A 72,089-nucleotide genomic window follows, 5' to 3' on the forward strand; every position below is an offset into this window, starting at 1 on the left:
GTATTTCGCTTCTAAGTCAGTGGGTTTCAAACCACGGCACAATCGAAGGAGAACAGGTATTTGATTCGAATATGGCGATCGAACAGGTATTATTCATGGAATCAATAGGTATTTTTCCAACAAAAATCAACAAGGAGCTCTTGTCATTCTCATCTGTTATTGATTCAGAGTTAAAAACTGTTACTGGCTTACTGCTATAGTAGTAGCATCGGTAGGCATTTAAAATTTTAAGCAAAGTAAGCAAAGTAGTCCCACATTGAACAAAAATGAAAAGGTTAAGCTAAAACTTTAATATAAAAAAGCGCACCTCTAGGAGTTAAATTTCACGTAGCCACGCAATGTGCACAGAGGGAACTATTCTTTCGCCTTTTACTAAAGAATACCATGTGCTTGCTGCATTCAGTGGCATGCGTTTATTTTTGGAGGGAGTTCCTCGAAAGAACTTCCAGAAAATGGCAGTCACAAATTTTGTAAGTGTGAGTTTTATAGGGTTGGGCCGTAGAATTATAATGTAATTTGATTAAGAAATTAGAGATTTGAGGTAGAAGATGTATTAATAAAGCAAATTGATTGGAAATTTTACAAGAATTGGAAGATTTTGTTAGCACTGTTCTATATTAAGATATACTCTATGTAAACGAAATAGACCAACAGGTAGTGTAAATTGGGCCTCTCACAAGCTTGAAAGTGACCAACCAGCTGGCCTTTACTGGCAGTCTGGTAAGAGGGATAAGGGGTGTTAGTAATAACCATCCCTTATCCCAAGTTTTGTTTTAAAAGAATAACAAAAATAATTTAAGGGATAAAAGTGATAAAAAAAAATTTTAATCCCTCCAATTCTAGCTAAATTTTAAAAAATAAAAATAAAACAAAAAATAAAAAAATAAATAAAAAAGAGATTTGGGCGAATTGCGAATTTGTTCGATTGAACCAAGCAAATTCAATTTCACCCATTCTTCAAAAAAAAATAATAATAATAATAATTCACCCAAAGAACACGTCTCAAACATCGGCCGAACATGCCCATGGTTCAAGCGAGCGGTGGTGATTTGACGATGTCGATTTTCGATGATGATGAACAATTGTGATACAATTATGAGGATTGATGATGGTGTTTGATGCAGCCAAGCAGAGGGTCAAAGCCCAAGTTGGAGCAGCCAGCCAGCCAATTCGAATTGAAGAAGGAAAAGGGGCGGGTTTAAGGGGCAAGTTTCGGGGTTGACAAATTAATAGAGACGAGTGAATAGAATGGCTTTTGTATTGCTTGTTTATTATTCATCAATAGGTTGAGTATTTATACAAAACCTAAGAACATAAGATAGGAAACAATTTTCCTAAAAGATATACTTAAATAATATCTTAACATATAATAAACCTAAATATATTATTCTCCTAATAAGATTCATATGGAAAATATATCACACATATTTTCCGATATTATCTCTAACACCCTCCCGCAATCGTAATGGCAGTAAAACGAACGTTGCGATTGGAAATTCTTCAAGTTGTTGAAGCCGAGATGCACACTCTTGTGATGTTGCCTTCATTTTTTTTTCAATGATGAGAACGTTCATCTTTTCGAACTCATCTGTCATCAATCAAACAGGAACGTCGTTCTTTTCGAACCTGTAAATATAACAATTTTTTGTTTTTCCAGAGCAAAATCGAGCTCCAATCAAATATTGATTTTTCAGAGTAAACCACACTCAAATTTCTTTTTGGTCTTTCAGAGTAAACCACACTCAAATTTCTTATTGGTTTTTCAGAGTAAACCACACTCAAATCTCTTATTGGTCTTTCAGAGTAAACCACACTCAAATCTCTTATTGGTTTTTCTAAGTAAAACCAAACTCATATCCAAAGAAGCAAAATCATCCAAAGGAGCAAAATCATGCTCGAATAAACTAACTAAAAAGAAAAAAATTGCACAGCGGAATTTTTGGGTAAAATTTATGAATCCCGCCGGTGAGTTTAATTTTCTAACCCACCGGCAGGGGGAATTTTTGTGAAGTATCCCAAGATCTAACCTGCTCTTGATACCATGATAAATTAGAGAGAAGAGATAATAGAATGGTTTTTGTATTGCTTGCTTGTTTATTATTCATCAATAGGTTGAGTATTTATACAAAACCTAAGAACATAAGATATGAAACAATTTTCCTAAAAGATATACTTAAATAATATCTTAACATATAATAAACCTAAATATATTATTCTCCTAATAAGATTCATATGGAAAATATATCACACATATTTTCCGATATTATCTCTAACAGGGGTGCTCGGGTTTTAGGTTGGCTAGGGTGGTCGGGGTTTCAGGGTGGTTGGTGTTAGGGCCGGGGGTTTTGTGGGGGGATGCGGGTGGTCTGGTTTCAGGGTTGATGAGGTTGTAGTTACTTGTGGTGGGTGGTCAAGGTTAGGAGAGAGAATGAAGGTGATGAGTAGAGTTAAGGTGGTGTTGTGGTGGTACTTAATACTTTTGGAAGGGTGGTGGTGATTATGGTGGTGTGCTAAGGTGGAGATGAAAGATTGAAAAAAATAAATAAATAAAATAAAAATGAAAATGTAGAAAATAAAAATAAAAATACAAAAATTTAACCTGTTAAACAGGTCGTAGGTTAAAAGGCTCATTTTGAGCAGATGGAGATCAAAGGTGGGATTGTTTTGAGCAGAAAATCCAAAGGTGAGATTATTAGTTTCTATTTTTTCAATCTTTAAATAGTCTTGTCACATTAATATTTATGGACCATAAATATTAAGGTCACTATGTTTAAATGTTGCTATTTTAAAATAAAAGTTGTTATATAAATACCATGATCACCACTGTGCTAAAATGAAGGTTATCATGTTAAAATAAAATTGTCATTGTATTGTAAAAAAGGTCATAAATCTGATTGCCTTCACCTTGTGAAGCTGCTTCAGGGAAGCATAAAGGAGAAGTCAGTAGCTCAACTCATTGTTTGTGATATTATTAAGTTAACTAGCATTTTTTTATTACTGTAGTTTTGATTTCTGTCCTAGAAATTGCAACAAAGCAGCTCACCTTATTGCTAAATCCTCTTTGGATCACAATGAGCTTCGTGTGTTTGATGGAGGATTGTACTCCAGATGTATGGCCTACTGTCCTTTTTGACAAGGAACTTATTTAATAAAAGTCCTCGTTTGCTGATTGTCAAAAAAAAAAAAAAAAAAAAAAGTCATAAATGAGAGTTCAGTATAATACAAGGACCTCACTTTTTTATTTTTTCACCTTTAAGTACCTTTCACTTTTTTTTTTCACCTAGGATCTCAAATAACTTTTCCGATCAAAATTAATCAGCTTAAACCCAAGTATAGTTAAATGTGGGTCGTGGTACCTGGTTTGCATAAATTATGATGACGTGTACAATATTTTTTTGGGAAACCAGTAAACTTAATTACTTTTCTCTCCTCTCTCCTCTCTCCTCTCTCCTCTGCACCTTTCCCTTTCTCCTTTAACAACTCTTTTTCTGATCCACCATTCTCAATTTATCATGCTACATACTTTGTATTATTAGCCATAATCTGAGAAATCAAAAGAGAAAATAAGGTAGGAAATTCCGGTACTTCGTTTTATTTGCTGCGACTTTCAATTCTGACAGAAACAAAAGGAGTTAGTTGTGGCTGAAGCAGGAGTAGTGGTATATAGATATTTCAATTGATATAATTTAAAAAAAAAAAAATACAATTATTCCAATTATTTGTGCTTGTTTTGGAATTTATACCAAAAAAAAAAAAAACCCAATTATTTCATTTATGGAAGAGAATATCAAGGTGGTGTTGGGAGTTTGGGACTGTTGGCTCCATCAGCTCATGAAGGAAATAGAAGATGGTGGAGTGGGGATATTAGAGGAGAGAGAATTAGGGAATGTTTACCGTTTTTGTTGATATTTTCATTTGCATGTTTATTGGTGGGAGTTGGGGCCTTGGGGGTGATGTTTTGGGTGGAAGACTGGCAGTGGGTGTTTTTCGGCTAAAAATATACGAAATACTTGTAAGTTGTAAACTTGTAATAGACAAGAGGATGGTGAATATTAGGCCAAAACAAATTAGAGTTCGTGGGTTTCTTTCATGGATGAAGTCAAGTGGAGTTGAAAAGGTGTTTTACTTGGTGGATAAGGGCAGCGACAAGGTCCACCGGCAACAGACGAGGGGTTAGGGAAGAAACATGGTACAGACTACGGAGTAGTAGTTATCCCCTTTCTACAACTCTAACAAGGGACTGTTTTTTTTTTTTAATGAATGGTAAAAGGACCTGACATTTGTTGATTGAAAGACTTAAGTTTTTGGCCAGATCTTGGATGAGTTAGGTTTTTGGCCAAATCTTGATTGAAAGACTTAAGTTTTTGGCCAGATCTTGGATGAGTTAAGTGGCCTGAAAATTAACCAAAGGTCCTTAAAGGTGAAAAAAAAAAAAAGTGAGAGGTTCTTAAAGGTGAAAAAATAAAAAAAGTGAGGTCTTTGTATTATATTTAACTCTCATAAATGATTAATATATTTTGTAATGAGAGTTTTAATAATATACTAGTTAGGCCCCGTTCACTTCACCTTATTTTTACTGAACTGAAATTATTTTTACTAAAACAAAATTATATTTGCTGAAGTTAAATTATTTTTACTGAACTTAAATTAATTTTACTGAACTGAAATTATTTTTGTTGAACTGAAATTATTTTTACTGATTTTCTATTATAATTCTTCTTTAAGAAAACTGAATTGAACTTATTTTTACTGAATTGAAATTATTTTTACTAAACTGAAATTAATTTTACTAAACTAAACTTATTTTTACTGAACTGAAATTATTTTTACTTAATATTATTTTTTTAAGGTGAAGAGAACAGGGCCTTAGTATGAATAATAATTACTTAAAATTTCATGATAAAATTAGGGTCACTATATTCAATATAACTAGAAGTGTCAAAAGCACACCCGACCCGACCCGCCCGATTCGAAACTGATCTGAAAAATATCCGATTCAGATTTAGACTCGCGTGAACGTAACAATTTAGTATGACTTAACTTTAAAAATTGACCTAACCGACCCGACCATATCAGACCTGATCCGATCATTCGAATTGACACCCCTAAATATAATGTCATTTGGTACGTGTGGATCTTGGTCTAAAATAATGTCATCATGAACTAATTCCGCACAAAATTTAATAAAGGCTACTATATTAAAATCATAGAGTGACTATATTCGACATAACATTGACTAGCACATGTGGACCATATGTCCACAATAAATATAACTCCCTCCGTTCCCTAATTCAAAGTCTTTTTTGGTTTTTGTGCGGGATTTATAAAAGTTGTAAATTCTTTAAAACAAATAATTAAAAGTACATATGTGCATGTGGGGTTAGGGAGAGACAGAGAGAAAAAAAAAAGTAGTTTGGGAATAATTGAAAAGATAGAGAGAGAAAGTGTTGGAAATTGAAGTTAAAAGTACAAAAAAGTTAAAAAAAAAAATGACAACTCATCAAAAAGAGGGTAATAATGTCAAAAAAATAAAATAAAATAAAATACAACTTTTAAATAGAAAGAGACATTGTATTTTAGTTTACCAAAAAAAAAATAAGGCTTTGAATTAGAGCACGGAGGGAGTATTATGAATCAAGTACACAAGTGTTTTAGTATTATTATTTTTTTCTTATACAAAAGGAGGTAATAAAAGAGGGATAAAAAACGAAGAGGAAAAGAAAATATTGTAATCCCTCCATTTTTATTTTCAAATGCATCACTTGCATTTACATGGAATTTCAAGAGAGTTATTTGCTCTAAAATTAATTGTGTAAATGATGCAAATGGATGATTAATTTATTTTGATAAAAATACAATGTAAACACATGATATAGATAAAATATAAGTGAAAGTAGTTTCTAAAGGAAATCATGAAAGAGAAAGACGTGATAAAATAATCTGGGTAGAGATTTAGGAAAAGAGAAAGATTAAAATATGGTAGTATAAAATCACCAAACATTAAATTGAAACATTTTTTTAAAAAGCACCTAAATAAGCCAAACGATTTATTCAAAACAAAAATACCCTTGATCAATGGTAATGGGCTTGAATCTTTCAAGGAGTGATTGTTACAGTCTATAGTGCTAGCCCAATATAGGGGATACTATTTGGGCCTGAATATTTTACCCTCAAAAGGTTGGCAATACTTTACCCAGCCCCAAAAGGTTGGTGATTATCCCCAGCATTTTTTCAATTCATATAAACTCTTAAATGAACTTGATTTATATTAATTGATTGTAGACCACTAGCATTAGAGACCGCATGATTGTTTTATTGATAAAAAAAAAAGTCATTATATTAAGAGAAAGGTTATTATGTTGAAATAAAAGTCATTTTGGTATTATAAAGGCTATAAGAGGTTATGTTTAAAAAAAAAAAAATTAAATTCTTCCTATACTGATCAATATAAATAATAAAAGTCACTTTATTAAAATTAAGGTCAATATGTGGAACATAACGTTGTACTTTAGGATCACAATAATATTAAAGGTCACACAAGTTTTAATAAAGGTTACTATGTTCAGTGGTGTATCCAGGAATTCAAATGTGTGTTTGGAATCGTTACAAAATAAGATATAGCCCTCCCGGTCTTTTTTAGTTGCAACGTTGGGCATTTTACACTTGTCAATGCAAATTCTATAACTTCAATATCTTAGATTACATTTTTGTAAAAACTAAAGAAAGTTGATATCATTAAAGCACTTTTTTAGACGAATTGAATCTAACAAGATACCATTTAACTGTACTTATTTTTTCCCAACATGAGAATCACAAATTAAAAAAACAATAAAAGAAGTATGTGTAAATATTGTAAAATTACAAATGTTGCAATATTAAAAATGAACGTAGGTTTACATGGGAATCGAACCTTTGTCCTTGAAGCAAAAGGGAATTTTTTTTTAAAAGGCTAAGAAAAGAGAAGCAAAGGGGGAAAAAAGGCTAAAAAAACAAAGCAGAAGAATTTTTTTTTTTTTTTTTTTTCAGAAAGCCATAAGAGTGGGGGTGAGAATCGATACCAGGATTTCCTGGAATCGAAAGCAAAATAAATTAATGAATCCCCCATAATATTGGGTAGTGTCTTAGAAATCAATCGTTTAACAATAGTTTTCATCAATAATCCATGAATTTTATAATAAGAATAATAATTACTTATTCACTTATTGTACAAACTTAAGGCGATGTGAAATTATAAATGAAGCTAGCTAGAGGGGGTAACGATGAAACAGCATGCATTATTGCATTGACTAAATAATTAAAAACATATCAATAAAAGAATAATAATAATATGCACAACAAATTGTTTTTTTTTTTTATCATTGTTTTAATAATTTTCAAAAGGTTGAAAGTCAACTAACATTCTGGATTAATCTTGCATAATTTATGTTCAAGTTTACAAGTTGTAAAGGATGAAGTTTGTGGTGGATGCGTGCATCAAGACATAATTAATTTTGATAATGATGAAATACAATTTTTTAATGCAAATTTTTTATTGAGAAAAATGTCATCTAATTGTTATATAAGGCAAAACACAAGAACCAACTTTGTCATCCGAGGTTATTAACAAACCTTAATAATATAAGTAATTACGATTAATAAACTAATAATTAAGCAAAAGTGTGTTATCGAAAAAAATGGCTAGTAAGGTTTTGTTTATATTACTAATCATAGCAATTTGTAGCACTTTTGTGATTTGTAATGCAGGTGGTTCGAAGAAGAAGTTTCATAACAAACATAAAGAAGGTTGGAAAAATGGTCATGGTTCTGATTCTTATGAGCCAAAATATGATAATGGTGGCCTTAAGGATGATTTTTACCATAAGAGCTGCCCTCGAGCCGAAGAGATTGTGCAAAGTGTTACAGAAAGACATGTCTCTAGTAACCCAAATTTGCCTGCAAAGCTCATAAGGGTGCTTTTCCATGACTGTTTCGTTCGGGTATGTATTTGAATTTTTATGTACCTATTCTGTTCTTTTGTAGCTGTAACATTTGATATTTTTCGCTTGTCAATGTATTTTATAACATTAATTTATTTTTTATTGTTTTTTTTTAGTAAAACTATACCAAAATATCTTTGATTATCTCAAGTAAACTTTTACCATAATCAATTATCTTAAGTAAAATATACCAAAATTTCTTTATTTGCAAATAATAACTTAGAAAACACACACTCTCCAAAAAGGCAAATCTAATATATATATATATATATATATATATATATATATATATATATATATATATATATATATATATATATATATATATATAAAGGGGAGTTTTTCTTTGAGTTTTTAGAAAGCCATGTAGGATTTAAATTTCTTAGCGCGCCATGTAGGATTATAAATTTAAGTTGTAGCCAATTAAATAAGAGATTATTAATTTCTTTTACAATTAAATAATTCAAATGCCACGTAAGCAAAATTGACGAATGAGATTTTAAAGTTTAATTAATTAAATACAAAATATTATCTTTTGAGATTAGGAATTTAATCTAATATTTTAAAACTAATATAATAACAATTTTAATCACGTAAATATGAAAAATATTTTTTTTGAAAAAATACTAACAAATCGTGCATCGCACGGGCTTAATTCATATTACCCATTATTGTAACATAATGTCTGTTATAATTATTCCTAATAAAAGATCCAATAATGTTACAATCAACGACTCATTAGAGAAGTTGCAATATTGTAGCAAATAGACTACATACTAAAATCATCCATTGATCCATCATGTTCTGCAAGGGTAGTTACCGGGTTGCCTCCAATATCCTCATCCCCTTCAACTTCAGGTATATAATAAGGATCTGCATCACATTTATCAAATTCCAAATCTTCAAGCGCGTGTCTTCTTATATAGTTATGCATAGCCATAGTAGCTGCAATAAGTTTCTTTTGAGTTTATTTAAGTTGTAGCCAATTAAATAAGAGATTATTAATTTCTTTTACAATTAAATAATTCAAATGCCACGTAAGCAAAATTGGTAAATGAGATTTTTTAGTTTAAACTGATTAATATAATATATTATCTTTGATATTAGGAATTTTATTTAGATATGTAACAAATTTTAGCACATAAATAAAAAAAAAATGTTTTAAAAAATTCAAACAAACCGTGCATTGCACGGGCTTCATTTAGTGTAATAGTAAGACGGGATAAAATTATCTTCAAAGTATCTAAAGTTATCCTTTATACTATAAAAAGTTAATATTTTTCTAATAATAAATTTTATTAAAAAAAAACTTATATTGTACTAGATTAATCATATTAGCCTTTATAGTATGTAATTATAAACCTATAAGAAATTACACATTAAAATAAAATTCAAACCAACGACAAATTAAAAGTAGTTACTCTTTAAAGGGTTACAATTACTATAAAAGTAGATAAAGTTATCCTTAAACTGACCGTTTTACAATAAAATTAATATACACCGATCCGCCAAACACAAGACTTATTGCTTAAAAAAAATGCTCGGGGATTATCTAAGTTTCTAAATAAAAGACTTACTGAGTATATTATAAATTTTATGCACATATAAACTGAGTACATAAAAGTTGGATTACAATTTTGGATTATTTTTTCTCCTTGTGGCTAAATAGGCTACCTTTTGTGGTAAAAAAAAAAAAAAAAAAAAAAATCATATGTTGTATGTAGGGGTGTGATGCTTCAGTGTTATTAAACTCGACGGGTAATACCCAAGCGGAAAAAGATGCAAACGCCAATCGAAACTTAGCAGGGTTTGATGTTATTGACAATATTAAAGCAGAAGTCGAGAAAGAGTGCCAAGGAACTGTGTCTTGTGCTGATATTTTGGCTCTAGCCACTCGGGACGCTGTTTCTCTCCAAGTAAGTTACTTCCAATTTATTAGTAGTTACGAATTGAAAATACCATCCCATACTTGATATTAGATCGCTATGCATGCTTAAAACTTAAATTGTACACCCTCCATTTCTAAATAATTGACACATTTGACTTTTTCACTATTCATTAACTAGCTTTGACTATTTTATCATGAAATATATTGTTAAACATACATTAATATAAAGTTTCATAATATATCAACTTTATACACGAAGTGTTTTTTTCTTTTACTATTAATATAATCATATATATCTAAGGTCAAACTAGTACATTGACATGTATGCCAAGTTTGGCTGTGTCAATTATTTAGAAACGAAGAGAGTAATACGACTACTCATAAAAATAGAATGGATGTAATAGTTGATTGGTCGATCTAAACATAATTATACTAATTTTTGCTATTAGTATGGGAGGCCATTATGGAAGGTGCCAACCGGAAGAAGGGATGGAACAATATCATTGGCTTTAGAGACTACAACTAATATACCTTCTGGTGCCTCTAACTTCACTGTCCTATCAAACATCTTTGCCAATAAAAGTCTCTCGGTTCATGATCTCGTCGCTTTATCAGGTATTCATGGATATTCAAAGCGATTGTTGTTGCATTATTAAGTGCTCATGAACACTCGATCATAAAAATTTATTACTCTTTGTGCGTAAGTGTTTGCCCCATACCTCAATTCTCATTTCAGACTTGTCAATACGTAATTTTAATAATTATAATATCAGTCGAGACAAATTATGAAATGTTCCACTTTTCTTTTATTATCGGAATTATCCAACAAAAAAATCAACAATAGTAAAAATATTATGGGACGTTTGATAAAATTGAATTTAATTTTGTTGTGCCTAAAGTTTATTAACTTCTAATCTCCAAAAAAAAAAAAGTTTATTTACTTTATTTCTAGGAAAATTTGTTGAAAACCATCTTATAAAAATCAAATTTTGTTGAAAATCATCTTACAATTTTTTTATTTTAATTTATTTTTTATTTTATTTTTTTATTTATTTTTTTTTGTCAAAGCACACATGTTTTAAATTTTTTTTTTTATTTAATCCCAACACTTTTCGGATTTCGATATCAATTGACATTTTCGGCGTTTATTAGCATGTGCACCTCACGTGACCTACCTAACCCCACTTTTCTATTATTTTTGCCCCCTTTTCCCTTCATTCATTCCCCCTTCGTCACTTACATTTCCGTGCAATTATATAAAAGGATATAAAAACCAAAGTATGATGAAGAGGATTAACGAAGAGGGGAATGAATGGAAGGAAAAGGGGGGGGGGGAAATAAAAGAAAAGTAGAGTTAAGTGGGCCACGTGAGGTGCACATGTTAGTTAACGCCGAAAATGTAAGTAATTAGTCGGAACCTGAAGAAATGGTGGGACTTAACAAAAAAAAAAAATTAAAACAGGTTGCCTTGACAAAATTTTTTTTAAAACAGGTGTGTTTTGACAAAAAACAAAAAAAAATTATAAGATGGTTTTTAACAAATTTTCCTTATTTCTATCAAGTACATTATTTTCTTATTTCCTTAGATTTTATACGTTACTTATTAATGAAGGTGCACATACAATCGGAGTTGGTCATTGCAACTTTTTTAGCAGAAGAGTATTCAACTTCACTGGAAAAGGAGATCAAGACCCATCATTAGACCCAAATTATGCAGATTTCTTAAGGACTCAATGTAAAAACTCAACTGATCGCATAACCACTGTTGAGATGGATCCCGGAAGCTCGCTCTCATTCGACAACCATTACTTTAAGATCTTAAAGGATCGTAAGGGTCTTTTTGTATCCGATGCTGCTCTCCTCACCGATGATGATGCTCGAAGATTTGCCTTAAAACTTCTTAACCCAAAAAAATTCTTTGACGAGTTTGCCAAGTCTATGGAGAAAATGGGAGCTATTGGTGTGCTTACTGGAAGTCAAGGCCAAATTAGGAAGAACTGTAGTTTGGTTAACTAATTTAAAGTACATTTTTAATTAACATCATAGTCATAATGATATAACTGATGTTTCCATAATTTTATTACTTGTTTTTTTTTTTTTTTTTTTGAAACCTTATTACTTGTTTATTTCAATGACAATAAGGGTTCATGATCATATATAATTCATGTGTAAAATTGCATATTTTTATTTATCTTTCCCAACCTCATCAATAAATTGATGTCAACATGATTCCATCCAACGTATACACTAAGGAAAAGTCAATGTATAACATAAATAACATGATGTTAAGTTGTTAACATCCAATCTGATATCTAATCTAGTCTATCTTGATAGATTTGGCGATGTTCTCGTGACATTTTTTCTTTCACTAGTTCAGAATTTGAAACTTGAATTTTAAGATTGTTATGCCATATCTAGTCTGCACTGCCGGAGCCAGCAGGGGACAGCTATCACCCCACCTAAAAAAAAACGCTTAAAACTATGATTGTGTGCATTATTACATCTTATCAAATGAGATAGATGAGGGGAACAGAATCAAACCAATTTTTTTTAAAAGCGTTACAAAGGCAGTTAAAGTAGATTTAGGTCTTGTTTGGGAGTTAGCTGTTAATTGTTAGAGATTAGCTGATTGAGTTAGCTAATTTGACTAACTGATTATATTAGTTGTTTGTGTAAAAGTGTTTGGTAAGTAGCGGTTAGCTGTTAGCTATTTCAGAGATAAAATAACCAAAAAGCTATAAGCTTTTCCAAAAAGCTCCTAATATGAGCTTTTTGAAAAAGAGCTTTTTTATCACAAAACTCTCTTCCAAACCTCTAACTACCAAACACCCCAAATAGCTTTTTGAGTTGGTCAAACCTCTCTTTCCTCTCAAACCTCTTTTTTTCCCTCAAACCTCTAACTCCCAAACACCCCCTTAGTCCCCCCCCCCCCATCCCCTCTCTTCCACTTGATGAAAAACAATGGAAAAATTGACGACGTAAGTGATCCTAAAAGGTCAATCATTTTTAAAAGGTCTCAATTGTCGATTAACTCATAACGGTCCTAATTATTTATAGGAGGATCCTTCTAAAAAAGATCCAAAACACGGTTTGACCGGTTAATAAAGTCAAGTGTCTGGTTTCCGTTAGGCGTAGTTACAAAAAAGTAATCCTCCACCACAATACCCGGCCACTCCTTCTGTTTATTAGGTCTTGTTGTTTTCACCTTGAAATAATAATATTTAATAAAACGGATGACTAAACATTCAACACGTGTCAATTTTTAACTTGTTTACCCGGTCATAATAAGGTAAGAGCTGTTTTAAGAAGGACCCCTTTAAAATTTGGGACCGCCATGAGTTAATCAATAGTTTTAACCTTTTAAAGAAGAATGTCTATAATTGGGACTTGGGACCAGTAGCATCAATTTTTAAAAAAGATATTACTCAAATCCGGTAATGAATTCTAATTCAATCACATGAGTGTATTAGACATTTATTTATCTTCTTTGTCAAGTTGTCAGCATTGTTCATTAAAAACTACCCCTAAGCTAGGTAGTGGTGCATGGGAGGAGGGAGAGTTAACACATGAGGCAAACATACATAAACATATATGGCTAATTACCTCTTATGCAATTTACATTAAGGCAAACCTAATCACAATTCTCAAGTCTAAAACATGCTTCATACATACATGAAAATCATAACTTGAAATCATCTTACATGTTGTGCATACACCCTTACAAATAATATTGTGCAAAACAAATTTTTACAATCCAGTTAGTAATCTAAAATTAGTAAACTTGATCTGATTCCGAGTTTTGAATACTCTCTGAAACTGTCTCATAAAATATCCATTTACAAAGATTGTTCCATAACTTATTACGGTAAAAAGTAAAAGCTGTGCCAATAGGTCCTATATAACTGACAATAACATACTTGTGCATGAGTAGCATTAGCAAAGAGCATATTATCAAAGTGTAGACAGCGATCCACGGTTGAACATAGATTGTTGTAGCATACACCGCAGTCATGAAAGTCAAAAGAGTTGTGTAGAATGATATTAAGAGCAAAAAAATACTAAAATCCATTAAGATCACCGAATTGCCCTTATTGCCAGCAGCTAGGATCCAAAGAAGGCAAAATAGTACCATTGTTGATAAGCACATTGCCGATATGTCAAAGAACATAAAAGCCTGAAATGCCATCCTCTGTACAAGAATTGGAGTCCCTTTAGTTTCTTTATCACTAGTTTCTTGGACTTGTCCACCAGGAACAGTAAATGCTGCTGTGAACGTTACTGTCATCAAAAGTGCTGCTATTACACCAATTGTGTCCACATATTTATCCATATCAGCAGTAGAAATACCATACACACTTCGATAACCTATAAATTCAAGACCTTCATTCAAAATTGCATCCAACTGCATGCACCAAAAGGAATGGAACCAGGTTATTTGTTAGGATGAAGTAAATTTAAAAAAAAGTTTTATATTATATTACAAATAATGTACTCCATACTACATACTCCCTCAATTGCTAATTGAATGCATCAATTCAAATAGCACCCTTACTAATGCATGAAGCAGACTGCCAAAATCTATCTATTATCAGACCATCTCCATTGGTGAGACTCAACTTTGAGCATTGAAATACAAAATGAGTTGTTTTTTTTTTTACCTCCAATGGTGATACCCAACTCACTTCTCAATTTAGCAACTCATGTGAATTCTAATTTCCAATTGTGAGACTTTCTAAAGTACACTAACGTCACTTTCAATGTATGCCCCCACCAAATCCATATTGTAAGTTTTTCAAAAAAAAAAAAATTTTAACTTAATAAATTACAAAATATATTATAATATTGATAAATGGTCCACACTTTTTGTCAAATGAGACTCAAAATTGAGTATCTAAACTTATTAGATACCGACTTATTGGTATCCATTGCAAAAAATATTCTCTCTCTCCTAAAAAAACTCCCTCAAGTCTCACAATTGGAGAAGGTCTTATATATTACCTTTGCATTACTCGCAACAAAGAGATATTTTTTGTGAGACATAAAATATTCCTTTGTTACAAGTAATGCAAATCGAAAGTAGTATTAGTAAAAGAATATTGAAAACTTGATTGTTACAAAAATATACTTTCTTACATGTTGATTTTATGAATCTCAGTTAAAACTCTTAAATGAAAAAAGTCAAGGTTATTCTCATAATAATATACAGTAATAAGTAGCAAAAAAAGTTAAAGTGATCATGCATTTTCACAGCTTTTACCAGTGCAAAATCTTATTGCAAATGTAAATGGTGTAATTAGAAATTCTATTGATAGTCATTCTCAAAAAGACTACTATTATACTTATTTTTCATTCGTTGATTTTTTTTATTTGTTTTTGACGTCAAAATTAATTATAAGTGTCCTTTCTTATGTTAAATTTTTATTTTTTTATGTTTTTTATATTTTCATAATTAATTTATGAACTATTTTTTAATTTCAATAATAATAATAAATTAATATTGTAAATTAATTAGGAAAATTATTTCAAAATTAATAAATAAATTTTAAAAATTAGTTGAATGATTTATGATTAATTTTGACATTAAAATATAAACTAAAACCAGCCAATACAAAATTAATATAATAATAGTCATTTTAAGGATAACTACGGAATCATCCTAAACAAATAGAAAATGCAATAATAAGAACTTACTTTCTTAGGAATCTCTGTTGCGGATCTTATAAAATCACTAGAAGTTATACCAGCATCATTCTTCTGTTCTAGAAGATTCTTCATTTCTTCACTTTTCATACCTTGAAAAAAATTAATTGCATGGTCAATGCGTCCAGTTTGAATTGCCAAATGCAATGGTGTATTTCCTTCAAAATCTTTCAACTTTAGAAACTCTCTTAATTCAGGATGTGATTTAATAAGATACCAAGAACAGTAATTAGGGTGTTTTACTATTAGATGCCAAAAAGTTTTTCCATTTTTTTCGTCCGGCATTTGTGTTGCTTCACTAGAATGGTTGTGCAATGCCGAAATTACTTTCACATTGCCATTTTGAGCCGCCCTTAAAAGAGGTGTTAGACCATCTTTGTCATGTGTATGGGTCGCTTCCTCATTTGCTTCCACCCAATTTTTTATGGACACGTTGTCCCATAAAAATTCATACGTATCTGACTAGACAAGATAATTATTATAAGGTAAGACATGTTGCTCAACTACTATAGAAAAACAAAATAGTGTATTATTATTTCAATTTTAAAAACTACGGAGTAATTTCTTTTTTGATGGGAAAAACTAATTTCTTAAATCTTTGTAATTTGAATAAATAAATTAATACAAAGTAATTTCATATATATTGAATATTTTTAAAGTACATAGCGTTAAAAAAATTGTACTTTTTGTAAAAAACCCACCTTATATACATCAAATTTTGTGAAAAAACTACCTTATAAAAACTAAATGTTGTAAGTTGCATGCTACCATATGCTTGATTTAACAATGATAGAGAAGGGGAATTAGGGGTTATAAGGGAGCTATGGAGAAATTGGGTGGGAAAAGGAGAAAAAATGATTGAAAATGGGTCATTAAACGTCCCTTGTTCAATGCAATAATCTGGCAAAAGGTAACTTCTTACCACATTAAATGTTTTATAAGGTAGTTTTTTTTTTTTACAACATTTAGTGTTTATAAGGTACTTTCTTTTTACAACATTAGTATTTAAAATGTTGTTTCTTACAATATTTATTTAATAAGGTAGTTTTTTTACAAAAATTGAAATGTATAAGGTAATTCTTCACAAAAAGTTGTACATAATTTCATTGAACATGCGAGTTATATTTTAATTTCAACTCAATACGCAAATTATATATAGGCACGGCCGTATCTGGGGCAGGGCAACTGGGGCGGTCGCCCAGGGCCCCAAATCAAAAGCCCATTTTTCCGTTAACCTGTTAAAAGCCTAGGTATAAAAATTAATTCCAACATGTAATGATCAAATGGACAAAGTGGCTCATTGGTAAGATTTGTTTTGTACTTCCTCACATTGTCTCAGTTTCGAAACCCATTAGCTATTAATTTTCTTTCATTTTTTTCTCCTTAATTACTACTCCAAAGAACAATTTGTTACACTTATTTTACCCGTTTTTTAAGTACTATATTTTTCTCTTACTCTTTTTTTTCTTTCCTAATTCATAATTTTTTATATTGCATCTAATTTTCTTATTATTCAATATGATAACATGTAATTATTCTTATACAAAATTTCTTACACTATTTTTTTTTTTTTTTTTGAGCATTTATATGAGATACTTTTGTACCTTCATATGACTTTATTTTTGTAATAAAGTTATGATTTATACTTTGTTCTTTTTTAATCACACATGTTACGTTGGAGGTTTCACCTTTGCTAATGCTAATGCACATTTTATAACTTAAACATCTTAAGTTGTACATCGTATATACTTAATGAAAGTATATTTCAAGGAAAATCTATATAAATCACAAGAAATGATCAAAGGAGTGTATATATATGGGATTTTTTCAACATGTAATTCGAAACGTTAGAATTAAAATAAAGAAGGAAATATAAGATAAATAGCCTCATAAAAAGTACTTTCACTTTCAATAAATGTTTAGTGTATATCGCAGGTATGATTAAATTTATAGGGCCCCTAATTGGTAGTTTGCCCATAGGCCTGACAAAAGTCAGAAACGGCCCTGTATATAGGCTAGGGTTGATATTCAATGAGAAAATTCTAGAAAGAAGAAGAATCAGAAATATAATTGTGCAAATATTTTGAACTAAATGTATTTATAATTTTTCAACTAATTGTGCAAATTTGATTATTATCCTCCTTATAAAAACAAATTAAAAATCTAATTTGCACATTTAGTAAAAAATATATACGAATTCAGTTCAAAATACTTGCATACTTATCATTAAATTCCAAACCTATTTGGTTTCAAAAAAAAAAAAAAAAAAATCCAAACCTATTTATATTATGTGTTGGTACAAGCTAATTTAAGTCATTCATTTACAAAGAAAGAATTTTTAAAAATCACTTGTTGAAAGATTTATATGGTCAAAATCTTTTTATTAGGTTAAAAACTTGTAGAAACTATAAAATGGGTTTAGACTTTAGACACTAGAAACTTCATGTAACATGCAGTAAGTTTATAACTTTAAAATTTTGTTTTTTTTTACCTGTTAAAAAAAAAAATTAAAAAATTAATTTTTTTTTTTTTTTTTTTTTTTTTTTTTTTTTTTTTTTTAAGTGAACACAACAAAGCTTTACTGACTTACGCAAGGGGCATCCAGCAATGAGATGCAGAGGTGTTTGATTGCGCTTGTTCATCAATTTAGCAGTATCTTTGATATCCAACTCTATCAATCTTAACACCACCGTTTCACTTTGATTTATTATCAGTGCTTCATGCAGTGGTGTATTTCCTACCATGTTTTGCACCAACCACGGCGGGTCATAACGAGCTCCTTTCACACTAGCCTCTTCTTGAGCTTTAGTAAAATACCTACAAGATAGCTCTAGTAACTTGACTACTAGGTCTATGTTTTCTGACAATGGTGATAGTTTATATTTGCCAGTATTGGAATCATCAAGACGAATAAGGGTGTCTGGAGGATTTCGCACAAGGATATGAACTGGAGTGTCCCCATTACGGTCTGTTTGGCAAATAAACTCAGGAATGCTTTCAAGAACTTGTTGGATAAATTCAATATAATCAGCTTGTATTATAGTGGTTCCATTGTTTATCTGCATTAATTTATGAACAACATTCCTTCTCTCGGAATCCCGTGAGAAGAGAAAATTGCTTCGAAGTTATGAAGTCTTCCCTTTAAAAATGTTATATTTGCCCTGTCTGTCGCTTCACATACATCTGTTGTCATTTGATTTTTCTCCACATTCATCTGCATGCAAGAATTATAGACATTATAATAGAATATAAAACATATTCTTGGGCCTCCACCATTAGCTTAGTCTTTTGGTTGAGTTGGTCCTTTAACAGGTAGTAATTAAGATATATTTTCCCATTCAATGCTTGTTGGCTTTATTTTTCATGGGCTCCGATGTATTGGTACGTAATTATATATAACAAAATAATATACATGACATTTATTGTACGATATTTTGTCAGAAACTATCAATAAAAAATAAGATATTGTGAGAAACAACCTAATCAAAAAATATTGTAAGATATTTTCTAATAAGAAGTTAAATATTGTCAAATATTACCTCTGAGCGGATTTCCATCATTGACCCGGCTGGATTTCCACCATTGACTTAATTTCCTGGCGTTGAACCAACCTCAAAACATTGCAAGGGTTGGTTTTAAAGGTGGTTTGGGGATATTCCTAGTTGGTGGAAGTATTTTTGGGCTACAACCTACAGGATGGTGATTTTGGGGTAAGAGGTGGTGGTTGTGGGGTTGGAGGGTGGTTTCGAGTTGTGTTGGTTGCATGGGTGATATGAGGTGCGTGAATGCCAAAAAAATTATGTCAACAGTGAAAATCGTGGAAATCCGACCAGAGATAGTATTTTACAACATTTTACCTACCTTTTATTAAGTAGTTTCTTACAACTTATTTTTTATTAGGTTGTCGTACAAAATCTAAGTTTTATTAGGTAATTTTCGACAAAAAAACTCCTTTATTTTATATTCACGTATTAGCTAATAATCCTTTACATGACATGTTTATATACGCAAATTATCTAATACGACAAATAATTATATATATGCCCAACCACTAGCAATGCTCATCACATGAACATGGGCAAAGCCAAGAAGTGGCATAATGAGGGTATAAACACACCATATCTTATTTAGTTAGTTATTAGTGTTATAAGGGGAAAAAATACCAATAAAAATATAATGAATAAATAGTACGGATTACTAAAAAAAAGTACAATCATTCAATATCTAATTAATAATGCAAAAAATGAAATAAAAAGTTGTAACAAAAATTCCAACTTTGCTCCCACTAGGTTAATTAGTACCAACTCAATTTGAATGACCAGAAATTAAAGTTGACATAAAATCATACTTTAACCAAAAAATAAATAAATAAGGAAGGAATCAACATTTGGTAATATATTTTTGAATTAAAAAAAAAAAAAAAAAAATCAACATTTGGTAATATAATAAATTTCACACATATTTGAGAATGGTATAGAAAGACTAATTTTTTTTTAAGTGCATGCAAGGCTAGGTCAAGTTTTCCTATTATATAGCTAAGGTTGTTAAAGTAGCCATGCACAAGAATTATTTTAGGCAACGTAGATGGTTCCTACCTCCAATTTTTCGTGAATCAAAGACGCAGCAGATATTCCATCTTTGTTTCTAATGCTTTGCCTAGCCGAGGAATCCACTAGAACTCGCACCAAGTTAAGGTTCATATTTATAGCAGCCGTATGTAATGGTGTGTTTCCTTGTTGGTCCTGATGATTCCTGAGGTCAAATACTTCTGTAATCCCCATCAAGTCTTTTCCTTCTTTGTAGTTTGGTATCGTTTTCAAAAGGTGCAAGATGGTCTTTCTTGAACCATCGCGCAACTCTGCAGATTGCGGGCAATGATAGAGTATGAGCTTAATGATCTGTATGTTGTAGGCTGAGGTGATTGATGCTGCCCTATGAAGAGGAGTTGATTCTGTTGTATCGCCCATGCATGCGATACTACTATCTTTCTCTAGCAAAACTTTTATCATGTCAAGATATGCTAAACTTGCAGCTTTTCTGTCCTTCATGGGTACATCTGTGGATTAGTTATAAAGCATGCAGATGTCAACAAATTATACAAATCAAAGGCTAAAATGATTGACTCATCATTTATGGAAATATTGATAATAATTTTTATGAAATGATTGAAATAGGCCTAGTATAAATATTAGGAAAATTTGTTTGGAAGGAACATATATGTTCACTATTTTCTCTTGAAGGACCTTATATGTTTAAAGCGGTTTAAAAGGACCAAATTTATTTTGTTGTTTAGGGGACCTTGAGGTCGGAATCCAGCAATAAATGACTTTTTTCTCCGACGTTGACCTCTCACATGACCTTAAAAAATGACCTCCTTTTCTTTTTTTTTTCCACGATTTCCCTCCAATTCCTCCTTTTCTCTCTTCTAATCCCCAAATGGCACAAATCAAAATAAGGAAATTTGAGGGAAATCATGGAAACTAAGAAAAGAGGGTCATTTTTTAAGGTCACATAAGGGTCAACATAAGAGAAAAAAGTCAATTATTGCTGGATCAAAATCAACTTATAAGGTCCTTTTAGACCACTTTAAACATATAAGGTATTTCCAGACAAAATAGTGAACATATGTCCCTTCTAGACAAATTTTCCTAAATATTAACTAGCTTATCTTTTATGCATGCGATGCGTGCGTGATTTTTAAAATATATACAATTAATAAATTAATATTTAATATGATGCGTCACCCCTCTTCCGAAAAGCCCTCCCCTCCCCCCGAAAACCTTCTCCTATCCCCCGTAAAATCCTAGAAACCCCTCCCCTAGCCTCCCCATAAAACCACTAGCAGCCCCTTCCCCCACCTTCAAAACCCTCGAGGGTGGGGGCAAGGGTGACCAAAAGTTTTATTCAAGGAGAAGTTTCTAGGGTTTTGCGGGGGTGGGGGAAGCTTGTTTGGGGGCCGCGAGGGGCGGGGGAGGGGTGATGAGGCGGCTAGCTTAGGTGGTGGGGGTAGGGCATAGGAGGGTGGTGGTTGATGTAGTGTGGGTATGGTGTAGTGGTGGCTAAGGAAATGGAATGGAAAACCTTAGGGGTGGAGAATCAATTTGGAGTACTTTAATTTGGGGGAATGGGGAGGGTAAAAGGGAATGGAAAAAAAAAAAGCCTAACAAACAACATCAAAGCAAGGGAATAGGGACAGTTAATTTTCTTTCCCATAAAATGAATACCTCAACCAAACGAGCCAGACCCAGTTAACAACCGATATCAACAAAAATATGTTAATATCACCAATTTTTCTCTCTCCTCCCCTCACATGAGCAATTTTTCTTTCACTCTCCTCCATTCCCATGGCCACTACTTCCTTCTCTCTCCTCCATTCCCATGCCCAAGGTCGACGACATTTGCGAATTTAAAGCGGTCGATCGGCCAAAAAAATGACACCCTAGTAGCAATTTATGAAATTTGGGGCCATACAAACCCTTTAGGGAAAGGGATTTGCTCGTACTAGTGGTGTTGCGGCGGTCGAATGTTGGTGCTCGGTCGACTGGTGGTGCTGGAGAGTGTGCGGTGGTCGACTGGTGAAGCCGTACGATGGTCGGCTGGGGTCGATTGGTGAACGAAAAGGCCGTGTGGTCGGCTGGGGTCGATTGGTGAAGGTAAAGGTGGTGAGGTGGTCGGCTAGTGAAGCTAAAGGTGGTGCTGTAGGTGGTAGTAGATGTTGCACGGTGGTGATTGAGGGGAGAGAAAGGGGGTGTGGTTGCTAAAATTACAAAATTACCCTTGGTGTGGTAGCTAAATTTACAAAAATAGCCTTGATATTAACAAGTTTTGTTGATATCTGATATCAACTTGTATTTTCTCCAACCAAACGGCCCTCAAAATAAAATACAGTGGAAGTTCATACTTACCAATAGGTTGGTGCATAGTTGCAAGGTGAAGGGGCGTCTCTTTAGACGTGTTGGTAACATAGACTAAGTCAGGATGCGTCTCTACTAACAACAATCTCAACATTGGCATGAATAAGTGCAACATGTAATGGTGTGTTGCCCTCTACATTCTGCATCATGAACACCGGCTTTCCTTCCTTTTGGACAGTCTTCCCACATTCATAATCATGAAGTAGCTTAAACATGTCCATGTTGCCGACCTAGTCGGCAACATGGACAGGGGTGTTTCCGTCTTTGTTCGCTTGCTTGATCAACTCATCAATGGCTTGTTTAGATATTAAGCCATTTAAAATCACTTCTTCTACAAACTTGAAATGCTCTCGTGGAATTGCTAAGTGAAGGATGTTATTTTTGTGCTTGGTTTGCTTTAGAAAATACTCATCAGTACCACTCTCTAGTTCGTTGTTTCGTGCATCATTTAGGAAGCTTACATTACCTAATGTTGCGGCATTGTAAAGCACACTATCCATTAGTAATAACACTAATAATTTAACTTATTACTTTTGCCTCTCTTTTTATTGTTTTTTTGAGTGTTTTAGCTATTTTCAAAATATGGTTTCACGTCCACGTACATTTTATAATAAGTAATTCCTTAACTATTACTACTTGCATTGTTATGTAGCTTTGTTCATCACCTTTAATTCTTTTTTAACAAACAAGCTAGCTTCTGGTTTTTTAGTTACATATTTGAGTAGTTGATAAGCTTTACCTTCTTTAAACTAAAGAGACTTTGATTTCCTCTTAATTTTAAAGAGGTGGAAATAATATTTTTCATCTTTACAGTACAATACATTAGATACTTCTTTCATTTTTATAATCGCAATATTTGGAATTTTACATTATTCATACACACTCCTTTAGTTAATTGTCTTTTGTGATTTATATGTTATAAAAACTATAGTCATGTAGTTACAATACACTTTCACAATATCAACATTTTATAATTTTTACAACAATATATATAACTTATGATATTCAAGTCAAGTTATAAAATATGCATTAACAAGCGTGATGAAATTCCTAACGTTGCGATTATAAAAAGAGAAGGAAGTATAATATATTGAATCCAATTTATAGATATTGTGTTTAATTTACACTTCCTCTCATGATAGATATTGTGTTTAATTTACACTTCCTCTCATGGTACACGATTTGTAATAAGTAGTAATTATAATATTTATAAAGCTAACATCAAAAGATCAATCTAATCTAATCTAAAAAAACATGACATGGAACTAAAAGCAAAATGATGATGCACAACACTATAGTTCTCTATAGCATACTGCAAATAGATAATTAGTGCATTATCACGACGATTAGACGATATTGTACTTTTCTATGAATTCAGCAAAGGAGAGAAAAATATGTCCGTATTAAGCATAGCAATTAAATAGAAATCTTTTTTGAACTAGTAATAAGTGTTTTAAACTCTAGTCCTTGTTAGAATGTCAAGTCCACTTCAATTTCCCTAAAAAATTTGTCCTTATTAATAATAAGATACCAATCTAACAATGCGAAAATTCTTTTTTGAATGTCCTTTTGTACTTTTAACTTTTGAATATGTCCTACTTACATCCTTCTAACAACAAAAAGAGGCTTTGTCTCAACTTTAATAATGTAAATGAAATCTAATATAATTATATAATATACAATATGGCCATGTGAGAGTGTGAGCTAGATCTAATTAAATTCTTCTAAAGTTTTAATTTTCAAATACGACAGAGCAGAGTATAGTAGATTTTAGCAGAACAGAGTAGATTTCAATAGAGTAAACTAAGGCTTCCAACACACTACAGAGCAATACAGAGCATATTTCAACAGAGTAAAGCAGAACGAGGCAGAGCAAAGAAGATTTCAGAAGAGCAGAGCAGAGCACAACAGCTCAAAAGAACGGGGCCTTATTTTTAAAAGAAAATTACAATGAGTGGCTAGTGATATTTTTGTTACAAAATTGTACTAAAATTATAGAGGACAACCTCTTGGAAACTTATAATATTTCCACTGTTTCATGATAATTAACACGGTTAAAATTAATACACGTGAGTATGACCATCTATATATACAATTGAACATTATTAACATCACATTAATATCTATTTAAAAATATTTTACACGATACTAATTGCTTTTCATACATTAATAATAATTTTACCAAAAAAAAAAAAAAAAAAAAAAAAAGAAGTCAAAGTTAGTATATGAATAATGATAAAACTCAAAGTGTGTCCATTATTAAAAAACGGAGGTAGGAAATATGTTTTAATGATAATTGAAATAAATCAATAATATAAAAAAAAAAAAACAAAAACACAATCTTTACCCCTCTAACTAATTTGACTATACCATACCTTTTTATGGTTTTAAATCTTATTTGTTCATTGTTTTTTATTTGAAATCCTTATTTGTTCACTTTTGAGTCATTATTGAAATATTACCAAACTTGCACATCTTCTAAAAAATTGACTGGAATTATATCTTCTACTAATTCAATTAATGTAAAACTTGATTATTTGTGTTAAAAACTAATCCGAACCAATTTAAAAATAACCCGTTCAACTTTTGACTGATACAAACATAATAATTTAGCATAACTCAAACTTAAACTAAACTTGACTTGATTGAATTCAATTTATTCCGAACCACACACCCCAATTTGACACCTTTATTCCTGATCATGCAATTAGATAGAATCCTACTTATTTAACACTTTAGATAGAATCCTTCAGTGCAGCACCTATTTTTAATCCTAGGAGGCAAGAAGGGATTGCAGGGTCTTCCTCTACCTGTAACAAGCAACAACAGTCATCTTCTCCCAAAGAAATAGGGGAGCTCTGGCCGCATAAAAGAAGTAGACATGGCCCTTTTCATCGATGTCGTTCTTATGAGCAATTACCTTACTTTGGTTATCATGGCTCCACTTGGTCTCAAAAAAGAAGAAAGATTAAAAATCTGGACCTGCATAGCAAAGGTGGTTACTCCTTCACGGATTCTCAACGAACAACAACTCCACAACCTAAGTGTTATTCGGATGTTGCTACTGCTATGGACCTGGATTTCTTAGGGTCTTCTTCCAATGGGTTTGTTGATGCAAACTTTAACAAAGCGCCTCTCTTTTCAAGTACTAAACGCAAGGCTACTACATCACTCACTTCCTCTATGAAATTTCGAAGGGCAGATGATGCTTCTCGTATTTGCTCTTTGCATTCTGCTACCTTTGCTCTTGGTTCCCAAGGCTCTACCTCTTACTTGGCGGGTGATACTTCTTCCACTTCTAGTTTAGCGGTTGTCCTCTCACAGTCCCCAAAGTGTTTATGAAGATCACATCTTGGAATTGTCGCGGACTCAATGACACCTCTACTCCTAAACTACCTTATGTTTTTTGGTTGCTAAATAAATATGCTCCTAACTTTTTGTTTCTTACTGAAACTAAAGTTTCTGTTTCGGTTGTTTCTAGTCTACTAGGTTATTCTAATCCTACTTTTGTTAAGGCACTAGTAGAAAAAGGCTTATTTGCGTCGCTCATTTATAGTGTATTTGCGTCGCTTCTATGAGCGACGCAACTGCTCGCGACGCAAATGACTTTTAAGTCATTTGCGTCGCTCCTAGGGGCGACGCAAATAAGAGTCATTTGCGTCGCTCCTTTATAAACAAGCGACGCAAATGACTTTTTTTATAAACTTATTTTTTGTCATTTGCGTCGCTCCTTAATAAACAAGCGACGCAAATGACTTTTTTTAAAAACTTATTTTTTGACATTTGCGTCACTCCTTTATAAAAGAGCGACGCAAATAACTTTTCTGATAAACTTATTTTAAGTTATTTGCGTCGCTCCTTTATAAACAAGCGACGCAAATGACTTTTTTTAAAAACTTATTTTTTGACATTTGCGTCACTCCTTTATAAAAGAGCGACGCAAATGACTTTTCTGATAAACTTATTTTCAGTCATTTGCGTCGCCCCTTTATAAACAAGCGACGCAAATGACTGAGTAAACAATACAATTGCTGTATTTGCGTCACTTGTTTGTTTAATGAGTGACGCAGATGATGTAAATTTTTTTTTTTTTTAATTATAATAATTGCTTGTATATGTTTGTAGTACCTGTTTTTCTTGCTAGTGGTATAAAGTAATATGCTAACGCTAATATAATTGAAATTAAAATGCAATATTATTGAATAATGCAAATGTAAATTTCGGCAGAGTATCCTTTGTAATTTGGCCTACCCATAAAATTGGGAATGACGGCATTATATTAACAAACTTTCCAATAATTTACATCTTTAGTAATCTCCAATAATGAGTGTGAAGAGCAATGGGGATTCCACCAATGAGGAGAACAAGCAGATTGTCAATTCCGCGCCAAAATGCTATGTGCTGGAAAAGGTACATGAAAACAATCTCCACCAACACCCCAACAGCAACCAAGCACAAGCATACATTCCTAATGCCAACCAAAACCTAAAAAGGAAAGAAAAAAAGCAAAATAAAGGGTTAAGAAGATAGAACAAGTAGCTATATATTTTTAGTGTTGAAATCCACTAGAACTTTTTACCTTATCCCAACATTTGACTTCATTGATGCTAAAATCCAGGCAAACATTTTTCCTAAAGAAGATTCGAGCACCTGTGGCAATGATCACAGCTTCACATGCTCCTTGTTCACAAATACAGCCAGAGTATACTGCATCCCCTGCTTTCTTAGTTACTGGAGACAAAACTCCTGTTAAAACATACTGCAAAGCACAAGAAATCATATATTCAGCAACAATAGATGCATGAAGTAAATATATTAGTCACAAACATTACAACTGACCTCATCAATTATTACAGCATCGTCTCCTTCCAGTAGACGCGCATCAGCTAGAATGATGTCTCCAGCATTAATACTAATTACATCCCCAGGGACCAACTGTGAACTATACTCCTCACTCCACCAACCATCTCGCGGAACCTGATGAAATAGCCATAAATTTAGAAACAGCCTCACAAATACACGTGTATAGTCGCAACTCTCAAGTGATACTATGATACAGATAGACCAATGCAAGCATTGAAAGCATGCATACCTTTACTTTCCTAGCTAAGGGTGCCATGACGGAGGTTTGGTGATTATAGATATCTTTTTCTGTAATATGACTCATAATTGGAGCAATTAAAAGCACAAGAAAGACCGAAACAAAAAAAAAATTAGAGGAATTGGGTTTTAAAGGTTGAAGGTTGAACATTCAACTCGATTTCTGGGCGAAACTCAGGTCGGAAGGTCCAACTGAATTTCTCAAGGTAAAAACATGCAACTCGAGCCTTCAACTACTTATGTCAAATACTTTAAATCAAGATGAGTAAGGCCACTTGGATTTACATACACTTCAATAGTCCATGTTATCTTTTTATCTACAAAGCTAAACAAATCCTTCGATCATCAAACAATCAATCAATCAAACCCTAAATCTATCCTTCGATCATAACAAAGTATATGTCTCTCTCAAGAAACAAGTCAATCCAAAAACTATAATCTAAGCCACATTTTGACCTTTTACTTTCACAAACCAAGCTCATCATTGCTCAACCTATGAACTCAAGAAGACACTTTGATGAAACATTAGTAACATTACTAGTTTAAATTACGCTTTAACTTCCACTCTTAAAATCCGGAACAACAATTTGAGAACGAAGGGAGTATAATTCGTGCTTAAAACAACGAATTTACCATTAGTTTCATCACCCAATTATAATTTACAAGCCAACCATATCTTCGTTAAATTACAGCATATATCAATCATAAGAATCATATAATCATCCAAAAACAATAAAGCTTGAATATTTCCTCATCATACTAGCATAAATTCAGTTTTAAAATCTGAAAATAGTATTCAGCATCGAAAATGTAATTTTTAAATTAAAAAAAAATTGATATCCCATTAACAGAAATTATTAAATCTAATTAGTTAATTACCCCTGATTTACCAAGCCAAATTCCCAATTCCTACAAATTTTCAATTAAATAAAGAATTTGCAGCAAATAAATTAACTTGATTAAAATTGTATTGGTATGAATTCCTAGTAATACAACCAATTTTCAAAAATTAACAAAAATAAATCAACACATTTTCAGAGAACAAAACTGCAAACCGTTTTTAGAAATTATAAATTGCATTTTAAACTAAATGAATGAGCCATTCCCTAAAAAAAATAAACTAAATGAATGTGCCATTCTCAGCAACCTCAAACCCATTTTTATAGAGGCATTCTAATAATCCTATTACAAACAAAAGTATTTTGAGTTCTATCGCAATTATGACTTCAATTTCATGAAATTTTTTCGCATTACAGAAAAACAAATCAAAAATAAAAAAACCCTAGAACACAATTTACGAATTGGACGGAAAAAAAAAGACAACTTCACTAAATACAAGAAATCTTACCTTAGGTGAAATAAACTTCACACATTCAACAATGTCAAGCCTAAATGCAGTAATATGAGTGGGGCGAACACTGGTCGAACTGCTACACTAATCAAACTTCAATTATTGTTGCTGTAATTTGCTAGAACTTCCTCGGGTTTTTTGGGGGCGAAATTAATCGATTTTCCAGTCGAAAATTTCAGTCATTGCTCGAATATGAGGCCAGGATTTTTAATTGAATTTTTTGGGGTTTCTAGGGTTCGAATTCCTATAGTTTGGAGTAGATTTTTTGCTCGAAATGGGGGAATTTTGGTCAGAAATGCTCAATTTTTCTGGGGTTTATGGGTTCGGATTTCTTAGGGTTTTTGGTCCAAATTTTTGCTCAAAATTGCTCAATTTTCTGCCGATTATAGGTCTTCAACTTGACTGCGATTTTGGATGTTGAATTTGCTGAGGAATCAGTGTTTTTTTGGCCGAATTTGTTGGATTTAAGGGTCGAATTTGTGGGTGCTTTGGCTGTAGAAATTCACTGGAGTAGCAACTTGTTTTTTCTCTTTGTTTAGTGAAAGGTAGGCGTGCAAAAGCTAAGGTCAAAATTCTGAAATAACCTAAATGCAAAAGCTAGATTTGCGTCACTTTATTATTAAAATGCGATGCAAATAACATAAAACATAATGCTGTACATTTTTCATATGCGTCGCTCATTTATTAAAAGAGTGACGCAATTTATTCAGTCACTCATTTGCGTCACTTGTCAATAAATGAGTGACGCAAATAAGATTATTATTTGCGTCGCTTCAATAAATAAGAGCGACGCAAATAATAAAAATCTGCAATACAACAGTCATTTGCGTCGCTTCTTGATAAATATGCGACGCAAATAACTTTTCAGGATGGTAAAATTAAACATTTGCGTCATTCTTTCTAATGAGTGACGCAAATATGGCGACGCAAATGTACATTTTTCTACTAGTGGGGGGTCGACTCTATAGGGACTAGTGGAGGTTTGGTTGTTTTTGGGTTTGGTTCGGATAATATTTCTTGCAATTTTTGCTCCTCAAATGTTGTACTATGTAACATAAAAGTACCTAATGATATAGATAAATGTATCATGTTTGTTTATGGCGCTCCTATTCTAGAAGATCGACCTCAAGTGTAGGGTTTGATTTTAGACTTGTTAGCTATTGCGCCTAATTGTTTGACTATTGGAGATATTAATCAAATTGAACACCATTATGATAGGCTAGGAGGATCTAGTGTAATTAGAGGATGGGATGCCTTTATTGATTTTCGTATAAATCATGTCTTCATTCTACACCCTTCAAAGGTCCTCCCTATACTTGGACAAATAATAGGGAAGATGTTCATCTAATTCTTCAACGTCTTGATCGTGCATACATGACTTGAGATTGGTTTAATAAATTCTCGGATAGTACCATTACTAATCAGCCAATCTTAGTCTCTGATCATGCGGCTATAGTATTTGATGATGAACCTTTCAGCAAAAGTCCAACCGTCCTTACCAATTGGATAATTGGTGTCTTGACTTCACAAATATACACACTTTTGTACTTCAAACTTGGGAAACTCATACTCAAGGATCACCCATGTTCACTCTCTCTCGGAAACTTGGTATCATTAGGAATTTAGTTCGGAGGTGGTGCATCAACAACAAAAAATTCTGGGGGATAGATTGGAAAAAATTCTCAAACACCTTGTCTACGGAGGGGGAAGTGGTTCATACTCTCTCAGATGCAACTACTTATATGGCTAATATAGATCAGTCGAAGGAAAACATTTCTTTACAGCTTCAATTCTGGAAGCAACGTTGTAAGCATAACTGGCTTTTAAATGGAGAATGTCCTTCTAAACTCCTTTATTCTAAAGTCAAGGCTAGGCACAAAAGAAATGAAGTCAATTCTATACTTGATGACTAGGGATTACTACAATACGGTCAACAAGATGTGCATTCAGTGGTGATGAACTCACTCAAAAAGACTTTCAAGACTGATGCAGTTCCAAGCTATGACACAGAGATTGATACGGTACTTCAAGAGCTTCATATTCCTCAATTTACTCCTTCCCATATCAATAATTTGGAGCGCCCTTTCTCTACGGTTGAAATACAAAGTGCAATGTTTGACTTAGGCAATTGCAAATCTACAAGACCGGATGGTGTTACAACATAATTTTTAAATTACACTGGGACATTGTTGGACCCTCGGTCATTTCGATATGTTGGGTTTTGATGAGTCCGACTCATCGCGGAAAATAAAACCCGAGCCAAGATCAAACTCACAATTAATATAATCAAAAGACATAATTAACAAGAATTAAGGAAAGACGAAATTACCTTTAAAGTGTATTTCGCTCGTTCACCGAGCTCTTACTTGAGAAAGTTTAAGTCTCGCAACGGGCGATAACCTCCTACGGTATCCACCCACGACACGACCTCGACTAGGTCTATTACTTGGAGGTTAGCCAAGTCCGGCCAAACTACTCGAGTAATTATGAGTTTAAAGGTTTTCTCTCAAGTGGAGATGCTTTTCTAACTCTTACTCAAGTGAGTTTTCCCATACCCTAAGTTGGGTATTTATAGGGAAACTCATGAGTGAAATCTTCTCTCCCATCAATGTGGGAGAGTTGGTAAAATCAATATTCTCCTTTTATTTTTAAATCAAAAATAAAATTATATAGCCAACAACTAATTAATCAACAAGTGTCACACTTAGAGGAGGGGTTAGGTAAGGACCACAAGGGAAAAGGGGGGGGGGGGAACCAAACTTGATCCCCAAGCTCTCCTCATAACCGGCCACATACACCAATCACCCCCCAAATTGGCTGCTGCCACGTGGCACCCAGCCTTGGCCACCAAGGCGCGCCCAGCTGGCGGCCTTGTGCCTTGGTTGGGCCCTGCCGTGGCTGCTCAGGTGTATGCTGCTGCCTCGGCCCAGCAAGCCACGCACACAAGTGCGGGCTGCTAGCCGAGGCCTGCTGCTGAGCCAGTGCTAGCACACGCAGCCCAGCACGCCACGCTGCTGTTGGGTGCGTTGTGCTTGGCGCGGCAGCAGCAACGGCCTAGCACACCTGCCCCGCACACAAGCGCAGCAGGCCACTCATGCACATGCAGGCTGCTGCTGCTATGTGCGTGGCGGTGCATGCTAGTTATGTGCTCTAAGCACATTTTGCCCCTAGCACTCGGTTTGCTCGGGGCATTCCAATGCTAGGGGTATTTTTGGTAAATTGTTGATTAATTAGTGATTTTACCGTCTCGTCTTTAATAAATTCGACTCGAATTACGACGCTCCAAGCTCGATTTCCGACGCTAAATATTAATTACTCGAGCGACTCATTAATTCCTTCCGAATTAATTCATCGTGTCGGATCGTTAGTTGCTTGGTTGTGACCCGAAGGGTTCAGTCAAGATTAAGCTGTAATATTAATTATACATTAATATTACTGATCGGAAGCGGCCTCCACCTAGGCATTCCGATCACTTGACCTTACTGAATAATTAGCTTTCTATTAATTCCGAACCCTCTATCGGAATAATACACTTGTTCGAAGGATACCATTCCTATCAATTTCGGGAATTCAAAGTTTCTTTCAGACAGGGTTTCTACTCAGAGAATGGAATCAATCTGTTCTTGTTATGATCCCAAAAATTGCCTCGCCAACGGAAGTAGCTCATCTTCGTTCTATCAGCCTTTGTAACACTATCTACAAATGTGCCTCCAAGCATTTAGTGGCAAGAATCCGTCAGTATCTACCCTTACTCATCTCCGACTCTCAACATGCCTTCGTTCAAGGTCGTGTTATGACGGACAACATTCTTCTTAGCCATGAATTAATGGAAAAAAGCAATTCCTCAAAGACTGGTGACAACTGGCTTGCCGTCGTCAAAATTGACATAAGTAAGGCATACGATAGGATCCATTAGGGTTTTTACTCCGAATACTTACAGCCTATGGATTCCCTACTCGTTGGATACAAATGATTCACCAATGCATCTCCACGGTTACCTTTAAGTCCCTGCTCAATGGTTCTACCTCAGAGACCTTTCTACCCTAATGTGGTCTTCGGCAAGGGGATTCGCTCTCTCCATACCTTTTTTAGTTCAGTATGGATATTTTCTCCAGAATGCTGCATTTAGGTCAGATCTAAATATGTTTAGAGGGGTCAAAATCTCAAGATCCAGTCCGCTTATTTCGCATCTATTCTTTGCGGATGATGCGATGATCTTTTTCAAAGCCAATACTGCTTCCTGCACTAATATAATGGGAATCATCAACCGATTTACTAAGATTTCGGGCGAGGAGCTTAACTTGTCAAAGTCCCTTATTAAATTTATCCCAAATAACACCTCTCTTGCTCAGGCTGCATTTAAATCGATCTTCAGAATGACTCAAGTACCTCAATTTAACCACCATCTCGGCACACCTATTGATTTCATAGGGAAGAAGATAGACCATTTTCGATTTCTTATAGACAAGATTCTTGGACGAATAAATGATCTAAATACACTTAGGCTTTCTCACCCCAAAAGTTAATTTTTATTAACTCTATTCTGGTAGCTATGGCTTCTCATGTTCTTTCTTGCTTTGAGCTACCGACGTCAGTTTCAAATAGAATCGATTCGTTACTAGCCACGATTCTTTTGGTCCCACTCGGGAGATAAAGGAATGCACTGGGTCAATAGGGGTAGGTTGTATTTACCTCGAGGCCTGGGTGGTCTAGGAATTCGATGTATTTCAAACTTGAATAAAGCTTTCCTTATGAAGCAAGTTTGGAGATTTGTGAAGCACCCGCAACTTCTGGTTTCAAGAATATTTGGTGCTCGCACCAAATTCCTTACAGACTGGCCCCTATCTCCGTAAAGATTCACAGGCCGCAATTCTTACGGCCTTCATGGTCTTATTAGAGCAGACACCTTACTCGCTACAGGGTGTGGTTGGAAAGTAGGCAACGGAGCATCAATTCTCGTTGGGTCTTCCAAATGGGCTAACGGTACCATACCACAGTTCAAACCAGGAATTCCGCTTCATGTGTCAAAGGATTGGACGGTTAGCTATTTCTCTAATCCTCAAATCGAATCTTGGGATGCTGCTAAGTTCAGGTCCTACTTCCAACCAGATTCTGCGGCTACAATACTTGCTATGGAACCCCCAATGGAAACAGAACAAGATTTTCAATACTGGTCTCGTACTCCTTCAGGGACATATTCGGTTAAAACTGGATATGCAATGTTACAACAACAACTTCCATCCCCGACGACTTCTCAGCACTTTGATAATTTCTGGAAAGTTCTCTGGTCCTGGAAGTTGTTTTTATGGAAAATTCTACAAAATGCTCTTGCAGTCAAGACACAACTTCACCACAGAGGAGTTCCCCATAGATGATATTCACTGCGATTTATGCATAACAAAGCCGGAAGATTTTTTTCACCTATTTAGGAATTGCATTATTGCAAGAATTGCATGGAGGGGTGGAAGCCTTGGCATCCACTCACAACACAATGGAGACCTTTCTCTTACAGATTGGATCCAATATTATATCCGACTTTTCATTAGTCAGAATGGGACTTCAAGTCCCCGCATTAGTACCTTTATTGGTACTCTTTGGAGTCTCTGGTTATTTCGGAATAACAGGGTTTTCCGTTCAGATTCTTCACCTCCTCGACCAAACCTTTTGCAAGTTCTGGAAGTACTTCGATCACATACTCTCTTTATACAGGGTAATCCTACTATTACACCTTTCCACATTCCTTGCTTAACTCCTACCTGCATAACGCCACCTGGCTTTTATGCAACACAACTAAGGGAATATGCTGCTACACCGGGCATGATTTCAATTCCAACAGACGGTTCGTGGTTTGCAGATTCAAATATAGCAGGAATGGGTTGGTGCATGGATAATCAGGACGTGACGGATCAGAGGATTAGAGGCGGCAGTAATTTTGGGTTATGTACTACAGCGTTACACTCGGAGGCTTTAGCTTGTTTGTATGGCCTTTGTTGGGCTTTAGGTGCAGATATTCAGTCACTCACCATTTTTACTGATTCTTATAATCTGGTTACTCTCCTTAGAGGTGATGGTCAAGGTGACATTAATCTACTTTGGATCATTCGCAAAATCAAGCTGCTTGGGGCTTCTTTCAGACACTGTGACATTCATAAGGCGAATAGAAGGCGAGTTCACCAAGCACACCAAATAGCGGCTGAAGCAGCGCAACTTTCAATTTGCTTTTCTATTAATATGTAATTTGTTTAAACCTTTGTCAAAAAAATAAAAATAAATAAAAAAAAATAAATAAATAAAAAGTAAATGTGTGTCACATGACATGGAATAAAATAAAGGACATTCAAAAAGAAAAAAAAAATTTAAAAAAAAAAAAAAAAAAAAAAAAAAAAAAAAAAAAGTGTACCCATTGAGCAGCTATTATTCAATAATTGTTTTTGAGGCAACGAATATTACAAGAGATGAAAGGCTTACAAGTCATGCATTAGGCTTTTCTAGAAAATCCAAAACTTGAATTAGAGTTTAACTTCAGAGACTTTATTTTCATGTTGGTTTGGTATTATAATTATTTAATCGATAGTGAAAGCAACTTTTAAAAAGATGTTCCCTTTAATTTGAAGTGGCGATTTTGTAAATGGTTTTTCTTTGTTTTTAATTAGAGACCAATATCATCAATCTTCTATATTTTAATTATTTTGGTTTTTTTTTCTTGGTTTTGTCTTTGATGGGAGAATGATTTATTGTTCAATAATTTTGATGTAAGAACCAAAACCTTACAAATGATTTATTGTTCAATGATTTATTATATTACATTAACAATACAAAATCTGGTCTTTAAGACTATATATTGCAAATAACTTAATGGAGTATTCAAATCTGTAAGACTACTAGTGAGAGAAAATCTCAAATCCTAGTGAGATTGGAGAATGGAGAATGGAGATAGGTTATTTAAATTAAAGCATAATATTTACCGTTTTAACTTCTTTTATTATAAAAACAGACTTTTAAGGTAAAAAACTAAAATTTTAAGGGTAGTAAACTTCATTACATGAAATAAAAAAGTCAAATTGTTTTTCAATTTAAACACCACTATTAGATCTGTCAATTTCACCAGACGAAAATCCAGTTGAATCTGTCAATTCGTTTATTATGGGTTTTGACTTTTTAAAACAAAAATGTATGACACAAAACACAATTTAACCCAAACTCTTTTAACCCATAAATATGCAGGTCAAATCTGACTCAAATACAACCCGAGTTGACAACCAGTTTTTGTGGGAAAAAATTACATTTACTGAAAAATAAAAACCTAGTTCTTTGATTGGGATCAAAATGGATCAGATTTTGATCATCGATCCACTATTCAACATTCATTTTTCTCTCTTGCCTCTCTCTCTAGGCTCAACACCTACCTACTTGCCCGTACTGCATTCATATAACTGCGTACCCACACGGCCACACATGTCATTAACCACATAGCCTACACCGACCACCATTTACCACTGTCAAGTACGAGTAGTATTTAGCTTGTATTTTGTATAGCCAATGTCTATTATAGTATATCATTATTTTATATGGTAAGATTGAATACATACTTGAATTGTATTCATTGATTAAAATTCACATAATTTATTCTACTTCTGTTTCATATAATTTGCAATGTTTGTCAACTTAAACATAAATGTTTTATATAGGCAGAGGCGGTCAAAAACATCAAGACAAAGGACGTCATCTCCTTCATCTGGAAGAATATCATCACCCGTTTTGGGGTGCTTATGTCCATGGTTTTTGACAATGTTCCTCAGTTTAAGATACCTCAACTCAAGACTTGGTTGGGAGATCAAGGGATCTCACATTATTTCGCATCAGTCGGTCGACCCCAAGCAAACGGCCAGGTCGAAGCCTTTAACAAGTTAATCTCATATGGCATAAAAAAGAAAATTGAAAGAGCTGGCGGCCTATGGGCGGATGAATTACCACACGTCTTATAGCCCATCAAAACAACAGCAAAAGGGGCAACTAGAGAAACCCCATTTCTCATGGTGTATGGGGCAGAAGCCGTCTTGCCCATTGAACATTATGTGCCAACTCTTCGGATCATAATGTATGATGAAGAGGCAAACTGGGAGGCCATGCGCCTGGAATTGGACTCACTCCCAGAGCGCAGGGGCAATGCCGCCTTGCGCCATGAGATCTACCACCTGAGAATGACTTGGGCCTATAACAAAAGAGTACACAAGCGCCCTTTGAAAGTTGGGGACTTTGTGCTACGGAAGATGGAGGCAGTCGGTAGGGCAAATGAGCAAGGAAGCTAACCCCAAATTGGGAAGGTCCCTACCGAATCTATGAAGAAGTAAGAGGTGGCACCTACCGCCTGGAAACACCAGATGGCAGGCAGCTACCTAGAACTTGGAATGTAGATAACTTAAAAAAGTACTACTTCTGAAATTAACTTGTAAATTTTAACTTGTTAATGAAAGTCTGCCTTCATTTCCAGACTTCTCTTTAATTATTTCACTCGAGTGCCGACTGCACAATGTGCAGAAGGACCATGCTCACAATTTTGCAGGATGCCGCCTGCACAATGTGCCGACGGATCCTACTTGGATCTTACAGCGCCGACTGCACAATCTGCAGACGGACCAATTTTAAGCTGCTATAGATGCTTGAAGCACGGTTCAGTGTTAGTGCCGTAGTTAGAAGTCCGTGTCCCCAGAAAGAGATAGGAAGATCACTAAGACCCATTGTTGATCGTATTATGTCCAACAAGGTTCGATTTCTCCTTTCGGATACTTCGGTCCATTGTGGAGTTCCTAGAGGTGTTAATTCCGACAATATACCCTTTTCTTTCAGATGATCATCGAATTCTTGGCTCTAATATTCACCATCCCGATCCAATCGAAGGGCTTTGATTTTCTTGCCAAGCTGATTTTCAACTTCACTCTAAAATTCTTTGAACTTTTCAAATGATTCAGATTTATTCGACATAAGGTAGACATAGCCATATCTACTATAGTCGCCTGTGAAGGTGATAAAATATCGATGGCCATTTCTTGTGGTGGAGCTCATTGGTCCACATACATCGGTGTGTATTAGGCCCAACAAGTCACCAGCCCTTTCCCCCAATTTGGAGAATGGATGCTTTATCATCTTGCCTAATAAACATACTTCGCAATTCTCAAACGATTGTAAATTGAATGAGTCAAGAACACCTTCCTGTACTAGTTTCTTGATGCGTTTGATGTTAATGTGGCTAAGACGACAATGCCACAAGTATATTTGATTTGACACAATGGTCTTAGCTTTCTTTGTGGTATCATTAAAATTATAAACTTGTTTGTCTAATGAAAGCACACATTTAGATAAACATTTCATACCATAAACATGTAAACAAGACTTTTAAAACAATAGTCTCGTGATCAAAACAAAACATGACGTCTAACGTCAAAAGATCAATGTATGGTTGATAACAAAAACTTTAAAAAAGTTCTATATCAAGACAAGCTATGTGATTACAAGCCTTCCGGAAAGATTAACTTCTTCTTCTGCTTGTATATCTACATCTACTTGGTAAGCCCTTCTCACTTAGTTCCTGAAATAGGGGCATATAATGAGTCATTAATTGTATCTAATACCTTATGAATTGCTTGTATTCAAGTGTAGTTTATAAAGAAGATACCTGAGGTGGAGATTTCTCTTCCCTTTCCCTCATCTTCCAGGTACATGCTGCATTCTCTCTTGTAATGGCCCCGCCTACTACAATATAAGCATCGCATCCTTGCCTTGTTCTTGAACTCCTTCTTCTTTGTCTTTAGAGAAAGCTTGAGTCTATCACTTCCTCAAGGGTTGGCCCATTGAAGCTCATTGACAACCTCCATCAAAGAGAGTTTGTCACGATTGGCAGTTAGCCGCATCTTCAATGCGATATAGCCCGAGTGGAGAGAACTCAATAGCATGAGAGCAGCTTGCTCATCCTCCACTGGCTTGCCAATGAGCGCTAAGTGAGTGAATAGCCTTGTCATTCGAAGCACATGGGCTCGAAGTGACGTTCCGGGCCTTAGTCTAGCATTGTAGACTTGTGCCCATACCTCTTGACTTTCCTTGGCTAGGCACCCCTCTTGCAGTTGGATTGATCTTCATGTTGGAGAGTGACCTAATCATTTCCTCCACGAGACCATCATAGTTGCCAGTGATGCTCTTGGTGACCCCCAAATTGACTATATCCTCTAAAGCTTTGAGCAGCATGTCCGGAAAATAGTTGGAGAACTTCCCCTTCAATTGTTCCGGGATGGAGTTTGCCATAAGTCGTGAGACTCTTTTGCAATCACAACTTCACTCCTCATGAGCCTCATCGCTCATTACCCCTTTTGAGTAGAAACTCGGGATGGGTATGTCAAGAATGTGCTCTAGGTAGCGATTTCGGAGGGTCATTTGGAGTTCTTCTTCCCACTACTTAAAGTTCACCAAGTTCAAGCAAAATGGTAACTTTTTGGGAAGTTCCGGGCACATCAGGTTGTTGTCATTGTTAGTTGAAGACACGATTCTACAATTGAAAGAATTTGAAATGAAAAACCATTCATAATACTTAAATAAGATTGAAATCATGCATATTAATCAAACTTACTTAAACATCTTATTCACACAATAAATTGTCCCCATTTGGTGAGAATAAGTCGATTCCAAGATCCAAAGAAACAATGAGTAGTTAAGCATGCTTTGGCTTGTCTTAACACTCAATATTTTAAGGTAAGCAACTCTTTGCTAATGGCTCTAAGCCACTCTTGGTTAGATAAATCGTCGCATCTAATGCTCTCTCAAAAACTTATCCACTTTGCCACGACATGTTAGGACTCCATCACTCATATCGTTGAGTATAACAAAAACCAACTTGCATACCCGGTATGCCTTACGTATCTTAGGGAGAAATTTTACTACTTGCATACCAATAGTGATGCCTCGCTTTGGCATATCCCATCACTACTTTCAATAGGTCGGTAAGTGTTGTTTCGGAATGGCAAATTTTACTCAATATTTAGGGACCTAGGGTTTCTATTTTGGTTGATTTAAGTGAACTTAATTAATCATCACAACATTCGAAATCCTAAACATGCATCTAACATATAATTCATATATACATATAATCATAAATATATATCGAAAACATAAATAAATGATGCATTTGGCAACTAGCATGACCCCTTGAGTCTTCAAGTCTTCAAGGGTCGTCTTTTCCAACTTCATGGCTTCGTCTTCCAAGAAACTCCGTCTTCAACACATAAAAAAATAATGCAAGTACTAGTATCTACGATTAGGACTAATCTAAATATTAAGGTACAAAAATACTCAACGGTTCGCATACCGTATTTAGATTTACAAAAATACGTGACGGAACGCAGTCCGTAATTTCTATCCTAATCGGGCTCCACTAGTTGCCATTTTTAGAAAACCTGCGGAAGAATATACATTCCATTCACCCATCACTATTTGTGAATGGCGCAGCATTTTACAACGATGAACAAGTAACAATGCACAAACACGCGTAAACTAGTAACTAATTTAGGTTGTTAATCCGATTAACGCACCTAATTAAAACTAGTCAAAATTGTTTAACCGATTGTGTAATTTAGCGCAATTAAAATTGAAACTCCCACTAAATTCCGCATCCATCTTAATTAATCCAATTAATTAAGCCGGTAAACCCAAAATTTTGACAAAATAAATTTTGCAAATGACACTCAAAACCGAGGCCTAGCCTCCAAAATTAATTAAAATAATTAAAACATAGTTAAATTAATAAGAATAATTAAAACGACAAAAAATTGCAAACACGTAGCCAACTGCACGCAAGTGGCTAGCGCACCTAGACTAGCTAGGCGCGTGCCACTGTTAGCCAAGGCTGCCTAGCAGCCTCGGACAATGCGACTTGGTACGTGCGCCCGCACCACCCCAACGCAGCACTGCTAGGCGCCAAATCGAGCAGCGTTTGCTGCGGGTTGCAAGGTGCAAGGCAGCACGCACAAGGCTGCTTGCCCCTCTCGCAATGCACCAAAGCTGCACAGACTTATTCACGCTCGCCTAGCCATGCCTCGCACAACCACATGCGCACAGCAGCGCGCATTGCTAGCTGCTACTGTTGCGCTGTGCTGCTGCTTGCTGGCTGGCCATGGCGCGCCATGCTGCTGGTCAGCAGGCAATAGCCACGCACGGCTGCACGCACCATGAAGCCACCCCTTGGCAACCACATGCGGGCTGCTTTGCAGCCCCGCTAGCCAAGGGTGGTTTCGCCTCGGTTTTCATGCCAAAGCCTTGGGATTTTAAAACAGAATTTTACGTGACTTAATTAATTAATTCCAAATTGATTTTAGAATTAATTTAATGAGCAAAATGAAAAATTATAACAAGTCCAACTTAAATAAATTCATCAAAGTGCACTAAACCAAAATTATTTCCAAGAACTATTCTTTAATAAAATTGGTTCAACTTGATGCAACAAAATGAATAAGGGCAATACTCCCTATTAATTTAATTAACTTAAATTAATCATTAGATTTGACAAAATAAAGGGGAGTTGGAATTATGAACATAAAATTCAAATAAAGATTCCAACTTTAACTTGTGAATCCTTGAAAAATTATATCTTCCAATATGAAGATAAATAAAATTTCTGTCACAAGATTGTAACTTTATGATTCCAATCAACTTAATACATGATTAAATCAAAAGTTCAACAAAAATTCATGGAATTTAGTAACTCAAAGTTCCAACCACTTAAAACAATTAAAGATTGGATCTTTAGTACTTAGAAGCCTCAAAGAATAAATTTTTCACACTTAATGCAATGGATTTGCAATTATGTGAAAATTTAACCAATCTTTCAAGCACTAATTACTACAAAGTAACCATGCTTAAAGAGGTCAAAAAATGCAAAAATGTTAAGGAAAGAACCAAATACATAATCACCAGAAATATGCCATTAAGGTTCAAGGTTAAAATATTTAAAAAATTTCGTCAAAAAAACGAAAAACCCTCGAAAAAAGGCATTTCTGGTCAGATTTTCTAAAAGGGATGAAACATTTCCATAACACTGTTTCCACCCAAAATTCACTATTTTTGGGCGAAAATCTAGGTTCGGGGCCAAAAATTAGATTTAAAACGGGTTTAAAATTAATAAAACCGAGCTACTAATCTAACTAGTAACATAAACCAGAAAAATAAATCATTAAAAACACCTTGAAAATAATTGTTATAAAAATAAATGAGCAAGGCTTCGATACCGCTGTTGGGTTTTGATGAGTCTGACTCACCGAGGAAATTAAAACCCGAGCCTAAGAACAAACTTACAATTAATATAACAAAATATATAAATAACAAGATTAGAGAAAAGACTAAATTACCCTTGTAGCGTGCTTCGCTCAACCGGATGGAGCTCTTACTTGAGAAAGTCGAGCCTCACAAAGGGCGGGGACCTCCGACAAAGTCCACCCACAACGCGACCCAACCGGTCTACTATTTGGAGGTTAGCCAAGTCTTACCAAAAAGACTACCCAAGTAATTAATGAGCTTATAGGTTTTCTCACAAGTGAAAATGCCTAATTGAGCTCTTACTCAAGTGAGTTTTCCCAATTCCCAAGTGAGATATTTATAAGGAAACTCAAGTGAGAAATTCACTCTCCCATCAATGTGGGAGAGTTGGTAAAATCAATTTTCTCGTTTTATTTTTAAATCTAAAAAAACAAAAAAAATAACCAACAACTAAAGAATTAACAAGTGGCATTCTAAGAGGAGGGATTAGGTAAGGACCACAAGGAAGGGGGGACCAATACTTGATCCCCAAGGCTTCCCCTTAGCCGTCCAACACTCTCACTTGGCCACACTCCCCGCGCGCCACGTGGCAGTCGCCTTGGGCACCAAGACGCGCCCAGCTGGCGGCCTTGGGCCTTAGCTGGGCCTGCCGTGGCTACTTGGTGCGGGGTGTGCGCTACCTCGGCCAAGCAAGCCACACACACATATGCAGGCTGCTAGCTGAGGCTTGTTGCTGCGCCTGTGCTAGCACACGCAGCCTAGCACGCCACGCTTGTTAGCTGGGTGCGTTGTGCTTGGTGCACCAGCAGCAATGGCCTAGCACACATGCCCACACATGCGCGCAGCAAGCTACGCACGCAAATGCGGGCTGCTGCTGGTATGTGCGTGGCTGGTGCATGCTAGCCATGTGCACTTAGCACCATTTTCCCCTAGCACTCGGTTTGCTCGGGGCATTCCGATGTTAGGGGAATTTTAGTAATTGTCGATTAATTAGTTTGATTTTACTGTCTTGTCTTTTATTAGTTTGACTTGACTTGCGACGCTTGATTTTGACGCTCCTAACTCGATTTTCGAAGTCTAAATATTTGTTACTCAAGCGACTCATTAATTCCTCCCGAATTAGTTCGTCGTGTCGGATCGTTAGTTTCTTGGGTGTGACCCGAAGGGTTCAGTCAAGATTAAGTTGTAATATTAATTATGCACTAATATTACTGATCGGAAGCGGCCTCCACCTAGGCATTCCGATCACTTAAACTTACTGAATAAATAGCTTTCCTATAGCTCAGAACCCTCTATCGGAATAATACACTTGTTCAAAGGACACCATTCCTATCATTTAGGATCCACATGCACTCGTGACAAACTTGCTAATTTGTCGGGAATTTGATCAATCAAGGAGTGCGAGGGAAAACGATATTTACAATCAAAATCACTCAAAGAGCTATTTCCTAGGGTCAAGCTAGATGTCTCTACAAATGACTTCAAAGGAAAATCGCAAAACAAGATCAATCGACAATAATGGCTTCCAAATCAATTTTTCGTGTCATTGAAAACTACTATGTAACCTAGCTTGATAATCAAGGTTAGCTACTCCTCTTCAAATCAATCACATGCACAAATTTCATCAACCAATTTAATCACATCATCAAATCAATCAAAAACCCCAATTTAGCTTTAGCTTATCACCCATACATGCTTCACCACTTCCCTAGCAAAGGAACTACGCACTACACAGGGTAAAATTGAAAAGCATAACAAAAGTAATCATCAATTCCATCATTAACATTATAATCCAAATATCAACAATCAAATCAAACAAAACTAATAAATTCAACAATGTATCAAAAATCAAACATAAAATTGCAGTGAAAAGGAAAGAAGTCTTACAAAACTTTGATCAATATCAAAGAGGAATGAAGATCAAAATGTAGCAATCAACAAATACCAAGTTTCTCTCTCTAAAATCTAAGAACAAAGTCTCCAAAATCTTGAGCTTCTATCTCTAAAATTCTAATCAAAATCAAATTCTAATTCAATTCTCAGTAAGTCTCTTTCTAGAAATAAAGAAATTCTATATACAGTAAAACTAACTAAGGAGAAGTTAGTTAGACGTCCAAAAAGAACCCCAAATGGCGCGACCTCTCATCCCATAGCGCGACCGCAACAAAATGGGTACGAAATAAGGGGAAGGAGGCTGGGCGGCCGCTCCTGGTACCTGCACGGCCGCTCCTCCCTCGTGCGTGGCCGCCTGGGAGTAGGGGAGCTCTCTTCCGTGCTCTCCACTTGATACATGTTGGGGGAGGCAGTCACTAGAGGCCTTCACAGCGGGTTCAACACCGGCTTTGATGTCCACGAGGCAAGAGAGCGCGGCCTTGAAGACTTGGCTTATGCACTCCTTCACTTTGAGCTTCAAGAGGACGAACCGACTTGCATCCTAAGCTTAGTACTCCCTGAGAAAACGCCAATGAGCTTCTCGAACATCACCAATGTCCTAAAAACAAAGAGAAGCAAACAAGTAAAGGAGAAAAGGCAAAATAAACTAAGAAATGTAATTAAATGAGAAAACAACTAAGGAAAATGCAAAATAGAGAAAATACAAGTAAAACTAAAGAAAAAGAGATAAGAGAGATGTAAAAGTAATGAAAAATCGTCCTAAAAGAAGCTAAATGAGTGCCATAAATGACACTCATCAAACTCCCCCCAAGCTAGACTTTTGCTCGTCCTCGAGCAAAACAAAAGCAAGAAGAAATAGGATGAAAGACTTATTCAAACAAGAAAAGGGAAAGAAAGAGATAAGAATGTACACTAAGACTCACTTTCGTAGGAATCACAGTTGTTTTTAGCTACAACAAGCCCTTTAAACCCCAAAGTCGTTAATGAGGACGAGTGAGGTCTCATAAGGGTATCCAAAAAGTTTGACCCATAACTCTTGAAGGTAAAAATGAGGCAAATCAATAAAAGAAAGTAAAATGAAAAATTCAAACAAGTAGCTTTTGAAATAGACTTTTACAAATGACTAAATGCAAGTGAATAAACAACTTTCTATACAATAAAGGTATGCACGTTTCAAGATATCTAAGGTTGATTGAAACATAGGATATGCTAAGTATAGAGAACTAATTAAACACAATTCACCTTCATCTCAAACATTCTTACCACGTTCTCCCAATTAGCTTCAAATCCACCTTTAGTGAGCATCTCAATGATTCCTCGAAGGAACCAGAAAAAGAAAGAGATTTAAGGCTACTCGACATCTTGACTAATGCACACCACTCTATAGGCTTGACTCGCATCTCCCTCCACCGAATTATGACTCAACCACAAAGGTCAAAAGGTCTTGAGATGGGTTGTAATGTAACGGCGAAAAGGGTGAAGGTAGGCTAAAATTTTAAATTTTGTGGTATACCTAAATTGTGAAGTAAAGGGTAATCAATCCTCAACACCATAATCAAGCAATCATCAAACAAAAACACCAATACCCCCAAGCTTATTCAAAGCCAAAATCACAAACATATATACAAAAAGCGTAGGAACGATTCCCCCCAAGCTAAAATGAAGCATTGTCCTCAATGCTTAACATAGGGAGAAAAAAACTTACATCAAAATATTTTTGAACTTTTTCATTTTTCACTTTTTTTTTCAAATTTTCCAAAGCTTTTTTATGTTGCTTTGCTTTTTCTCATTTTTTTCATTTTTTTCTTCAATTTTTCACATTATTTCATTTTCCTCGCCTCTTTTAACTATGGATGGCTTTTTCAACTTGGCATTTGCCTTTTATTCACAAGATATTTACAACACAAACTTGCAAACATTATAAGAACCAATATTCAACTCATTAACCAAAATCTCCAACAATGATCAATTGCTTCACAAAAACCAATAATGGAAACAAGAATGAAACAAAAGCCTCAAATCTAAAGATATGGCTTGAAATGAAGGTTTATGGCTCAAATGGCTAGCAAGTAGGCAAATGAAATCCCAAAATAAAGAAAATAAATAGAAAACTATCCTAGAAAAAGAAAAATCACCACCCCGAAAGGATGCCTTGGTCCACCCTAATTGGCTCAGTCGCGATCTTGGGAGACAAGAGTCAAGTTCTAGATAAAGCATACAATAATCAAGGATCCATGTGTCGCTCATGCAAAATATGTAGAAGGCTTGAAAAGAATGAAACCTCAAATGGTTGTAGTAATAACTCACTATTAGTTTCAAATTCACCAAAGGGAGCAACTCCAACTTTCCACAAACAATTAGAATCCAGCTTCAAGGTCCCAAAAGTTCTAAAGACACTACCTTAGCATACTCTATCCTAGAGTCAACCAAAGATACTCTCAAACCGTGCATACCAATACCACATAGGAAACCATTCATTCAAAAGCAAAAGTTCGGATGGTATTATGTCCATAACATAAGCATAACATGAAAGGAAAACTAAAAGAAAGCCTCAAAATCATATTTTTGGATTTTTGCATTTTTAAAAAGAATGAAATGAAAAAGGAATATAGAAAAGAGAAAAAAAGGAAAAGAAGGGAAAAGACAAAGAAAAGTGCAAAGATGCATGCATGTCATATAAATCCCAATCTTCATACAAGTGGTCATTCGACAACATCGCCAATGACCCCAAACACCTATGGTGTTACAAAGCAAACATCCTCGAACCGTTCAACTCTTCCTAAACTAATCCTATTCTATGCAAACAATGAAAGAAAAGAAATAAAAGAGGGAAATAAGAAAGATCTCACCGGGAATCCAAGCTAAGCTAAGAAAAGCGGGGTAACGAAAATACCACCTCCATGAAGCTCCAATCAAGCATAGCAAGAATTGTTAAGACTGAGTGAGAATGAAAAAGAGAAAATGGAACTATATAGAAAGAAAACGGTTAGTAACTTCAAAACAAAGTAATAAGAAAGAAAAATCAAAAATGAAAAGACAAAGTAACAAAATCAAACTAATCTATGAAATCAAAATCAAAACAAACCAATAAAAAAAACAAAATTAACTATATACATAAAATAGGAAAATCAACTATACACCTAAACTACAATCATTTGGATCAAAGGGATTTGGATTCAAGGGTTTTGGATTTAGGGATTTGGATTCAAGGGAGCAAAATCACCAACTCATCATGAAAAAGCAATCATCATCAAAATCAACATCAAAAGGTTTTCAACAGGAAAAACATTATATGATCATGGAAAACAACAACACTTAATAACATCAAGTATAGATTAAGACAACCAATCATAAACCATCAAGGCATGAAAAATCAAGGACGTCTAATCAACAACAAAATTGGCCACCGAGACCCTTCCATACGACTAGTGTCCCCCCAAGCTAAACAAAAATACATCTCAACATCCCATCAATACAAAACAAAGATCACGTAATAAAAGGGATGGAAGTAAAAGCACAAAGAGGGGAACTAGTTACCACTAGGCTCGACACCATCATCATCATCCTCCCTATAATATGAGAATCCAGATGGGGGACCATAAGGATTCCATCCCCCGGTGTAACGGGGTGGCCAACCATAGTGACCCCTAAAGTTATCTTGTTGCCAAGGGGCCAAGGGAGTAAATTGCTCGGGCAACTCAAGTGGCAATGGATGGGTGGGATCGACAAAGGAGTAGTTAGGATCACCCCTATAGTTGCTCCCACCGAGCAATATGGGCAGGACCCTTGAGGTCCTTGCCAAACGAGTCTCGATGTTGGACCCTTGAGGTCCTTGCCAATATGGGTAGGTAAGCCTCCCATCACCTCCTCTAGACGGTACGGGACCAAGTTGAGGAAGGAAGTATGGGTAGTTAACCAGGGGAGTGATCTCCCCACGATTAACACTTGCATCATAGAGTTGTTGTTGGAGAAACATACCTTGTTGCATTTCAGAGATGCCTCTCATTTGGTTGTAAATCGCCTCAAATTCTTAATCTTACATCCCCTTCAATCGAATTTGCATGCCCGCTATTTGGGCACTCAAAGCCTCCATGTCGGGGTTGGAGAATCCATGTTGTTGATGTTGAGGTTGAGGCACTTCTTCCTCTTGTTTTTGTTGTTGTTGTTGTTTACGTTGATTTTGATTTTGTTGAATTTTTTTCTCTTTGTTGAGGACATCTTGCATGTCTTCATCTTCACCGGGGATGCGGTTGCTAAAGGGAACAAACCAAACATTCGGGGCATGCTGGTGGAGGGAGGTCAAGGAGGGGTTAGGAAGATAGCATCTACGAGCATTCTTCACAAGCCAAACAAACACCTCATCATCATTTCCCTTTGCTATGAATTGCACTAGCCAGAGTTGAGCAATGTCGAGGTAGAGGGTGTCGGCGTCCACCGGAGTGCAAGAAAGGAGATATCTACCATGACCAAGGTTGGTAGCCAACCTAGTCACCATGCTATCACAAGGAATGTCTCTCGACTTCTTGCCCCGCATATCCATACATTTTATCAAGAATATGTTCCCAAAATTCAACCTCCCACGCAACTCTTCTCTAGTTTCCGTCCAAAGAACTCGCAACTCAGCTTGCAACATCTTTCCCAAGTCTTGCTTTGGGAATACCGAGTAACCCAACAACCAATGAAGCACTCGAAGACATGGTTGGAAAATGTCACTTGCAAGAGAATAGCGGGCGGTGAACTCATCCAACCTCGCTGCCACCATGCATTTTGGACGTACCCATCCAAATAATCATGCTCGGAGAAAAGGATATCCGCCCCCGGATCGAAATTAAGGGCTGCATTGAATTCGGCCAAAGATATTATATGCTCCACATTAAAGAGTTGGAAGGTTATTTGGTAGTCCTTGGTACCAATCGGAGTAGTAGTCAAAGAAGCCAAGAACTTTCTAGTCGGCTCAAGGTAGGTTCATTAGCGTTTGTTGACGAAGCTACCTAACCTCAGGTTGTCAAATAAGACCCATAAGTCCTCATCAATTCCTAATTTAATCATACTCGATTGATGATAATGCCGTGAAGGCTTTATGGTTCTTTTCTTGAATTCATTCCAAAGTGGTTTATGGTTTGGGTTGGTGAATCGTGTTTTGGGTAGTGGTAGAGGGTCTTCATTTTATGTTTGGGAAGTAGGTGTGTTTGAGGGAGAAGGTTCTTCAATTATAATGTTGATTTTTCTCTTTTTGGAAGTGAGGGCTTTCATGATCTTAGAAATGTTTGTTTCACCACGTTTCACAACCAAAACTCAATCAAAACTCCACAATCAACCACAACACTACCACAATACTTGGTTCAACCAACCAATACTCCAATCACCACTTACTACCAACAATACCAAAATTCAACTTTCCACAAATTTCAACCAAATTTCACAAATAAGGTACACAATCAACAACAACACAATGTAAGGCAATATTAAACAACAACAACACATATAATCAACCAAATTACTCAATCAATCATCAATTTCAACCAAAATGATACTACTACTATTCACAAGTATGCATAATCAAATTCTTACTCTAAATTGATGTAATAATGTAAAATAAAGGTAGAGAAGATGATATACCATACAAGAAGCAAGTTGGGTCAAGATTTAAGCACCAAAATCCACCACACCAAAATCCCCAATTTGATCTTTAATGGAGGAAAGAAATTGGAGAAGAAGAAATGGAGGAAGTAGTATGATTTTTGATGAAAATGATGAAATTTGAGTAGGAATTTGTTGATTTTGTGAGTTGTTTGATGGATTTGAGGGATGATTTTGTTGTTTGGGAAGTTAGGGTTTCGGTTTGGGATAGAGAGGAGTGCGGACGAGGGTGAGTATGAAAAAGAAATGAGTAAAACAAAGGAGAAAGAAGAAGAAGTAGGTACGGCTGGGCACCTGCGCGGCCGCGCAACAGGGGTCCGCGCCCGCGCTTCTACTGCTCTTTTTCTTTGCTTGCTTCATGTTCTTGGTGTGTTCATCTATAGACTTAATGATCTTTATCTGAAAGGAATGATGTCCTTCGAACAAGTGTATTATTCCGATAGAGGGTTCGGAATTATTAGAAAGATAATTATTCAGTAAGGTCAAGTAATCAGAATGCCTAGTAGGAGGCCGCTTCCGATCAGTAATATTAATCCATCATTAATAATATAGCTTAATCTTGACTGAACCCTTTGGGTCACACCCAAGCAGCTAACGATCCTACACGACGAATTAATTCAGAAGGAATTAATGAGTAGCTCGAGTATTAAATATTTAGACGTTAGAAATCGAGCTAGGAGCGTCGAAACCGAGCGTCGCATGTCAAGTCGAATTAATAAAAGAAGAGACGATAAAATCAATAATTAATCAACAATTTACCAAAATACCCCTTGTATCGGAATGCCCCAAGAAAACCGAGTACTAGGGGCACTTGGTATAGCAAGGTGGCTAGCATGCGCACTAAACCGAGCCTAGGCTGGCTGGTTGGTGCTGCGGCATGCTAGCGCACCACTACTAACAGTGCTGCTAGCACATGGCTAGCAAGCCGTGCTAGCATGCACGAGCAGCAGCAACATCAAGCTAGCAGCGCGCTAGCATGCTAGCACTGCTAGCAGTGTGTGGCGCGTAGTGCCCTCGGCCAGCAGCCCGCAAGCATGCGTGGCGCGCTAGGCCGAGGCAGCAGTAATGCCGCACATGCGTGCTCCCAGCAGCATGCCTAGCCGTACGCACCAAGCGCCAGCAAGGCTGCTTGGGTGCCAAGGCATGGCCTGCCACGTGGCAGCCATTCATTGGAGTCGAGAGATGTGAGAGGCAGTTCTTGGGAGCCTTGGGGATCAATTTTTGGTCCCCCCCTCCCCTTGTGGTCCTTACCTAACCTCTCCTCTTAGAATGTCACTTGTTGATTAGTTAGTTGCTTGCTATTTTCTTTTATTTTTTATTTGAAAATAAAAAAGGAAAATTGATATTACCAACTCTTCCTCATTGATGGGAGAGTGGAATTCTCTCATGACATTCTCTATAAATACCCACCTTGGGATTTAGAGAAAGTCACTTGAGTAGGAATTCAATAAGGCATCTCCACGTGAGAGAAAACCTTTAAATTCATATAATACTCGGGTAGTGTTTTGGTTCGACTTGGCTAAACTCCAATTAAGAGACCGGTCGGGGTCGAGTTACGGGTTGATATCGTAGGAGGTCTCTGCACTTGCAAGACCTGGCTTTGAAGTAAGAGCTCCGAGTGAGAGCGAAGAACGCGGTAAAGGTAAGAATGTCTTTTCTCTCTTTCTTGTTATTTATGTCGTTTTAGTTATATTAATTGTGAGCGGGTCATAGGGTCACGGTTTTGTTCCGCGATGATTTAGACTCGTCAAAACCCAACATTATCATCCAGGGATTATTAAACCCACTAAACACATCAGTTTCTAAACCCCTTGACAGTGGGTTCAACATCCCATATTAATAAGAGCACCATAATGAACCCACCAAGCACAAATTTTCTTCACATTTAAGCACAACTTTCCCGGTCTTACCTCTTCGATAATCTTACCCATTCAACTCGAAATTCAAAAATATCGTGCATACTCTCACTAATTACCATGAAACACCTTCCCATTGTGCTCATGCTCATTTGAGGGGGTCTAATTCCCATGAATTCACCCTATTAATCCAAATATAAGACAAGTGAAAGAAAGAAAAACAATTTAAAGAAAACTAAGAAAGATAGAATCAAAAGTAAAAGTTAGAAAACCGGGTTGTCTCCCGGGAAGCGCTTGCTTAAGGTCCTTAGCTCGACCCTTCCTCCAAATCGTGGAGGGTCAAAGAACACCACCTTGTTCAAAGTGGTAGAGGAAACAAAAATTTTCTCATTTGTTGGCAACTTCACACCACTATTTGATGTATTCTCATTTGTTGAAAATTCTGAAACAAGTTCACTTTGCTTCAACTTCATTTTCTTCTTCATAAAAGCTCTCTTTTTCTTCTTTGTCTTCTTGCTCCTTCTAGTGAACGGATTCTCACCATCAACACTCTTGGAGTCAATTTCATCCTCTTTCGGGCAAAGCTCAAACCATGGAGGAATATCAATCACCTCCTCATCGACAAGTTTAAAAGGCTCCTTGTTGTCTTCACTAACCTTCTTGCTTTCAAACTCAAAGGCACATCATCACAATCCTCAAGAACATTGTTAATTGAAGAAACAATCATGCATACATCATCATTGGAATAAGGTGAATTGATGCACATAATTCCATTCACAAGAGACAAAGATTCATGCATCGATTTAAGCTTAAAACTAGCCTTATTGTTACCAACCCTCAAAGCGATAAGGCCACCCTTCACATCTATCAAAGCTCTCGAAGTAGCTAAGAAAGGTCTCCTTAAGATGATAGGTATGTTGTCATCTTCCGCTATCTCAAGCACAATAAAATCAACCAGAATTAAGAACTCTCCTATCTTGAGGGGGACATCCTCAACTCTTCCCTTTGGAAACTTAATAGATCGATCGGCCAATTACAAGGTCATATTAGTTGGAAGAAGCTTACCTAGCTTAAGCTTCCTAAAGACCGAATAAGGCATGATGCTCACACTTTCACCAAGATCTACAAAGAGCATTTTGAAACAATTTTCCATTAATTTTGCATGGGAAAGAGAAATTACCCGGATCTTTCATTTTCTTGGGTAGATTATTGTGAATCAAAGTGCTACAACATTCCCCAACCTTTACTGAGTCAATCTCATTGCACTCTTTCTTGCCACTCAAGATTTCCATAAGGAACTTAGAATACCTTTGAATTTGGGTCATGGCTTTAGTGAAAGGGATTGAAAGATGAACTTCCCTAAGCACATCAAGAAATCTCCCAAATTGTTCATCAATTTTGTTTCTCAAAAACTTTTGGGGATATGGAAGTTTGGGCTTGATAACCTCCTCTTGCACTTTTTCATCACTCTTCTCTTCCTCTTGGGCTTCTTTGCTCACCTTTTTTGACACATCAATCTCTTTTTCCTAACTTGAATCACTCACCTTCTCCCTTTCCTCACTCTTCCTAGAAAATCTCTCTTCAAGCACTTTCCCACTCCTTGTGGTGATAGAATACACGGGTTTCTTAGGTTCAAATCCTTATGAGGGCAAAGAAGAAGGGGTAGCATTCACACTTTCTTTCAAAGTATTTGCTAATTGATTGATTTGTGTTTCAAGCATCTTGTTGTGTGTCATCATCTCATTGAACTTTTTATCACTTACCGACACGTAAGTGTTCAAAATTTTAATTTGGTTCTCGATGATTTCTTCCAAGGTAGTTCTAGAAGATGAAGGTTGAGCATAGGGATTCTCACCATTACCTTTAATTCTTGAAGAAAATCCGGGTGGGGGTCCCCTTTGATTGTTGTTTTGAAAATTCCCCCGGTTTTGGTTGCTCCAATTACCCCGGTTTTGATTTTTGCCATTGTTTTGGTAGTGTTTACCATAGCCTTGACCTTTTCTTTGGTTTCCATACCCTTGACCTTGACCTTGATTATTATAGCCTTGATTATTATAGTTCCCTCGAAAATTTTGATTTCCTTGGTTTCTATAACCACCATTGTTATAATTATCAAAGTTTCCTTGTTAGTGAGTATTTCTATTCCCAAAGTTCCTTGGTCCATCAAATCTTTGTCCATTGTTGTTATTTGAGACAAAATTCACTTTCTCACAATCATTATTATTAACATCATCACAATTTTCAAATGCATGTGGACAAGTAGAAGCATCATGGTCATATGACCCATATACATCACAAAACACACATCCATTTGGCATATTATTCTAAGTAGAAGGAGGAGTAGAGTTAGAAGATGTACCTCTCCCCTTATTGTGGGAGGGAAGAATTGGCGCTTGTGAAGAAGCACTCTCAAGCTTTGCCTTAATTGAAGTCATCTCCTTTCCCAAGTTTGAGATTTCTGAGGACAAACTGTTGATGGCATTGAGATGATCGATTGAACAAATTGTTAAACCGCTTTTTCTTGTCGACTCTCTCTCATCTTCTTGCCAATCCATGTGATACCTTACCACATCTTCAATTAAGTCCACCATTTCATCCGCCATTTTGTTCATGATAGGGCCTCCGGCACCGGCATCCAAGCTAGACTTTCCTTGGGGGCTTAAACCTCCATAGAAGATTTGGATGATTTGATAGGTGGGAATCCCATGGTGTGGGCACTCTCTTTGGTATTCCTTATACCTTTCCCATGCCTCGTAAAGACTTTCATTTGCCTTTTTCTTAAAGCTTTGGATGAGAGCTCTTGCTTCGGCCGTCTTCTTTTGTGGATAGAACCGAGATAGAAACTCCTTAGTCACTTCATCCCATGTTCTCAACGAGTTTGACTTCACCTCTTTGTCCAACCACTCTAGAGCACGTCCAATAAGAGAGAAAGGGAAAAGTTTAAGTCGAATGATCTCTTGAGAAACCCCATTCACCTTGATGGTATTGCAATACTTCTCAAACTACTTAAGATGGTTGAGGGGACTCTCATTCTTGGCACCACTATATTGACGCCTCTCTATCAAAGTAATCATCGCCGGTCTTATCTCAAATTCATTTGCTGGTGTCGTAGGAAGAGCAATTTTGCTTTCAAACCTATAATCTCCCGGAGTTCCCAACTCCTTCAATGCTACTGTCGAATTAGCACCCATGCTTTCTCGTTCTTCTTCTTCTTCTTGATGGATTTACTCTTTTGGGGACTTGAGCTTGAGGAACGATTAGCTACCCTTATCCTTGTTATGGTCCTCTCAATTTCCGGATCAAATGGCACGAAATTTCGATCTCGTTCCCTACACATACAAATCTCAAAGAAAAATATCAATAGCACGGCTACAAATGTAACCTAAAAGAAAGAAAATCTTTTTGTATTTTTCAAATAAATGGAATAGACTCAATCAACAATAGCAAATCACCATGCCTTCCCCGGCAAAGCCGCCATTTTTTATGCGGGTGAAACCTAGGTCGTTGGTTACTAATATTCCCCGATCAAATCAAAATTTGTAAAACCAAACCCAACCCTAAGTATAGGGGTAAGTCCGGGTCGAACCCAAGGGAAAGCGGTATTTGCTAAGATCTCAAGCTAAACTATACCAAAGTCTTAAAACAATGGGTTGGTCTAAGTTATACTATCGAATCAACTCAATCAAAACTTAACAAATAGAATTCAAATATCAAAGCACTAGGGAATTTAGGATCCACATGCACTCGTGATAAACTTGCTAATTTGTTGGGAATTTGATCAATCAAGCAATGCGAGGGAAAACGATATTTGCAATCAAAATCACTCAAAGTGCTATTTCCTAGGGTCAAGCTAGATGTCTCTACAAATGATTTCAAAGGAAAATCGCAAAATAAGATCAATCAATAATAATAGCTTCCAAATAAATTTTTCTTGTCATTGAAAACTACTATGCAATCTAGCTTGATTATTAAGGTTAGCAACTCCTCTTCAAATCAAACACATGCACAAATTTCATCAACCAATTTAATCACATCATCAAATCTCAAAAACCCCAAATTAGCTTTAGCTTATCACCCACACATGCTTCACCACTTCCCTAGCAAAGGAACTACTCACTAAACACGGTAAAATTGAAAAGCATAACATAAGTAATCATCAATTCCATCATCAACATTGTAATCTAAATATCAACAATCAAATCAAATAAAACTAATAAATTCAACAATATATCAAAAATCAAACATAAAATTGCATTGAAAAGAAAAGAATTCTTACAAAACTTTGATCAATATCAAAGAGGAATGAAGTTCAAAATGTAGCAATCATCAAATCTAAGAACAAAGTCTCCAAAGTCTTGAGCTTCTCTCTCTAAAATTCTAATCAAAATCTAATTCTAATTTAATTCTCAGTAAGTCTCTCTCTAGAAATGAAGAAATTCTATATATAGTAAAACTAACTAAGGAGAAGTTAGTTATACGTCCAAAAAGAACTCCAAATGGCGCGACCTCTCATCCCATAGCGCGACCGCAACAAAATGGCTACAGAATAGGGGGAAGGAGGCTACGCGGTCACTCCTCCCCCGTGCGCGGCCGCGCCTGGGAGTAGGGGAGCTATCTTTCGTGCGCTCGTTGATGCTCCTATGCACTCCACTTAATACATGTTGGGGAAGGCAGTCACTAGAGGCCTTCACGGCGGGTTCAACACTGACTTTGATGTCCATGCGGCATGAGAGCGCGGCCTTGAAGACTTGGCTTATGCGCTCCTTCACTTTTGAGCTTCAAGAGGAGGACCCGGCTTGTATCCTAAGCTTAGTACACCCCGAGAAAACGCCAATGAGCTTCTCAAACATCACCAATCTCCTAAAAACAAAGAGAAGCAAACAAGTAAAGGAGAAAAGGAAAAATAAACTAAGAAATGCAATAAAATGAGAAAACAACTAAGGAAAATGCAAAATAGAGAAAATACAAGTAAAAATAAAGAAAAAGAGATAAAAGAGATGTAAAAGTAATGAAAAATCATCCTAAAAGAAGCTAAATGAGTGCCATAAATGACACTCATCAAACTCCCCCCAAGCTCTAAGTTCTTATACATTTTCATATACATCATTGTTACAAAAATCATCTATTATTACAGGTCTGAGTTCTTCCTCCTCGAATTCCCACTCAAAAAATTTATGGTACGGGCACATATTAATGGAAGACTATTCATCAATAAGAATGTGATGATACTTGATGTTATGACATATCATTGCATGATCCAGTGAGTCATTTATAAAACCATTTCTAATCAAATCGTCTTTGACCTGGTGAGGATCAAGTTTGAAGATTTCCCTCAAATCTCTAAAAGGGGTTGAGGCATTTATGATTGTTCTTTTGAGACAATCACTAAAGCCTTATGATACATTGAGGAATTTGATAGCAAGTCCCATAATGATCTTTCATAATTCTCCTTCTTCGGTCTCGAAGTCGAACCTTCCCCAAAACTCACCATATTGCACACCGTGGTTGCCATGTTCGGTAACACTGCATCCCCATGAATTTTTATCACACCGCCTGGGGTTGAAAACCTGAACTTTTGATGAATTGCAGAGGCAATTGCCCCTATATGTTGTAACCATGATTTTTCCAAGGTAAAGGTGAGGTTTTCCAAATCATCAATTACTTGAAACTCGGCATTACAAACTCAGTCATGATATCCTAGTGGCAAGGTGATTTCTCCAATTTCCTATATAAGAGTGCAATCGTCTGTTCTAACCATCTTCTTTGAGGGTCTTAAAGGAGTGTCTTCACATCCTAATTTCTCGAGAATAGTTTTGCTACAAATGTTGAATGCAGACTCACTGTCTACTAAATTTCCTGAGATTTCATAGCAATCCGATACCAAAGTAATGGACAAAGGCCGATCATTACTGTAGTCATTCGAAAAATCTGCATTTGTAAACCTCAAAGTAGGTGGAGTCCACAATCTTTGAATTGGAATTTTCCCATCATCAATCAATTGTTGGATGGCATGTCTTAAATCATTACAAACATTTGTATTGTGCCCATAGTCATGACAATAGTTGCAATATTTCCCCATGTCATCCCCAGGAGACGGCATAGTGTAGTTATTATGCTTTGACTTGAGGAAACCCTGCAACTTCAGCCGATGATATATAACACTTAGTGATTCACACCTCCTAGAGTAAATTTGGAGGATGGAACCCCAACGACCTCCTCCAATACACATTTGTGCTCTTGTATCCATATCTTGGTCTCTAAACAACGAGTGAACTGCAATTTTCATTGACAAGAACATGGTTGAGAAAAAAAAAAAAAAAAGCCTTCAAGGTATTGAGGGGTATAAGGCTCTCCTTTGAACAGAACATTAACTCATATATTAACTTATAAATAGTAATTAAACCATTCTTTAAGTTGAAAAGATTTTATTGAAGGATTTTGGCATTTCTTAAAATGCACCATATATGGTGTTTGTTAGTCTTGGAAAATTAAACCCTCTTGAGATCATATGAGGAAAGGTCTAAGGCCAACTCTCGGTTTATTATTGGGTTCATAAATAAGCTTCCTAAAAAACGATTTCACTTTTAAAAAGAAAAAAAAAAGATGAGTTTTAGGTAAAAATAAAAACAAAGAAAAACCCTTATGACAACACGAATGAATCATTAACACAAATGATCGCAAAGACTTCATGTATGTATTGATGCACATGTTTCTTAATCTAATGGGCAATGCGTTTTCAGGAAATTATTAACTAAGTGGCCTCGTATCACTTCCAACTGCTAACACCGAGGGTGGACGTTCCTAACATAGTCGATTATAATAGCGCACGGATGTAGGTTTACGCCCTTAATTCGTTAATTTTCTTTTCTAAATCCAACCTTACCAATAGATAGAGGTGTCGGTCTAAAAAAGAAAAAGAAAAGAATGTTCATGCTCATGACAATTAACAGATGACTACACACACAACATGCTTATAAGAACACTTAAACCATTTAACAACACAATTTCAGGTTTAAATCACTAAACATTTTTTTTTAAAAGAAGTCCCCGGTGCAGTCGCCAGACTGTGGTACCTTGTTTTTAGTGGATAAATTAGTCTTAAGAGGTTCCACTTAAGTGTCTGGTAAGAATTTTAATTAAAAACGTAGAGTCACCACCTTATTTTTACCCGAATAAGGACGGATTGTAAAACAATCAATTTTAAGAAATGGTACTAAAACTAACTGCTAACTCCATAAAAAGAAATTTTAAAGCATAGTCTTGGGTTCGGGATTTAGGTTAAGAGAATCGAACGCCTGGAACTCGTCTTCTCTTCCGTTCTAAATAACGGGCTCTTACTAATGCGTTGTTTAAAGCCAAGTTTTAAGGCATGTTAGTCACATAAAATGATATAATAATTAATATAAGGTAGGTTTGAGCACCAAAATTGCACTACGTACCGATCATAGTGGGATTTTGAATTCACTCACAGATCAAAACCTTCGTAGTTCGGACAAATGTCGTGTTTAAATAACCAATTCCATTGGGTTCTTTATTTGGGCAGTTGACATAAACGTCATTTTGTAAGTGGGATTTTAGTGATCTGTGACGGATTCACTCATAAAAGTAAAATGGACCACCTTGGTTGAGGAAAATTACCCCGATTAGTGATTACCAAAAAATGTCTTTTGAATAAGACAATTCAACGAATGTACCCCAATGACGACTTTTAGTGGGTCAAGGTATTTTTTTGGAATGAAACTGTAAAGGTTCACTATGTAATCTCACTTTAAGTTTAAAATCACTCAAGGGTAGTTTTTGTAAGGTTTTAAGGGTTATGTGTTTAGGCTTAATGGAATTGGCCAAATAAAACACGACATCTGTCAAGGCCTTACTTCCAAATAAAAGGGAACAATAAACTATTTAATCATATCCGATTGGCAATTAATCCATCGGGTAATTATAATGGGATCCGGGCTTATTTTTATGGAGATGGATAATTGTTACAATCTTATACAACTAAACAATTAATCTTAACCTCATGTTTGGAAATGAGGCCATGACCTTATATTAACTGTCATTAATTATTAAAAACAAGCATGCAAAATTATTATTCATTCTTGTGTTATGAAAAGGGTTTGAGATAAAAAAAAGTTCATAAAATTATAAAAGTTCTTATTTCTAAAATCGTCTTAAAATAAGATTAAAGCTTCTTAAAACATCATTTATGTCCAATGTCATCCTAATATAAGGTTAAGTTTCAAAAATAATCATTTCAAAACAAAATTTAAAGTTTATTAAAACTCTTATTTCTAAAGTCATCTCTAGATCAAAGTTCCTTAAAACTCTTTTATTTCGAAAGTCATCTTTAGATTAAATTAAGACATCCTTATAATTAAAAAAAAAATGAAGTTCCATAAGTTACAATTATATACTATAGTGTAATATAGTTTCATACCATTAATTTCTTAAAAAACAAATTAATTCAATTTTGAAAAAAAAAAGGTAATTAAGAAAAACGTGCCCTTTCCTCGTTTTAGATATCTTGAACGAAAAAAATCATTAAAAATCGTAGAAAAATCAAAAAAACTATTGTGAGATATGGTTGGAAATCTCTTGAAAAGTTCTATCAGTTGAGATAAAGAAATGGAACTGTATCCTGGCATAAGGGCTGTTTCACAGACCATCTTTAGGACGTGGTAAGTTACACTTTATCCTTGAACATCCTTCACATAAACTCTTACTTCCTTAGGTTTTTAGACTCACTTAAAAAGAAAATTATTCTTAATATATATATTAGACAAACACATGAATGCATTAACACTTTATACCTTAAATGCATAAAAGAAATGAAATGCAAAATGCAATTAATCCCCCCTTTTCATAACATATCACCTCACCAGTAGGCTTGGCTTTCTAATATGGAGTAATGAAAGATTTAGGGCAAATTTAGCACCTAATATTGACATTACTTGTATTGGTAACATCACATGGGAACAAACACATTAGTTAGCATAATAATAATAATTAAGGAAATTGAGAAAAGTAGAAAATAATACCTTGAGCTAGATGTAGCTATTTTTTGGATGACCCTTTTGCTTACAAAGGATTAAAAGATGAGTCTTCCTTAATTAAGATGAAATAAGAGAGGCTAAATGATAATTTTTAGAATTTTGAGATATTAAGAATAGCTAGTGAAAATAAAACTAGTGAACCTTTTTGGATTTTTGATTAAAGAAAATAAACTTGAATTAATAAAACTAGATCTTGAGGAATAAACTTTTTTTTTTTTTTTGGTTTTAATATAGACTAGGAACACTTAAACAATTAAACTAATTTTTTTAACGAAGATAAGAAATGACAACAATATTTGAACTTAAAATATTTTTTTATGTTTTTTTTTTATAGGAATTAGAGAGAATAACAATACTTAATAAAAGTAAAAATTACACTTAACTAGATGATTCTTTTTATATGCTAATAACTTTAAAAAAAATAAAGCTAAATTAGAGAGATTTTAACTAAAACAAAAGATTAGAGGAGAATTTTTTTAGAGAGAATTTTTTTAGAGAGAATTAGTAGGAAATTTTTTTAGTGTCTTAAAATGAGAAAATTAGGGGGTGTATTTATAGAAAAATAAAATAAAACAAATAAAAGGTAATTCAAGGATTTAAATGGTAAATATCAAGATTCTGGTAATAATGAAGATCTTGATATTAAATTCTTTTGTTTTTTATGTAACAAACTTATTAATCAGTTTTACAACACTTAAACTGATAAAATAAAGAAAACCGTAACTAAAACATACTCTAATAATGATATTAAAAAAAAAAAAAAGGTTCTAAAATGCCACACATTACAAAAAGAAGGATGTATATAACTAAGTCATGTCAAAACTCAAAAATACTCATGTGGTATACGTATGACAGATTACCTAAACCTACTAAGTGATTATTATACTCACCAAGGTACTAAAACAACACTTATAAAATAAATAACTCCCTAAGATGTCAGCTCTGAAAGTTACTCAAAGACATAAGGTTACAATACTCGTAGGGTCAAACAAAATATTTTCAAAGCTTATTTATAAAAATAAAAATTAACATATGCCCTTATTAGACAGTACATATAAATTTACCAAAGAACATCTAAGCATACGACAAAATCTCATACGCACGAGCATTACAACTTACTTAAAAAGTATAAAATAAGGTAAAATCATACAAAGTCATACAACATAAAATTGACGTGGTCATAGTAAAAATATATTATGTAAAGAAATCATAAAAGGAAAAAAAAAGTCGACATGATTAAGAGTAAAAAATTATTAAGTTATTAATTCATACGATATTAAGTTAACGTGGTTAAAAGTAAAATATACTCCCTTAACCGAACGCCTTTTAAAAAAAAATGTGAACTCTTATCTTGTCTTACTCTACTAAAACACAAATTTATATGTATCACAGTCGTAAAAAAAAAGATACAAAACTAGATCAAAACAACAGGAAAACGAATAAAACAGAGGCCTAAATTTACGTCGGCAACATAAACAAACGTAACAGTGAAAGTAATTATTTGAATAGTGTCAAATAGTGTTTAAATAGTGTCAAATAGTGTTTTGAATAGTAATATGCAGTATGTGATGCGTATAAAATCCAGCTATCCCAATTACCGTCAGATAATTTTTGATACAATTGGTCCAAATTGAAATTTATTGGATACAATATTAACCGTGGGAGATAAAAATTAAAAAATAAAATAAAATAAAAAAAAAGGTAACATTATTTCATTATGGACAATTGTTCATCAAAATTGACAAAAGGATACAAAAATTAGACCGAAATAAGCAAGTCTTAAAAAATAAATAAAATAAAAAAGAAAAAAAAAAGAAAAGTAAAATGAAAAAAAAAACAAAAACAAAAGGAAAAAACGAAACAACAAAAAAGAAACAAAATGTCAAAACCAATAACTTCTTTTCACCAAAGATAACAAAATGTAAATGATCAGGCACAGGCACAAGATCCGATTTTTGCATTGATTTATTATTCCCGTATACTTATTACTATTCTTCTACACGTTGTATTCATACATCCCACAAGGATTTTTATTTTACTCTCGTCCATACAATACTCAACTATCCTTAGATAAATATCGATGTGTTTGATCCGAACTTGTACTTATCAGATCAAGTATTAACTGCAGGACAAAAGGATAATGTTATTTTAGTCTGCGGTAAAACAAGTGTATATAAAAATTATCTCCCTTTAATACTGAGACATGTAATACTTTTTTAGGTGTGACAAACTTTATTGCAGGAAAAGGAATGTTTGTCCTTTCCCTACCTTGGTTGGGCACGAGTCTTTGGATTAGTGGGCTTTTTATGGGTAAATGGACCAAATAATGGGGTATTGTACAAATCATAAAAATCACTAGATAAAGTAAAAAAGTACTCTAATATTCTAAGTGAACATACCAATATAATTATTATACTTTAAAGGGTTAAACAATACTTGTTTATAAAAAAAAAAATGTATTCCTCTGGCGAGACAAAAATATTGTACTTTATACTATACGATTGTTATATGTATACAAAAAAAATACGGAATAAAATACCCACTTTTACTATAAAAAGAAGATTACCCTTATCCAAATCTCAATTTACCACTTATTTCTTATCTTCTTCTATCTCCCTCCTTACCCGAAAAAAACCAAACAAAACCACCATTAATTTCGGCCACCATATTTCAAGTCAACCAGGAAGATCAGCCAATCTTCTCCTTTGAGGAAGAGATGAGGATGATACGGGTGTACTTTGTGTACATTGTGGGGTTAGTGGTCCTCCTAATGGCTGCATTAATTTACTTGCTAATCCACAAGTGAGGCCCGAAATTACTTCAGAGTAGTAGGGTAAAAATACATGTGGTGTTAGTTGTACTTCAAAGTTTTGTAATTTAGAGGTTTAGAAGTACAAATTGTAACATGTATTTTGGAACTTATGAAATAAAATCATTATTATTACTTTTTTTTCGTTTTTTTTTTAAAAAAAATGTTATTAAGTTATGAAAAATATTTTAGCATATACTTACCACGTAATTAAAAATAACAAGAAGCAAAATAATGATAATTGTTGTAAAAATAACAATTACAATGATAAAAATTATTAAGAATAATATTAATGGTATTATAAATAATAATAATAATAATAATAATAATAATAATAATAATAATAATAATAAACCACAACAATAAGATCAAAATTTGGTGTCTACAGCGAGACAACAATGTCCATCGTTGTGCGATGGCTTTATCGCGACACGATTAATTCATCGAGGCGCGATAGAGTCATCGCTGTGCGATGAACCTTGTTTTCTCGCGTCGAGTTCTTCCAATACCGAGCCAGAAATCTGCCTTCTTTTTTTGACCGATTCTAGTACTGTTTGGCTGATTTTACTTCCTGATTGAGTTTTTCCTTCTTTTCCAAAACCCATTAGTGTTCTACATGTGGCTTTAGCCCTAGGGAATTCACTCTCCAACTACCCAATCGAACGCTTCGTGCAACGAAGGGTACATCCGAGTTTGTGAATTCACCAAACCATGAAAGCAAGTTTAACTTGCGGGGTCACATCCATACGCGCCAACCCTTCCAAAGGTAAGGCTTCCGCGCGATGCATCTGGACTCTTAACCATGGACCCTCTTTTAACTACCATAATTCTTGAACTTTAGAGAACTAGAGTCATTGTTAGGATGCAAACTCATTGCATCATATTGTGACTACTTGATTACTGATTAAATGACTAAAAGACTTTGCTTAATTAATTAATTTAGATCATTAAAGGCTAATAATATTCAACTTAGCACGACTATAGGCTCACCTTTTTCGAGCATAACACTAAAAACAAGTTAAAATTGAGCTTCAATATTGACGCGGAGGTTTGGCTTGTGACGCGAAGCATCAGTGTCCATCGCGACGCCAGTACTAAAATTCGATCAAATTGCGACCGTTTTTCTACGACCGTCATTAAAACGGTCGCAAAAATTAAAATCTGCGATCGATTTTTATACAGTCGCAAAATTATGACCGTTTTTTGCCATTTAAACGGTCGCAATGATGTTTGAACAATTAAAATTAATTCTAAATTAAAATAATTCTTTTGCGACCGGTAAAAGCGATCGCAAATTACGACCGTTACAAAAGGTTTTTTTAAATAAAAAAAATATATGGTATTAATGGATACCCCAAACTCTCCCAAACCCTAATTTTTCCTCACTCGTGCCGCTCATCCTTCCTTTTTCTTTTCTCTCTCCTTTCTCTTTCTACTCTTTCCATTCTCACGTTCCTCCATCTCCATTTCTTTCTTTCCTCTTTCCTTCTTCTCACGCCACTCATCCTTGTTCTCTTTCCATTCTCTTTCTTTCCTCTTTCCTTCCTCCATCTTCTCTTTCCTTTCTCTTTCTTCTCATATCTCTATTCGCATATCTCGACATCCCGTTCTCTTTTTTTTTTTTCCTTCATTCTTTCTAGATCTGGAGTTTTAGAGTTCGAATTTTTGTCAACAAACAAATTATGTTGTTTGGATTTTTCATCAACAAACGAGTTATGGTTTTCATGGTCAAATTCAACCATAAAAATTCTAAATCTGGAATTTTATGGTCAAATTTGACCATATAAACCCAAAGAGGAAGAATAATAGGCAAGGTATGTTGATTTTTCTAAAATTTTATTTGTTTTTGTTTATTTTCTATATTAGTGGTTTGGTTTCGTTTTGTATTCAATTTTTGTGATTTTTTTTTTTAAGTTTTTATTCGATTTTCGTTGATGTGGGTTTGATCTTGATTTTTTTATTGATTTTGTTCGAATTTCGTGAATTTTGTTCATATTATGTTCGAATTTCGTTGATTTAGGGTTTGATTTTCAGTTTTTGTTGATGTTGTTCGAATTTCGTTGATTTTGAGTTTGATTTTAGTTTTTGTTGATTTATTTGTATTTTCGTTAACTTTGTTCATATTTTATTGATTTTTTCGTTAATTTAGTTTGGTTTACGTTAATTTTGTGGAGTTTGATAATTCTGTGGGTTAAAGGGTTTTTATGGGTAGGCGGTGGCAGCGGCGGCGATGGTGGCAGTGGTGGGTAAACTAGGTTTGGGTGGGAACTGACTGGTGGGGTTTGGGTCCGAATGGTGGTGGGGCTTTATGAGAAGTACAAGTCGTTGTAGTACAGGCAGTAGGCCTTCTTTTTTTAAAAAAAAAACTTTTAGCAATCGCCAAAAGCCGTCGCTAAATTCCAGATTTGCGACCGGCACATAAAGCAGTCGCAATTCTGAACATTTGCGACCGTTTTCTGTGTGGACGTTGAAGATAAGAAAAATGGTCGCAATTAATCTACGACCGTTATTCAGTCGCAAAAATCTCCTTTTGCGACCAAGTGAATAACGATTACCCTATTACGACCGTCGACGGTCGCAATTATTGTCAGCGACCGTTTTTGCTATTTTCAGCGACCGTTCAAGGCGGTCTCAAAAAGCTTAATTTTTAGTTGTGCACAATAGTGATATCAACGATGGTTCTGACACGACGCGACAGTGCATTGGTCACGCGATGGTCCAGTTTTCTGCTCAGGTTTTCGCGTCAAGTCTAATTAATTAATGAATTAGTAATCGAGGTCGTCACGTGGTTATTAATCCAGCGAGTCTAGTCACCTAGTCCCATGGTCTTACACAAGTGTTAACACATGTCACTTTCACTCACTAATCAACAGCACACATTTGGTATATATGTCACTATGACCATGTCTTAGATCCATACATGAGTTATCATTTCCGTCATTTGAGTTGAGGGTCCATTCTATTTTCGAATTCTTCCATATCTTTCCATTTACATCATCTTTCCATACATTACACATCTCACACTGTCCTTCTTAAAACACTTTCTACATTCACATTCCTTTATCTTAATTTCATGCTTTCTCCATACATATCATTCCCCTCATACACCACGATCTTTTCCCATCTATGCATGTTGAATCGAGTTTGAGTGAAATAATTAACAATAAGTATCCATGACTCCCCTTTCTACAGCACTTGGTCAAGCAGAGAAGGGTGTTTAATCAAGGACAACACTTTCGTCCATGTACTACTTTTTGACAAACCCATTCAGCGCATAAAAAGGTTTGTGATAATGGCTACCTAACAAGAAGTTGATGAAATCGAGAAAACATTAATGGACTTACCGAAATGATCAAGAATCTCGCTCTCCAAGTCAATGACCCTAGTAGACAACTACAGCTTGATACTATCAAGCGCATGGAGGAGACCTCAACGAAATGTCCAATCATTACAAGTTTCATGGGATTAGCTCACAAGGGGTCTCATTGGACAAGGAACTTCTTCCGCAGAAGTTCAATGCCGATGACATCCCTAAATTCAAACCAACTGACAACCCTTATTTTCATTTAAGAGCTTTAGAGACCATAATGAACATTAAGGCAATTGATAAGAGGGTCTTTCCCTCACTTTTCCACTCTTGAAACCGTTTATCAACAATGGTTTTTCTCCTTAAATAACGAAAAGATCGCTTCTTGGGAAACCATTACAAATGCTTTCATAGATAGGTACAAGTGCAATATCCAAGTTAAAACTAACCATAGGGAACTCGAGATATTGAAACGGAAAGAGAATGAAGGTTTCATCGCATTTCACAATAGATGGAAAGAAACTTCCACTAGGATGATTGAAGTTCCAAATACGAAAGAATCTGTAAGGATGTTCATTAAGAATTTCCAAGACAAATATCTAAAGCACTTGAAATATCAATGCAATTTAAATACTTTCAAAGCCGTTTACAACATAGGTATTAACGTTGAAGATGACCTTGCAAAACAGAAAGCTACTAACAATAGTAACAACAGTGGCTGGAAAGGAAAGAAGAACGACAATTCTTCTTCTTCGGAAAATACCTACTCTAGTAACAATGTTAGTACCTTTGACCTTAATAATGTCTTATCCATGGATAATCAAGGACCTAAAAAGCAACTAAGGAAAGAGTTCACCCCTATTGGGATGAGCTACGGTATTGCCTTTAATCGCCTTTATGCCAAGGGACTTATCACTCCTATTGGACCTATTCAAGATCTCGCACCTGAGAAGAGGTTGCCTAGTTGGAATCCAAATGCACACCGCAAGTACCATCAAGTAGGGGTCATACTATCGAGAGTTGTTGGAAGCTAAAAGAGGCCATCTAATATTTGATCGATAATAACAAGCTCCCCATTCCTCTAACTGGCAAGAAGACCGAGTGATGAAAAGCACAAAGCACGAGGCGGGCTTCAATGATAAGATTTCAGGATTTCTTTTCTTTTTTCTTATTTCCCTTTCCCTAATAAGTCTAGCATAGGCACCCTCTATCTTTTACTTAGATTTATTTCATGAGTTTGATTTTTACACCCCTATTCTTTTTTTAATAAAATGAGCATTTATTTCTTTACATATGATCATTGCATTGCATTAAAAAAAAATCCACGCTGAACTAAGCATAAGGTATACCAATGATTTGAGGCACCCCTTGTAGCCACATCATATCACCTTCACCTTTTTCAAATATATAATTCCTTTCTTGATGAGCCACTTTGAGCTTCATCTGACGATCGACCTTTCTTTTTTCAACCCAAATAACTCAACCTTAGGATGGGATGGTGTGCAACTTATACAATTTCTTAATACAAAAGCTTGAGTGATTTTTACCAAAAAGTTTAAAAGTTCAAAAAAGTAAATACAATAAAGTGTGCAAAAGAGAAAGTGTTCCAATGTCGTTGATATGAACACGTCCCATATTGTATCTCTTATCGAGTGCTCAGTGATGTGCTTGAGAAACATGAATGCCAAGTGAGTGATAGACCGCATGATCGGGATTGCACACACTTATAAAAAAAACAAATGATTTGAAGAAAATGGAAAAGAAAAAAAAAACAAAGTAAGAAAAACAAAAAAGAGAGAAAGTGAAAATGTGAGAAACCTCAAGCATACAAATACCAAGATTCAAAAACAAGGTTGCACACCTTGGAGGCTTATTTTGGGGCTTGAGCCATTATCCTTTCTTCTTCAACCTTTAGCCTAACCTCATTACACCTATTAATAAAAGACCTCTTTATGGTATACACACACTTATGCGAGGTTCGGCTGGAGCTATATTCGGCCTGATTCCTAACGGATACGTAGGCAACCTCACATTGTGGTGCGGTCATATTAATTCACATTCATATTTACATTTATAAATGATCATATTAAGGGATCTTGAATGCTCATCCCTATCCAATTAGAGCTAGACTTGGGTGTTTGATCCCTACATCATTAGCCTACCCAGCCTAAGAGTCACAATCATTTGACTCTTCTCAAAATATTTTCCACAACTTTAGCCATTGCGGCCTAATCGTAGTATCACTTTCACACACGTCACAGATACATAGCTAAATAATCCTTCCCTTAGGAACATTTTGTCATGAAATCTTGATACAACTTTAAATCATGCTTTGTCCTCTTACAGTCATTCATTACTCATAATTATCATTGCATCACAAAGTATAAAGTACTTAGCCTCCGTGCCTAAGTTACCCAAATACTTTCATTATTGAGTCATCAACTGAGACGGTCTAGGATGCTACAATCCTTGCACCATGAGGTACAACGCCAATGCATACACTTGATTAAGCTCATTCAACATGCGCCATCACTTGATTCATTATTTTCATTTTTTCCTTTTTGAGGAAGTTCGAAAATTTCACTTTTCACCAACACTTTACTTCTTCATTTTCACGTCTTTCTTTTTCGGGAGAAAGTCGATACCCTCCACAAAAATGACTGAAATTTTTTGTTTTTTCTGCATTTTCAAGTCGCACGAGCACAATTACAATTAAATGCACACACGAATCCTGTACATTGAGTCATGTCATATCACATCGAGTGGAGTTTGTACCTTGAGTCATGTCGAGTCACACGTGTCAAAACACATTGAGTCGAGTTGGTTAGGTAACTCAATAAGTTGAGTAACACCAAGCCTTGGGTCAACCTCAAGATAATTATAAACATGAGCAAAGTCCTATGGTCTAAGAATATTTTTTTATTTGAAACCATCTAAGAATATAAGTGAGGTACACTAAGTCCTTAGCAGAGGAGCAACTTTTACGAAGGATTAGAGGCAATATCATTGAGCGCAAGTGAATGAAAATACATAAACAACAAAGATAAACGAGCAGAGAAAGTTTAAAAAGCTCTGACTTGGATTCAAGCGCAATGCGATATAAACAATGCAACACAATGCGTCCTGACGCGGCGCGATACAATGTGACGCAGCGCGATAGGCCTGTCGCTGCATGATGGCTCTGATTTTGCCTGCGTCAGCCTTTGGTAGTCTCACAACTTGGTTGGTTGGTCCGTGACTAATCCATTTGAGGCTCTTGATGAGCATTTGATTCTTTTGAGTAATTGATAGATATTTGATTGGTAATCGGCCTGATTACAGTTTTGATTGATGATCGGCCTGATGACGATCACATTTTGATTTCATATTGAAATTACACCTTTAATTAGTAGTCAGCCCAATTACACCTTTAATTTGATCGTCTTGATGATGATCAAATTATCGATTGAATATTGATTAATCAAATTTGAAAATCGATTAAGAACATTTAAGTAGTGATTGATTTTTATCACAAAGAATTCCTAGGATTGGAATATTTCTATGGGAATCAATATAAAACTTAAAGAATCCTAGATTTGGTTCTTAAGATGAATTTTTTAAAGCTGGAAAGTTAATTACTTCTTAGGAGTAAAGACAAGAAAATTTGAAGACTCGAGATGAAGAAGTCTTCCACAGGAGGCACTAAGATTAAAGGGTCTCTCGCTTTGATTTGAGAAGGGCGATTTGAGATGAAGCGGTCTTCAGTAGCTTTCGCTATGATTTGGGAGGCTATCATTTGATTCGAGAAGATGGCACGAGATGGGCGATCTTCGACGGCTTTCGCTAGATTGGGGAGGCTATCATTTGATTTGAGAAGATGGCACGAGATGGGCGATCTTCGACGGCTTTCGCTAAGATTGTGGGGTTGTCAGTTGATTTGAGAAGATAGCACAAGATGGGCGATCTTCGATGGCTTTCGCTAAGATTGTAGGGGTTATCACTTGATTTGGGAAGATAGCATGAGATGGACGGTCTTCGACGATGTTCGCTATGATTGTGGAGGTTGTTGCCCAGATTTGAGAAGAGCGGTACTGTAGACACCTAATTGTGTCTCCCCAAAAAAACCAAACTCAATGATGAATATCTTTCACGTCATTGATTATCGAACAAGGTGAAATGTGAAAAGTCTTGTGATGCGGTCGTTTTAATAAAAATACTTCTTTCTGTTTTCAAAAACATTTCTTTTCGTACTCTATTTATGAAAAATGTCCAGTTCAGTTTAGTTTGGTCCACGATAAGGGTCCAATAATAGTGTAGTTGGATAGGGCTCGAAAACAGCTTTCCAACGATATATTATAAACCCAATTCTGATGAATAATGAGGAAGTTATGGCCAAAATACTAAATTGGGCCTGAAATGAGTTTTATATACGGCCCAATGATCAAGTGGAGGGCATGTTAATTAATATTCCTAAAGTGATTAGGATTGATTTTAATTTTCTAGAATAATAGAAGGTTTTCTTGAATTCTAGTGGAATTAGGATTAATAATTATATTTTTAGAAAATAAAGAGTTTTATTTGGAATAAAAACAAGTGTTTTAAAAGATTAAATCTGATTTTAAAGGATAAGTACGGACGTTAGTTAGACTAATTTAATTAGATTAAGGACTCTGTACAGTTTTAAATTAACGCGTTCACCATTGCAAAACGACAATTCCATCGCACCGCGGTGAAGCCATCGCTCCGCGATGAAAGTAGTTTTACTCCGAATCAAATTCGATCTTTTTTTTATCATTTCGGGACTATTTTCTCTATAAATAGGGTCTTTATTCCCCATTTTCAATCATCTACAACCATTCTATCACTTCTCTCTCTTAAGCTAATAGCTTGTTCTTTCTCCCTCTTTCTAAGCCTAGCCTTTTACAAACACAATACCGTATTCACGAATTCTAGACACACCTAACCAAGCTTGAAGTTGCCTTCTCCCTAGACGTGAAAGGTTGATAATTTCTGAGGGTTTGGTCCCAAATCCCTATTTCAATTATTTAAATTAATTGTTTGAGTTAATATTTTCCTTGAAGTTACTAACGTGTGTATTGTTTTGATAGAAAGAGATACGAGGCAACAAAGTAAGTTGTTTTATTGCTATACTTCTTTAGAAAGCATGCTTAGATTATATTAATTCCTAGTATCATGTTAGGATGTTGTTTATTGTTTTCTAGTATCATGCTTAGATTGCTTCCTATTTCTTCTAATTAGTATCATGTTAAGGTTAAAGCTTTGATCTTTATTGTTTAGTGACATGCTAGGATTTGTTATTAATCTTG

The 72,089-nt window shown here is 35.2% G+C and overlaps 2 protein-coding genes, 1 non-coding gene and 1 pseudogene across 3 annotated transcripts; 2 read left to right on the forward strand and 2 right to left on the reverse strand.

Annotated features, from left to right (window-relative positions):
* The first annotated feature begins 329 nt into the window (after positions 1 to 329).
* On the forward strand, positions 330 to 445 carry LOC145573281 (U5 spliceosomal RNA). The gene has a single exon (XR_014097331.1). It is a non-coding gene; the product is annotated as a U5 spliceosomal RNA (small nuclear RNA).
* Positions 446 to 13,636: 13,191 nt separating this feature from the next.
* LOC145571037 (uncharacterized) lies at positions 13,637 to 20,612 on the reverse strand. Its single transcript, XM_081630137.1, has 5 exons — positions 20,160 to 20,612; positions 18,725 to 18,778; positions 18,155 to 18,623; positions 15,556 to 15,656; positions 13,637 to 14,266 (listed from the first exon to the last, which is right to left on the reverse strand). The coding sequence occupies exons 1-5, from the start codon at positions 20,610 to 20,612 to the stop codon at positions 13,637 to 13,639; spliced, it is 1,707 nt and encodes a 568-aa protein (XP_081486263.1).
* Positions 20,613 to 26,639: 6,027 nt separating this feature from the next.
* LOC145571038 (plasma membrane ATPase 1-like) lies at positions 26,640 to 27,597 on the reverse strand. The gene is made up of 4 exons (XM_081630138.1): positions 27,571 to 27,597; positions 27,318 to 27,455; positions 27,058 to 27,237; positions 26,640 to 26,963 (listed from the first exon to the last, which is right to left on the reverse strand). Exons 1-4 carry the CDS (start codon positions 27,595 to 27,597, stop codon positions 26,778 to 26,780), a joined length of 531 nt encoding a protein of 176 aa, XP_081486264.1. The 3' UTR covers positions 26,640 to 26,777.
* A 26,717-nt stretch (positions 27,598 to 54,314) lies between these two features.
* On the forward strand, positions 54,315 to 54,412 carry LOC145573537 (small nucleolar RNA R71; annotated as a pseudogene).
* The last annotated feature ends 17,677 nt before the right edge of the window (positions 54,413 to 72,089 follow it).

The sequence above is a fragment of the Chenopodium album genome, chromosome 12 (genome assembly GCF_948465745.1).
Source record: "Chenopodium album chromosome 12, dcCheAlbu1.1, whole genome shotgun sequence".
NCBI classification, from domain to species: Eukaryota; Viridiplantae; Streptophyta; class Magnoliopsida; order Caryophyllales; family Amaranthaceae; genus Chenopodium; species Chenopodium album.

What these genes read in the sequence shown, in the direction of transcription:
- LOC145571037 (XM_081630137.1), bottom strand. Translation starts at nt 20,612, where the DNA reads ATGAAGGACAGAAAAGCTGCAAGTTTAGCATATCTTGACATGATAAAA. An exon ending in TGATTCACGAAAAATTGGAG is followed by an intron (nt 18,779 to 20,159) that starts GTAGGAACCATC and finishes TCTTGCATGCAG; the next exon opens with ATGAATGTGGAGAAAAATCA. An exon ending in TATGTGAAGCGACAGACAGG is followed by an intron (nt 18,624 to 18,724) that starts GCAAATATAACA and finishes AAATTAATGCAG; the next exon opens with ATAAACAATGGAACCACTAT.
- LOC145571038 (XM_081630138.1), bottom strand. Translation starts at nt 27,597, where the DNA reads ATGGCACCCTTAGCTAGGAAAGTAAAG. An exon ending in CCTTAGCTAGGAAAGTAAAG is followed by an intron (nt 27,456 to 27,570) that starts GTATGCATGCTT and finishes CTATTTCATCAG; the next exon opens with GTTCCGCGAGATGGTTGGTG. An exon ending in AAGTCAAATGTTGGGATAAG is followed by an intron (nt 26,964 to 27,057) that starts GTAAAAAGTTCT and finishes TTTCCTTTTTAG; the next exon opens with GTTTTGGTTGGCATTAGGAA.